Genomic DNA, 72,089 nt, shown 5'->3' with positions numbered 1-72,089 from the left:
GACCCACCACCGGACCCCCCCCCCAAAAAAAAAGACATATTACATGTTAGATACATTAAAAATAGCAAGAAAGCAAAAAAAAATGTTGTGTCCCTATCTTGGGATTCATTTCACTTAACATCATCTTATATGGCGATATGTACATGGATAATTTTTATAAGCCATGTAAATTCCATATTTTCTCATTTCTAAGTTGTTTCTGAAAGACATGTTACCTCATGTCCAAAGATGTACTTGTGCTATTTCAATGAATCCAGAAAATATTCATTTTTACTGGGAGCAGCACCATAGATTGTTATTGGAAGTAGATGGAAGGAACTGTTATGGGCAGTGGAAAATGATTCCAAGACAGGAATTGAACATAGAGAAATGACAAAGTTCAAGATAATTTGTGCTGTTCTTTTTACTGAAAAAGAAAATAATCCAAGGCTGGAAGGAAAATCTGTCCCTGACTTTTTCGAGTGTGTACTTTACTCATATAAAACTTTTCTGTAAACTTCTAGTTGAGAGTATTACAAAAAGAAACAATATGCCATTCGCAGGCCAGCATAGAAAAAAAAAACGAAATAACTTTGTTTTAAAGTGTTCTACTGCAAAGAAAGAAAGACATGGAGGTTTTAAAATGTCTTATGCATGGATATTTCACTCCTGACATGATTGTCTTGTTGCAGAAGTCCTTTATCCATTCCTTTAATCTGGTCCTGAGTTTGCCATAGCAATAAAGATTCCCAAAAGCAGGATGCAGTGCGTATGATCAGCAAAAAGAGCCTTTTCTCAAACAGTGTTAAAGGATGTCCCAAAGAAATATGTGGGGTTATTTTTTTGTTTGTTTAGTTTGTGCTGGTTCTGGGGCTTGAACTCAGAGGCTGGACCCTGTCCCTGAACAATTGTCTTTCCTGCCCACCTGACCCCAAAGCTAGTACACTATTGCTTGAACAAATACTCCACTTCTGGTTTTTTTTTTGGTGTTTAATTAGAGATAAGAATTTGACAAACTTCTCTTGCCAGGGTTGGCTTTGAACTGTGATAGTAAGAAAGCCAAGTGACATCAACTATATGGACTTCTCATTTGAGAAATATTAGATGAAGTTTATTATAAAGCTGATATTTGACAATTTTTAAAAGAAGAGAATATGTCCAACAAAGAAGCCATAACAAACAACAGCAAAAGTAGGTACACTGAATCATTTTGAAATCATTTTTTCTGCTTGGGAAGATTACTATTGACTTTGTAGTTCTTTTGGGGGAAACTTAATGTCATATTTGCACTTTTGTCTATTGGTCGTAAGGCTTGGACTCTGATTTTGGGCAATGTCCCTCAGCTCTTCAGCTGCAGTTGAGTGCTTTACCACTTTAGCTACAGCACCACTTCCAAGTTTCTGGTGGTTAATTGAATATAAGAGTCTCATGGACTTTGCTGACCAGGCTGGCTTTGATCTACAATCCTCTTGTTTCAACCTCTTGAGTAGCTAGAATTACAGGCGTGAACCACCAGCACCCGGCTCATATTTGCATTTATGTGCACTTAATGACACTATGTGGACAAAGAATGGAAATTTGAATCAAATGATCTGACATTGCAGGTTTTCAGAAAAATTGAGGTAGCAATAAATATGTCCTCCTTTTCCATGTTGTTACATTAATGACTCTTACATTAGCATCCTCTGCTGTCTGCGAATGTGGACTTAGTATCAATAATTGTTAATAGGGAAATAGAGAAAGACTGATTTTTAGAAAGCAAAGAAGATCCGGTATGAAAAAACAACATAGAAATAGATACAACTTATCCCACAGAGATTAAGAACTAGCCTAAGAGATAAAGGCAATGAGGAATAAGTATAGTTGATAACTAGTTCTTCAATAAACAAAACTGGTTCCCTAGAACAGTTTCCAGTATAATTATTTATTATTATCATTTATTTCTTCCATCTGGAGTTATTTCTTCACTTCTGTCAAAACTATTAATTAGCCTGTGCTTTTTGGTGCCATAACTGAACAAAATTTTTCCAAATCTCACTTAGACTATCCTCGTTGTTATTAGCAGTGACCACTCAGAAGCCTGGAATCTTTGAATTTCCAGGATTAATCCTCACCTGATATCTAAGCACATTCCTAACATTAATTGCTGTGATCTATTAGCAAACCTTTTTTTGTTTTGCTTTCGACACAGTATTCTAATATAGGTAAAGTATATGAATTAAGGACGATTGTTAGACATAGTTGGGAAGAACAATTATATATTTCAATTATACTTTCTTTATTTGTCATTTACTAGCTAAATGACTTTTTTTACCAGTCCTGGGGCTTGAACTCAGGACCATGGAACTGTTCCGGAGCTTTTCCGTTTTTTTGCTCAAGTCTAGCACTCTACAACTTGAGGCGCATCACCACTTCTTTTTCTGTTTATGTGGTACTGAGGAATTGAACCCAGGGTTTCATGCATGATAAGCAATCTCTGCTATGAAGCCACATTCTCATAGCCTTAAATGACTTTCTTAAGATGGCATTACTTTTTCATTCCATTATTTTAATTTAGACTGGATGGTAGAAAAGGATGTGGAAACCAATACTAAGTCCAGTAAGGTTGACATTCCTATCACATCACTAAGGAAGTACAGTGTTAAGAACTGCAGGACTCAAAAGGCTGTTTCATGTAACATTATTATGGGGAAAAAAAAAAAAACATTTAACAGTCATCTCCGACATCCAAAACATTCTGTTTCACTTTCAAGGTCAAGAGCCAAACGATTTGTTTTTCCTCTTCCCCTCCACAAATGATGCCGACATCAAATACAGTGAAAGCAGTTGTTATACTGTGGACGAGGGACATACAAAACAACAAAGAAATAATCTTATAAATGTGTTAGAAACAATGGCATGAAAGTAAAAAAAAAAACATTTGAATACGTATCTTAGGGTTCATTTCCCTAACATCAACTTATCTTTACTTTTCTGCTTGACTCAGACAAATACTAGTTGTTGCAAATAAGGGAAACCATGGGACCTATGTTTCTTTGGGCCTGCCTTACTTCACTTAATATAATTTTTTTTCCAATTCTTTCCATTTCCTAACAAGTGCCATTCTTTCTGATAGAGGCATAGAATTCCATTGTGTATATATACCACATTTTCTTGATGTTAGGGGAATGAACCCCAAGATAAGTATTTAAATGTTTTTTTTCCTTTCACACAATTGTTTCTAACATATTTATAAGGTGATTTCTATGTTGCTTTGTATGTCGCTCCCCCACAGCATAACCCCTGTTTTCACTGTATTTTATGTTGGTATAATTTGTGAAGGGGAAGGGCAAAATCAAATCGTTTTACTAGGGATACAGCTGGGCCCTTTGCAACAATGAGATGTACAAGTTGTTATGTCGAAAATGAACTTTACCACTTTGGTGGGAAGGATTGGGTGGGGGGCTGGGAGAGGATGGGAAGGGATGGGAAGGGAAAACAAAGGAGGAGGCTACAATGCTTGATAAGAAATATACTCATTATCTTGCCCATGTCATTGTAACCCCTCTGTACAGTATTTTCACAATAAAAAATAAAAAGAGCCAAAAATTGTCAGCCTTTTAGTGATTGAGTGTGATTCCAAGGAAGGCAGGAGGATGTGGAAGTTGATGGTGGGAATATATGTATATTGGCTCCCTGTCAACATTTTTTTGCATTTTTTAAAAGTGTTACTGATGAATTCGCACATACATATAATTGACTATGCTATCTGCACAAGATGCAGATAAATGAAGATATTTCTTCTGGTGGATAGTCACATATATTATCAAAATCCAGTTCTGGAAACAAAAGAGACTAGCTAAAAAAGTATAAAGTATTGTTCCTAGCAAAACAAAAATGTAATATTGAAATGATTACTCCAGATTTCTTTGACATTTTATGCTGTCTCAGAATCAAAATGTTCTCTAATTCTAGTAATATCCAAGCATAACAGAAATAATTTGAAGATATCAGTAGTTTTAGAAACAAAGGTACATAATACCTTCCTTCCTGCAGAGACATGTGATGGCAAGTATGTTTGATTGTGTTATAGTTCTCTTCTTTTTCTTCTTTATCTCAAGTGTTGCATACCTTGGCATATTATTCTGCCCTGCATCAGCTTACTGTAGGTGAGATTTACCTCTACTCTGCAATGTCAAGATGGGTCATGTGACATACTTAAGCTTACAAAAATGAACCAGAAGTGGTCAAAGGTTTTATTTTTAGGGGAAGATTTCTATCCCCTTGTCACTCTCTAAGAACTAACTTCTTTTCGCTTAGCTATAAAAAAAGAATATATACAGAGGGAATCTTCTTTCTACTTATATACTGGGAGAATATAGTATGTGAAATTGAGGCAAAACTCAAACAAGGAAGAATTAAGCTAATATTAGAATATGATATTAAGATATTAGTTTCTTACCATTGTTGTTTACCTTTACGATAGTTGACTATAAGACACCAAAATTTAACAAATACTGAATAAGTACTAAACAAATAGATAACACTTCCTGTTTGATGCTATTACATTTTTTAATAAATAAGCATTATCTATGTGATCACTTGTGGGGCTAACTTTTTTATAAATGTTTTTAATCACTTTAGACCACTGTATCTAATATCCACAATCATTATCCAGACCTTGTGATTGAGATGAGGAAGAACAAAATATCTAGATTTCACCTTCTCTTTTGCTCTTCTCCTTTTTCTAGTGTGAATTCTCATCCATTCTCCAAATTCTCCTATTAATAAAGGAAGAATGACACATTGTGGATATCAAGCAAAAGGCTTCAAAGCCAGAATTTCATTCTTTCAGAAATAGATGAAGTAAATCAGAGTGGCAAGAGTAAGAATAATAACATAACTATTTTCCCTTTCTGGCTTCCATCATAGAGTCTGAACATGACTCTAAATAACTAATACACCATTTGCTTTGGCTAACTTTTTAAAAAATATAGTTTTTTTAAATAAATAGAATTTTAAAAATTAAAAAGAATATTTCTAAAATAAATAGTAATTTGTTGTTTGCTTCTAGGAGGTATGAAATAAGACTGCATTAACACTGTGTGAGTTGAGAGGCTAAATTTTATCAGAATCTAAACATAATGAAAAATAAATGATTTTAAGATACATAGCTTTTAGATACATTTTTAACCTGACAAACACACAGAGACATCTTTTTTCTTCTTTTCTTCTCCGCACTGATTCAACTTCAACAAGCAGTTCATGTAATTCAAATAACTGTGTTTCTTTCAGAACTAGATTAGACCCAAAAATGTTAAAAGAAAAGAACCAGTATTGGGTGGTGAGTTCTTTAAAAATAGCAGTCAAATAAATATTAACCATAATTCCAAAATAATAACAATCAAATGCTCTTGAAAAGAGATTTTTAAGCAAAGTGTATAAAATGTGATAGTTCCAGAACTGTTTCAAGAGCTGCTCTTTAGCATTTAAGATTTCTTGTACATAACAATGTTCTAATCAGGATTAAATGCTTTCAGGAACTAAATTTTTTTCTAGTTATATTTCATTGAAGAAATATGTTGTTCAAAATTAATGAAAGGATAACAGGTTATAATAGAAAGAATGCTTACACACTTACTGTGGTAGGCAGTAAAATACCTTCCCAAAATATACATAGTCCCCATATATCTATTCCCTCAAATGTAGATTTACATTTTATATATAATTTTGTAAAACAATCACCTTTCATTACCCAAGGAACACAAATTTCAATAATTATCAGATGGGGAAAGTATACTCAAACAAGTACTTAAAAGTCCCAGCTGTAGTTCAAAGGGACATGATTAGGTAAGAACCATCAGAAATATGTAAAGATGCTACATTAGAAAATAAAGGAAAACCACCCAGATTCTGAAGTTTGTGGAAAGCAGAACAGGAAGTAAATGACTTTTTCACTAGAATCATCTGAAAAATATTTTAGCTCTGTAGATGGCTTGATTTTAATCTAGTGATACTTCGTTTAGATTTCTGTCCTTTAGAAGTGTAAAATGAAAATAGGCATTATTCCAGCCAATTAACTTGTAGAAATTTTTTTGCAGGAGATTTGGTTTTGTAAACTAACTAAATTTCGGCCTTTCCCTGATGCAACTACAGGGACACCACATGTCCCAGTTTCTGAGAATAAGAAAAAGTTGCCACAGGCTTTGTACACGTGTATGATGTAAATACTACTAAGGGCCTTAATTAATGACGTCTTGAAATTCTAAATAATATCTAAATAAGAAGCTCCCTAACTTTATTTTCACATTTTGGAATTACTAACTACCAAACTTATGTAGAAGGCTAGCGTAAGAATATGGAAATGAAATCTGTCTCCTAATATTATAAAGAAAATTTGTCATTTTGAGTTATAGTGTGTAAATTAATACAAAATATGATGACAGAAACAGAAACTCAATTTCCTATTCTTCCTAAATTTCCAACAGAAATTAGAGAATCCAGTGAAGATATAGATTCCCAGGATGTCATAGGATGTTATAGGATCACTAGATGTTGAAAAAGAAGATAACAAAAATGGGTCCCCTGGAACAATGTGAAACAAAATCTACACCTACAGATTGTAATATAGCTAGAAAATAGTTTCCACTATGCTAAATCTTTGATATTTTATGTTTCTTTTCACAGCAATTTTCCTCACATAGGAAATGAATTTTTATTAATACTCAAGGGTTTGCAGTTATAACCCAGCAACTAATAAAGCTTCTAAATGTAAACAAGCATGATTCTAAGAGTAACCAAAGCTACTTGTGTTGCTATAGCTGATAAATAAGAATGATCTTGGGGAATAGTCAAACAATTTTGAAATTTTACATACCTTTCCTCTTCTCCAACATGAGAAGTCCTAGTCAAGATATGTAAAACATTAATAAAGGAATTTTATACTTTTTATTATTCACACTAAATCAAATACACTTTTCCTCTTTGCAAGCCTGACTTTGAAAGAGTCAGAACCTCACAATTATTTTATAGCAAAACGTTATTGCTTTGGCTTAGTTACTTTCCTGCTTTTGCGTGTTGCTCTCTATTATTTTGGCAACAACATAGAAAAACGATATAAATTCATTATGCTTATGTTGGATTGTTCAGTCAAGTTGTTTTAAAACAAAGTTTTCTTTTCTCTTCTTCATTGATAATTCAAGTTTAATTATTGCTTTTTAAATGATAATAAAAAGCATGAAACTTTAACGCATATTCTCATTGAAACCGGTGAAAGCAAGAGTGTATGTGATTGCTTTTTAATTGTTTTCAAGTATTTTCCTTGGCTATTTTCATTATTGCCTTTGTTCCGGTCTTCTAATCAAGAACACAGGGTTACACAAAAAGATATTCCTAAGATATAAGATGTTAGACAAAATAAAAGATGTATAATTAAAGATTTTCATCTCTTAAGAGACAGAAAAGCTCAGAAGACATTTTGCTATTACTGGTATGGTTAAGATGACTTGAATGTTTTGGTTCTTAAACTAAGTGAAATGCATGTAAAATGTTACACTTGTTCCAAACAATGATTATGGCTTATACTATTCTGATCTAATGAGATGAAACCTTTTACAAGGTTTGAAGGCATATCGATTTTAGAGTAGAAGGGTTAATGTTAGAAACCCTAGGGAGATTAATAAAACAGCACTGCCTATCGCTTATCAGTTAATTATACTTATGGCATATTAGTGTATAAACATACAAATATGAATTGAGTGAGAAATGTATGATTTACACAATTGACTCAATGACAACTAAAACCAGAAAACACTGCTCTACATTTATATAAACTATTACATCTAGTGAAGATTTAAATTTTTTAGAATATTTTTTTCTCTTTTTTGTTATTTTAGTTTAATATTGTACAGAGGGGTTACAATTACATGGGCAAGATAGTGAGTACATTTCTTATCAAGCATTGTAGCCTCCTCCCTTGTTTACCCTTCCCTTCCCTTCCCATCCTCCCTCCCTCCACACACAATCTTCCCACCCCCCCAAGTTGTAAAGTTCGTTTTCTATATGACAACTTGTACTTCTCATTGTTGCAACAGGTCCACATGTATCCTTATTTAAACGACTTGTTTTTCCCCTTCCCCTCCACAAATTATACCGACATCAAATAGAGTGAAAGCAGTGGTTATACTGTGGGGGAGGGACATACAAAGCAACAAAGAAATAATCTTATAATTGCGTTAGAAACAAATGCATGAAAGAAAAAAAACATTTAAAATACATATCTTAGGGTTCATTTTCCTAACATCACCTTATCTGACCTTTTCTGCTTGACTCATACGTATACTAGATATTGTAAATAAGGGAAATCATGGGACCTATGTTTTTTTGGGCTTGGCTTACTTCACTTAATATAATTTTTTCCAAGTCTTTCCATTTCCTAACAAATGGGGCAATGTCATTCTTTCTGATGGAGGCACAGAATTCCATTGTGTATATATACCACATTTTCTTGATCCATTCATCTACTGAGGGGCATCTGGGTTGGTTCCAGATCTTAGCTATGGTAAATAATGCTGCAATAAACATAGTTGTGCTGGTAGCTTTAGTGTGGTCTTGTTTGTAAACATTTGGGTAAATGCCCAAAGGTGGGATTGGTGGGTCATAGGGGAACTCTATGTGGAGTCTTTTGAAGAACCTCCATAATACTTTCCAAAGAGTTTGGAAAAGTTTACACTCCCACCAACAATGAAGTAAGGTTCCCTTCTGTCCACATCCCGTCCAGCATCTGTTGTTATTAGATTTCTTGATTTTTGCCATTCTAACTGATGTGAGGTGGTATTTCAATGTTGTTTTGATTTGCATTTCTATATGGCTAGGGAGTTTGAGCGTTTCTTCATGTGTCTATTGGCCATACTTCTTTCTTCTTCAGAGAAGTTTCTAAGTCATTAGCCCACGTATTTATTGGGCAGTTGTTTCTTTGAGGATTTGTTGTTGGGAGATTTAATTTTTTGAGTTCCAAGTATATTTTAGATATGAGACCCTTGTCCGTTGTATGGCTAGTGAAGATCTTCTCCCAATGTGTAGGCTTTCTATTGATCTTGCTAGCTATGTCCTTTGCCATGCAGAAGCTCTTCAACTTCATGCAATCCATTTGTCCAATCTTTCTTTGATTTGTTATATTTCCGGGTCTCTATTAAGTAAATTTCGGCCTGAGCCAGGGAGACCTAGAGTTTCTCCTATTCCATCCTGTAATGTTTTTTAGAGCATCTGCTTTGACTCTGAGGTCTTTGATCCATTTGGAGTTGATTCTGGTGCAGGGTGATATAGAAGGATCCAGCTTTAGTTTTCTACAAGTAGTTACCCAATTTTGTCAGCACCATTTACTGAAGAGGCTGACTTTCTTCCATTCTATTTTTTTTTTAGCTCCCTTATCAAAGAATAGATGGCTATAAGTCTGTAGGTTCATTTCTGGGGTTTCAATTCTATTCCATTGGTCCTGTGGTCTGTTTTTGTGCTAGTACCAAGCTGTTTCGATTACTATGGCTGTATAGTAGAGTTTGAAATTTGGTATTGATAATCCTCCAGCAGTGTTCTTTCCGTTGAGGATGGTTTTTGCTATTCTGGGTCTTTTATTGTTCCATATGAATTTTTGGATTGCCTCTTCTATTTCCTTGAAGAATGAGGTTGGAATTTTGATAGATACCGCATTGAATTTGTAGATAGCCTTGGAAAGTATTGCCATTTTCACGATGTTAATCTTTCCAAACCAGGAGCATGTCCACACTCTCCACTTCTCTTCAACCTATTAGAATGCCTAGCTACAGCAATAAGACAAGATGCAAACATAAAGGGGACCCAAATAGGGAAAGAAGAAATAAAACTCTCCCTCTTTGCAGATGACATGATCTTGTATTTAAAAAATACCATAGACTCCACTCCCAAATTACTCAAGCTGATTCAAAACTTTGGGAAAGTAGCAGGGTATAAAATTAACCCTCAAAAATCAATGGCTTTTCTGTATGAAAACAATGAGAAAAGTGGGGATGAAATTAGGAAAGATTTGTAATAACCCACAAAAATAAAATGCCTAGGAATTAATTAACTTAACCAAAGAAGTGAAGGACCTTATGATGAAAACTTTAAAAACTTGAAAAAGGAAATTAAATTTTTTAGAATATATTTTAATATTTATGTCAAATTATGTTTATTTTTAACTTTTTTAGTTTTTTTTTTCGGTCATGGGTCTTGAAATCTGTGCCTGGACACTGTCCCTCGGCTCTTCAGCTCAAAACTACTGCTCTCTGACTTGAGCAACTGCCTGTTTTCTGGTGGCTCGTTGGAGATAAGTGTCTCATGGACTTTCCTGTCTAGACTGGCTATGAACCATGATTCTCAGCTCTCAGCCTCCTTAGTAGCTAAGATTACAAGCATGAGCCGCTAGCACCTAGCTTCACAATTAGTTTTTACATATTTATGAAGTATTCAATGGTAATCCCATTCATGTATGTGTTGTGTAACATTTCTTTTTAGTGAGAATGCTCAAAAACTTATCTTCTGGTTCTGATGAAATATCTACTCTTAACTATAATCATTTTACATCTTGTGGTATACAATTAGTAGATTTACTTATAGTCATGGAAATCTGCTAATTAAAGTTATATAAAACATTATTTGTAAAGTGAAGGAAATTCATGGTTCCATTACTTGTTTTAAGAAAAAAATTATGCCTTTTGTTTCCAATTATATTTCTTTGGGAATGTGTAATATTCATTGATTTAACTTAAAATTGATAACAGTTGCATTATATCAAGTTGATTCAAACTTATATTTGAAAATCGCACACTTAACACAAATATGATTCCACTTTCTTCTAACACATAATTAAAATAACAGTAAAGTAAAGCTTGGTGTTTGCGGCTCATGTGTAGAATCCTAGAAACTCAGGAGGCAAAGACCTGAAGATTTGGGTTAAATGTCAGCCTTGTCAGCCTAAACAGACAAGAAGCAGAAGGTGAAGATGTAGCTCAAGGAATAGATTGTCATCAGCCATGAACAAAAAAATACAAGGGATACAATAAACGTTGAGTTCAAGCCCCATAAATGTCATACACACACAAGACAACTACAAAAAATATTATGAACATCAATAATGAAGACAAAATAGTAGAAAAGGTCATGAGAAATGTTGTGCAAACATCTGGAAGACAGAAATCATTTGACAGAATTTTGATTCATGAGAGGGAAAAGTCACAGTCTCATTTGTACAATCTCATTGTAGTCATTTGCATTGAAACCTGGCTATTGGGTAACATTTGAAAGAGCAGACTGGATTACCTGACATAGCAGACATTTCCTGTGACTATGCACCATCCCACTCTGTAAAAATCTAAAATCGTTCTTGTTAATTTAAAAAGAATCTCATGTTAGAGACTGTTTTGTTCACGCAGACTGGGGTCCTTATTTTGAGGCTTAAGACCAGTGCTTTTGTTTATAACCACTCTGCTTTACACCTCTCCCTTTGTGCAGCTTTACATTACTTAGCTGGCACCAAACCAAGTCTTTGAACTACACCCCCGCCCTGCCTTAATCCCGCCCTTTCTCCAGCTACAACACATTCTACATGCTATCTGTGTTTTAGCATTAGTTGTTTTCTTACTAATCCCCATCAGAAAATACTTGTATTCATGTAAAACCATAATAAATAACCTAGTTAGAAAATGCAGTAAGGGTTTATCATTGGCTGAGACTCTCATCTATAGGTTTGCTCCCTAATAAATCTGTGCTACAGTATCTCTTTTTTCTTCATTGCTTTTGAGTCTGACAAATGATTGATTTGGTTTGATGTAATCTCATTTATCCGTACTTACTTTGGAAGTTGTGACCTGTGCCAAGGATCTCTCGGGTTTCCTCTAAATCTTCCTGTAACATTCTCAAGGTATCTGGACTTACATTGAGGTCTGCGATCCATTTGGCATCAATTCTGGTGAAGGGGGATATATAAGGATCTAACTTCAGTTTTCTGAGTACAGATTATGTGCCTATAGGATTGGATTCATTTCTGGGTTTTCAATTCTCTTGTATTGATGGAATTCTGTGCTTCCATTGGAAAGAATGGCATTACACTATTCCTGAGGAAATGGAAAGACTGGGAAAAAATGATACTAAGTGAAATAAGCCAGGTCCAATTAAATATATGCTGCATGGTTTTCCTGATTTGTAATAATTGCACCATGTCCATAAATCTACAATTTAATACAATAGATAGTAAAAGACAAATAATTACACTTGGACATGATTAACTAACAGCCCTCTAAGCATTCGCATGGCAAGAAGAAGGGAAGCTATTCCTAGGAGAGGATCACAATGGCTCAATACCTATATGCATATGATGAGATTAAATGTTGCTTATTGTAATGAACTCTAAGAATCAATCATACATGTGAATTACATATATGTGTATATATTTTTTAAAGGTGTCATAAAACAACCGACTTCTCTGTAAACTCAGCAGCAAGATTCTACGTATAGAAGATAAAATTGAGGAAAGTTTTCAACACATGAGCTAAAATATGTAGGGGAAAAGTTGGGAGAGAAAAGATAAGATGAAAAGTAGAATAGCTAACTATTGAAGAATTCATAAACAATTTCCAAAACTATACAAGAGACCTGGAGTACTGCTCAGTTGTAGAACTAGACTAATATGTACAAAGCCATGGGTTCAATCTCCAAGAATAATAAGTTAATGAATAGTAGTAATACAATAATTATTTGAAATAAATGCTTTCATGTTAGAGAGGCCTGAATCCTCAAACAATAAACAAATCCTCTCAATTCTTGTACCTAATGACATGAAATTACAAGTATGAAGAGGAAATATTTTCCTTTTCTATCCTTTCCTTTCTGTTTTCTTCTTTTCTTTGTTCCTTTGGCACTACTGGTGCTTGAAGTTTCTAAGGATCTAACCAGTTTAGATTATTTTTCAGGCCAAAACTCCATGAGCGATGATATCTACCTATGGCTTCCAAAAGTGTGAGATAACAGGGAATTTACACTATATCTAGTTTATTTTTTGGTAATTTTTCACGAATTTTGTCAAAACTGGCCCTGATATCAGTCTTCTAAATCTATCTTCTGATTAGCAAGGTATGATTCATCTGAAACTTGAACCTAGACTATTTTTCAATGTAAACATTCAATGTTGACTTCTGTTTTCTAGATATCATTAAAGTATACTGAGGTTAATATGGATCTTTATGATGTTATGATAACACAGATAAATCCGTTGAATACTTTTTCCAACTTATTTATATATAGTATGACATCACAAGTAGGACATTAATATTTCACAAATACTTCAGTTATTTTAATTACTTTGTGCACATATTAAGTCCAATATATTTTTTAACAATTATATGAATATCCCATATCTACAGATACGTTACTTTACCAAAAATAAGTCTGTTTCATGCTTCCCTTTAATAATTAAACCCACTACTTCTCTTTGTCCCATTCCAAACCTGTTTCATCCTGGCAACCGACTTCTATACCATGCAATAAATAAGCTTTTAAGATTACCTTCAAATCTATTGTAGATTATTCCCAGTTATTTTATGCCTTAATATTGTATTGTACTCACTCGAGTTGCCTTTTGGTTCTGTTATTAGAGAATGTAGCAAAATTCGTTTCGCATTTACCTGAAGAAAGCCTGATTTGATTTCCATTTCTTTGACTAGAGGAAATAATGCTGCTATAATCCTGTGTTTTGGCCTTTGGGTGAATGTTACATTTTATTTCTATGAGACAAAGCCTGAAGAGCTCAATTCCTGTGCTATGGTGTGGGTGGTTGCATATTTCATATTCTAGGAACCTGTCAAAATGATTTCAGAATTGGCTTTCCCATTTGACATTTCTACCAGCATTCAGTTTCTCTGTTTCTTGATATCATTATTAAGGTCATTATTGTTTTATGTTAAGTAATTCTCATACATGTTTTGTGATGTCATTTTATTTTAATGTGCATTTATTTGAGGATTGATGATGCTTTTCTTGTGTTTCTTTTACACAAGATATATTTTGCTGGTTTTGAATTGATGTTCTTTTTGTTAGGTTTTGGTTACACAAGATGTATATTGCTGGTTTTGAATTGATGTTCTGTTTTTTTTTAATTTAATTTTATTTTATTTGAGAACATACTGTACAGAGGGGTTACAATTACATGGGTAGGATAATGCATACATTTCTTACCAAGCATTGCAGCCTCCTCCTTCGTTGACCCTTCTTTTTATTAGGTTTTGAGAGTTCTATGCAGTCTAGGTTTGAGGCATTTTTCAGTTATAAGATTTGCAAATATTTCATCCTTGACTATGAGTACCCTTCATCATCATTATCAACATCATCATCATCATCATCATCATCATCATCATCATCATCATCATCATCTTCATCACTATTAGAATTACTACCATTACATTTGTACATGTATGTACGGTCTTGGGGGTTGAACTCAGGGTCTCTGAGATTTGTTGCATTTTGTTAACAATTAACCCTTTGAGTCATACCTCACATCTGTTTTTTGCTGATTAATCAGAGATAAGATTCTCAGGGACTTTATTTTGTGGTCTGGCTTCAAACAGCAATACTCATATCACAGCATCCCAAGTAGCGAGGACGAAATTCATGAGCCCCTGCTCCCAAATTCTATTCACTAATTGTATATGAGCTTTCACAGACCAAATTATTTTACACTTTTATTGAGTTCAACTATACCAGTTTTCCTTTCCTATAATTTTAATGTGTAAGTTAAGAATGCTTCATCTCCAAAATTGTCAAGACATCTTTCTTTGCTTTATGTTTAAATCACTCCTTTTGTTTTATATGCATGTTTTAATTCTGCTTGAAGGTAATATTTCAATAAGTCAATTTTCACTCTTTAATTCTCCCCAATACTGTCTAACCTATCACCACTTATTAAAGAGAATTTCATTCCACAAATACTTAGTTTTACCCCTTATTAACTATTCCTTGATAATAATTATGTCGTTCTAATATGGTGCCTTACAGACCTATTGAGCTGTGTAATCTTTCCTCTACAAACATAACATTTTACGCTAACAGGTTTAATATTCGACAGAGAAATATGTTCCAGTTTAGATTACTTTGTCAATGAGTCAAAGAGTACTGGTCAGATGTTTTTAGAAATTGTCATAAACCTATAAATAAAACTGTGAAGCTGGGTGCTGTTAGCTCATTCTTGTAATCCTAGCTGTACACAAGGCTGAGAACTGAGGATTGCGGAACAGAATGTCCGAAAGACTCTTATGTACAAACCACCAGAAAGCCAGAAGTGGCACTGTTGCACAATAGGTAGAGCCCTCACTTTGAACTGAAGAGCTGAGGAACAGCACCTAGGTCCAGATTTCAAGTCCCATGAATGATCAAAAAAAAAAGTAGGGAGGCAATTTATATCTTTGTTCAATTGTATCCTCCAATCCACAAAAATGTTATGTTCCCATTTATTCAGATTTTTATTTAGATTTTTTAATTTTGCTTTTATATTCAGCATTGTATAATTTTCAATGACGGTGGGTGAATATCACTTTAATACATTTTGGCAGTGTGTGTAGTTAGCACAAACAAATTCACAGTAAACAGTTGAGAAGTAAGGGACAATGGGAATGGAGAAAGACAGAAACAGGTTAATCAGGCCCTTGATCAATATGTGAGTGTGTAAAATATTTCAATAAGATTTCTTTGTAAAATTAATATGCACCAATAAATAAATATCTTCCAAAGGCATTGGTATTCAATATGACATAAAGGATAAATACATTTTCTGTGGTGAAATGAAAGAAAGATGCAGATAAGATACAGACAAATGAAAATAATAATGTACATATGTCTATATACATGTACATACACATCTGTATATTCATATATATGTATACATATCTATAGGTATTTGTATATATACACATATTAAGTATGAATATAAGTATATGTACACATAATGTGTATACATATATATTTATTTAAAGAGACGAATCAGAAATATATTAAGAGCATATTAATAACAATGAAAAACTTTAGCCATCCTGAATACATTATCAAAAAGTCCAAATACATATCTCTTTAGTAATATAACAACAACAAAGGGAGACATGGAAAGATCATAGCATACCTAGACATTGCATACATATAGAGATTAGGGGAAATAGAAACAACAATAAGATAGCCTGCACGACCACTATGTAGAAATTGGAATCCTTATACATTGGTGATTGACACTTAAAATGATATAGTCAGTTTGTTAAACATACTGGCGATCTTTAAGATATTACACATAGCCAGGCGCTGGTGGCTCACGCCTGTAATAATCCTAGCTACTCAGGAGGCTGAGATCTGAGGATCGCGGTTCAAAGCCAGCCCAGGCAGGAGAGACCGTGAGACTCCTATCTCCAATAAACCACCAGAAAACCGGAAGTGGCGCTGTAGCTCAAGTGGTAGAGGGCTCGCCTTGAGCTGAAGAGCTGAGGGACAGCTCCCAGGCCCAGAGTTCAAGCCCCACGACTGACAATATATATATATATATATATATATATATATATATATATATATATTACACATAGAGTTGTCTCTATGATCCAGGATTTTGAATCATAATTTTATATACAAAATATGTTTCAACATAAGTCCAATGAGACACATGTACAAGAATATACATAGCAAAACCTTTTACAATAACATATAATAAAATATTGAAATCCCCATTGAAGATGTTATACCAATATACACATGCATATAAAACAATATGCTCTATCCATGAGAAAAATTTACATGGACTTACTTTGGAAACAGTAATATTACATGGGCTAAATGGATAAAATAGACTATATTTTCTAATTACATGAGCTTTTTAATGTTGGCACATCTGTAGATGTAGAATATGAAATAATAGCTGCTCAAGAGGAGGGTAGGTTGAAATGATGTCAGGAAGTGATTACTGATAAATATTGCAGTACTTTGAAAGAGGAGTGATGATAAAATGTTCTAGAAGTGAGGGTGATGTTCTTACACCAACTCTTTAACATTCTAAGAATCATTGTATTTTATCGAAGAATTACAGAGAACATTTACATTAACCTTAGGAAAAATTTTAGAATAGTAGTCAGTGAATCTGAGTGATAATTTAGAATTTAAAAGCACAGAATTCTGAAATGTATAAGTTTAGTATGTTGATGAATAAGACTATCAAGAAAATATGATCTGTGATATATTCTCTGAGTGACTATACATGATATTGTGAGTGAGTGAATATTCTAAAAAAATATGTAAATAAACGGATGAGAGAAAATTGAGAGGGATGAGGGATAATGATCATCAAGATGCATTGTACTGGCCATGGAATGTGGCTTAGTGGTAGACTGCTTGCCTTGCATGTGTGAAGCCCTGGGTTTGATTCGTCAGTACTACTTAAAAAAAAAAAAAGATGGAATTGGCACTATAACACAAGTTGTAGAGTGTTAGCATGAGGAAGAGAAGCACAAGGACATTGCCAATGCCCTGAGTTCAAACCCCAGGGCTAGCCTAAAAATAAAAAAGATGCATTGTATTAAGCCAGGCACTAGCAGCTCACACCTGCTGTCCTAGATACTCAGGAGGCTGAGGATTGAGGTTTGAAGCCACCCCAGCCAGGAAAGTCTGTGAGATTCTTATCTCCAATTAAATCTCAGAAAAATCTGAAAGTGCTGCTGTGCCTCAAGTGGCAGAGTTCTAGCGTTCATTCACATGAGCTCAGGGACATCGCCCAGATCCAAAGTTCAAACCTCAGGAGAGAAAAAAAATTAAAAAAACCTCAATAAACACTATTCATAAACTGCTTTGTCAAACAGCAATTTCCATAAAACCACTTCAAGTTAATAAAAAATGTGATTAGAATAAAATACAAGTCATTTTGGGAACAAGACATAGGATTAAAAGATAGTTTACAGGGGACAAAGTAAATTTTATATCATGCAGTTTGGGTTGAAACGTTCTTCAGTCTTCTTACATCATTTATTAAATTGACAATACTGCCAATAATAGGTCAATTTCCTTGAGGAACAGGGTGAATTCTGCTATCTTTTGATAGCAAACAATAGTGGTGAATTGTTTGCCTCTTATTGAAGTATATCTTATATTTTAAAGTAGATTTGTCCTAATATAATATTAATTTAATCAATCATTCCATTAGGGCGATGTTGGTCAGATTTTTTCCAGTAAATTTTATCCCTTATAATAAATGAAAGCATGCTGTGTCAGTCTCCTAATAATATAACAAAATATTTATAAAATTAACATAAAAGAAGGAAAGATTAATCTTGACTTCTGCTTTTACACATTTCAGTTTATGTTTCTTATTATGATTGCTTTGGTTTGGTGGTGGCACATTACCCCATGTCAGGAGCATGTGATGGAGTATGTGTATACACGGAAGCCAGGAAGTAAAGAAGAGGAGGAATAGAAGTCGGGAAAGGGAGAAAGTGGAGGAAGGGAAGAGGGAGAGGGAGAAGGAGACAGAGAAGAAAAAGAAGGAAGAGGAAGAAAGGATTTTGATCTTAGCATCCTTTTTGATCACTCTTTCTCAGTGACCAAATCTCTACGACTATGCGCACTTGAAAGGGTTCACCTATTTATGGCAACATAGTGAAAGCTAATTATTAATCCTAATCCTTTATGATTTCAGATTTAATTTCTAGAGTGGTGCATAATATTTCTATACAATTGTGGTAACGTCAACAGAATATTTAGGGACACCTAAATATTGATTTGAGTTAAGCAGAGAAGCTATTTGGCATAGAGGTGGTTTGGTTTTACCATTGCTGGAAAGATGAATGAAATATTTTGAGTGCAAATACCTTTTACTTAGCAGATAAAGAAGCTTCAAGAGATTTCATTTTTGACCCTCAAAAATGACTATTTCATCTAACTCATAATGACTTGAAATTTTCATAATTTTATGGCATTTCCAATCAAGTATTTGTCCTCTATAGTGAGGTTCTTTCTTGCCAGTTGAAAGAAAAGTGAATATTATCACAGTCATTTATTTCTTAGTTATTCTATAGAGAGCAGGTATATTATGAATTTCCTGCCATTCAAAAATAAGTTATATTCAAGTCTATTGGAATAATTGGATAAGTGATGGAATATTTTGCTTTAGTTATCTCATATTGAGATTGATTCAAATTCTAAAAATAACTGTTGACATAAAACACACAAAATTCAATGTTTCTCTGAAACTACTTGTTACTCAAACCTCAGAAATACATGACCAATAACTGAGATTTTTATATACTCAAAAATTTTATGAATTTACATTTTTATGTCAAATATAGTTTAGCTTTAAAGGAAGAGAAAATCATGTGACCACAGTAGATAATATTTAATTCAATGTAAAATTGCTTTATTCAGCATGAAAGAGCCTATTGCTTTTAGCTGACATGAAAAATTTGATTAACCATCCCTTTTTCACTTTTAAATAATAGAATATTTCAATTTGTCCAAAGATTCTGTCATTTCAACTTTTGAGTGTATATTTTTAAAAAAATGAAAACTATTTTTCAAATTGCAGGTTCAGGTTTAATAACTAAGTAAATATCTAAATGTTAATTTGTTAATTTGAGCTCCTAGAATTCAAATAATATGAAATTTAATTTAGTCTTGGATATATTAAATCTGTGCTGAATATGGGTGTCTCAAGCTTGTAATCCTCGCTACTCAGTACGCTGGGGTTCAAAGCCCACACACATCAAAACACACATACATATATCACACACAAATCACACATGCATCACAACACACACACACACACACACACACACACACACACACACACACACACACACACACACATACATAGACACACACTTACACAAAGCCAAAAATGGAATTGTGACTCAAATGATAGTGTAATATCTTTAAGGGGCAAAAAAACCTAAGGGATACGTCTTGAGTTCAAATCACAAGAAACACACACAAAATATACCAAAATTCTTATTTTAGTTTGAAGAAATAAACAATATCATGAAAAGTAACATTTGTCATATATCTTGCAACGTTTGTGAAGTTGTTTTAGTATAATTTGTCTTAAGATAAACATAGGTTATTAAAATTAATATTAAACTAGTTAATATATATAATTACTCATAACACCTTGGAGGACAACAGTTGGTATTATTTCCATAGCCATAAGAAATATTCTGAGTAAAAGAAAGAAGGAAGGTTGGAAGAAAGAAAGAAAGAAAGAAAGGAAGGAAAGAAGGAAGGAAGGAAGGAAGGAAGGAAGGAAGAAAGAAAGAAAGAAAGAAAGAAAGAAAGAAAGAAAGAAAGAAAGAAAGAAAGAAAGAAAGAAAGAAAGAAAGAAAGAAGGAAAGAAAGAAGGAAAGAAAGAAAGAAAGAAAGGAGAGAAAGAGAGAGATGTAGGGATGGAGGGAAGGAGGATGGAAAAAAAGAAAGAAGGAAGGAAGGAAGGAAAGAAGGAAGGAAAAAAAGAAGGAAGGAAAGAAAGAGGGAATGAAAGAACGAAGGAACGAAGGGAGAGAGGGAGAAAGGAAGGGACAAAAAAATTTAATTTATAAAATCTGTTATTAGTCCAACATAAACTTCATGTAATTAACCCTTTAGTGAATTTAAGTTTGCAATTTTCACTTCTTCGCATGTTCTCCATGCATGAATGAAACCAACAAATGAAGCATTATAAATAGCCAGGTGAATCTGTTTGCATCTGTAGTAATATGTATGCGAATCTTTTTCTCATTTTCTGTACATTGCAAACAATTTACACTTAGTTATAAATATTTTAAAAATTGATGTAACCAAAGGATGTTAATATATTATATAATGTGAATACTGTATTTATAATGCTATTAATATTACACTCTTCATGTTATATTAATTATAAAAATTTTATTATGTACTTTATCAGAGAAATTAGAATCCTCTGATTTTGGTGTCTGTGGAAGGCCTAATAGTAAAAAGTAATTACAATCAAAGGAGATCTGTATTTGTTGTCTCAAATGCATATTTCTGAAAACAATTAACTCATCAGAGATTTTCAAATACATCAGAAGGACCTTAGAAAAGCTGTACATGGCTTTACATGGCTACATAAGATGTGGTTCAAGAGCCACTAAACTATCATACTTCACTTTACAATCACGATAATTATTCCCATTGTAAGAAGAATCATTCACATAAGTCACATGATATAAGCTTGTCCTTAAGTTATTATCTTCTATGAAAAAATATCCTAATGATACACTACACTGAGTTAAGGCAAAAGTTGCAAAGTGTATTGGACGATGAAATTCCTTTCAGTTACACATGTTGAAATTCTATTTCCCTTTCTGGTGACATTAGAATCAGCCTTTCAGAGATGACACTACAATAATGATCCTGATAAAAGGAGCCAAATATAATTACTCTGCCATGTGGATGTCCAGCAAATAGATTAAGATGAACCAGAAAGTAGAACCCCATAAGACAAGGAATTGCTTTGAACAACCATTTTTATAATCAATGTTCAAGCTTCTAGAATATGGGTAATATATTTCGGATGGTTTTATGCCACATACTTTGAAGAATTCAGTTATAAAAGCCCAATGGCTGACAAAAAGCACAGTAGTTTGAGTTAAATATCACAAATTCTGATAAAAAAGGATTCATAATATTTTATTATTTGAAATTTATTCTCCAAGTCCCCAGGTTAAAAATATTTTTAAATGGGAATTAAATTGAGTTTCAACTCTAATCAACTATCATAATTAATTTTTCGAATATTTTTATTATCTTTAAGTAGTTGTACAAAGGAGTTGCCATTCACTAAACAGTTTATCATAATTAATTTTCCAAATTTTTTTATTATCTTCAAGTAGTTGTTCAAAGGAGTTGCCATTCATTGAAACAGTATATGGATACAGTGCATCTTGATCAATGTCATCACTTTAAACATTCTCATCCACCGCTCCCAATCAACAACATTCCTTATGTATCTCAATATTATGTTATCGAATTACTTGCCATTTAACAAAGCAGTTTATGTGTACAATGCACCTGGAATTGTGTTATCAATTCAACATCTTCACTCTCATTTAACACTATGCCTTCCTTTGTATATTTCAATTCTGGGAAGTAAACAATGGATTCTTGCCTGTATTCTATCCTTTTCACCTTCAATTTCCTACCCCTGTCAAATTGCCCCCCCCCCCCCGTCCTCTCTTGCAGTACATATTTACTGGAAATTATTTTGTTGAGTTTTAATTAGTCTTTTAAGAAACTTAGGGTATTTTCACTCTCCATGAACTCTGACATTTCAGATAATTCATTTGTACCATCCAGTGTGTTTACTTTTACATTAATAAGCACCTTGTACCAACCACAAATGAGGAAAATCATGCAACCTAAGTTTTTCTGGGTCTGCTTTATTTCACTGAATATGATTATTTCTAAGTGTTTCATTTTCCTTAAGAATGGTGCTATATTATTCTTTCTTATGGATGAACAGAACTCCATTATGTATGTATATATGTATGCATATATGTATGTATACACACATATATATACATACATACTTGTGATTAGGGATCAATAAAATTATATATATATAACTTATATGTATATATAATACATATATACATATGTAATTCTTGATCTCTTTTTACGAGAGTCATCTGAGCTGATTCCATATGTTGGCTACAGAAAATAATGTAACATAAACATGTTTGTTCTGATAGCATCAGTGTGGCCTTGTTTCTGCTCTATTGGATAAATGCTCTTAAGTGGAATTGCTGGATCATAGGTAGCTCTCTATTCGGTTCTGTTGGCAACTTCCATAGTGTTTTCCAAAGTGGTTGAACAAGATTACATTCCCACCAACACTGTAATAGAGTTTCCTTTGGGCCACAACCCTATCAGTATCTGTGATTGTTCGTTTTTTCATTGTAACAGGGGTGAGATGAATCTCAGTTGTGTTTGGTTTTGCATTTCTTTTATGGAGAGAGATGTGTATATTTGTCATTCTTACTACTTCTAAGAAGTTATCTTTAAATCTTTATCCCATATATTAATTGGGTTCTTGTTTGTTTGAAGGTTTATTTTTGTTGGGTTTAACTTATTGATCTCTAACTATGGGTTAGTTATGAAAACCCTTGTCTGATGCTTAGCTAGTAAAAATATTCTTCCATTCTGTTCTCTTTATATCCTGCTAACTTTTCTTTTGCTATGAAGAAACAACTTCAGTATGAAGCAATTCCATTGATCCAGAAAAAATATTACACCATTCATGAGGAAATGGAAAGACTTGGAACAAACTTATAGAAAGAAACTTTAGAAAACAAAATTTATAGAAAGAAAGACTCAAAGAAATATAGGTTGTCTGATTCCCTCATTTGTTGTATTAGAATGTGCCTATAATTCTGCAAGTAAAACACAGTTGGATGGTAAAAGAGAAAACATTACACTTAGACATCATAAATTATAAAAGATTCTAAACATTTATACAGTGAGCTCAAAGGAGGATGCTCTTTGGAGAGTATCACAAGTGCTCAATAGCTATGTGAATATTATCATATAAAATAATGTTCATCAAAATGACCTTCAAGAAATGATAATGAGGGTTCTTTTATTGTTTTGATTTTTCCTTCTGTCTTCTGAAGCTGGTTTTTTTTTTGCACCTTTGGTCTTATATGTAAGTTTGAAAAGTGCAAGGGGGAACAGAAATGGTGGGACAAAGGGTGAACAAATGCAGCAGTGCTACTCAATAGACACTACATTAAAACTGAACTATACAACTTGGGGGCAGGGAGGTTGAAAGGGAAAAACTGGGAGAAGATGAGGGAAGAGGTGACACTGTTCAAAAAGAAATGTGCTCATTATCTGACTTATGTAATTGTATCCCTTCTGTACATCATTTTTACAAATTAAAAATGGACCTCATAAACAGGCCAGAGTAGCTATACTAATATTAGATAAAATAAGCTTTAAATTAAAAGTGGTATGAAAGTAAAAAGAGACTAAGAAGGACCTTAAATATTGATAAAGAAAAGTCTCCATCAGGGGGATGTAAGAATTCTGGGCTGGGAATGTGACTCAGTGGTAGAGGACTTGCCTTGCATGTATGAGGCTCTGGGTTCGATTCCTCAGCACCACATAAGCAGAAAAAATCCAGAAGTGGCGCTGTGGCTCAAGTGGTAGAGCACTCACTTTGAGATGAAGAGCTGAGGGATAGTGTCCAAGCCCAGAGTTCAGGACCCATGACTGGACCAAAAAAAAAAAACAACAACAAAAGAAGAATTCTAAATATCAATGCCCTGTATCCTAGAGCTCCTAAATTTTTCTACAAGTACCACTTACCCTAAAATCATGCATGCATCCAAACAGATTGTTGGTTGATTGAACACATCATTCTTACTTCTGGACAGGCCATTAAGGTAAAAACTTAGCAAAAACACTTTAGAGATAAATAACAGCATTGACAAGCTGTAACTAACAGATATCTACAGATTATTTAACTTAGCAGCATCACAATATATATTCCTCTCAGCAACTCATGGAATGTTCTCCAAAATAGATCATATCTTAGATCACAAGGAAAATCTGTGAAATTCAAAAATAAAAATGAAATTCTCCTTGAATCCTGACAGACCACATTGGGATCAAATTAGATATCAACATCAAAAGGCATCACAGAAAATTCTGAAACTCACAGAGACAAAATAACACATTGTTAAATGATTAGTGATTCACTGATGGAATATGGAGGGAAGTTCCAACGTTTATGGAAATCAGTGAAAGTGGGACACAACAACACAGGCAATACTCAGAGTAAAATTTATAGCTTTGAGTATGTGCCTCAACAAACTAGAACAATCTTGAAGCAACACTAATGATGCACCACTAGGTCCTTGAAAAACAGGAACAAACCAAACCAAAAACCGGTAGACAGAAATAATACAAATTAGATTAAAGTAATACATGAATCAGAGTCTCAAAAAACATACAAATAATCATAATTGACTTTTATCTTCTAGTAGCTCACAAATTTGCCCAATGAATGTCAGTGTAGCTATTTTCAGAGATAGACTCAACCGCTCAAACCAGTGAACAAAACAAACTACTAGGATTCTAAGAAACAAAGATTTGTTTGCCTTTAAATAGATTTACTCTGTTTTTATTATTAAGGTGCTTTAAGAGTGATTATAATTACATGAGTCAGGTAATGAGTACATTTCCTTTTATGGAATGTCTTCAGTTCCTTTACTTGTTCCCAGTCCTATGCTACTGTCTCCACCCAAGTGTTAGATCGTTCACTTTCATCAATGTTCAATGAACTCCACTGCTGCCATTTTTCACCGATTTCCCTAAAGCTCTGTGCTCACCCTCCACCTTCTTGAAGACGTAAAATGAATATACCAGACATAAGGTAAAGAAGACAGAATCATCACAAACTATAAACAACAACATCAGACACAAAACAAAAAAGAAGTCTTCTGTTTCCATATCTCATAGTTTGTTTCAGTTATGTAAATCATGTTATATAAATATAATTATTGTTTATCATAAAGTCAATTCAGGGATTGAAGTGTGATAATTTATAAGTTTGCTTTCTATTTAAGTAATGCTTTTTATTTTAACATTAAATGTGTAACACAAGACAAGTCCTAGTGAAATCTGAAGGTTTAGATTTAAAGTTAAATTTTCAAAATGTCTAATAATTCCATTTTGGCAACCAAAATGAAAAACAGGAAAGTTTTTGCCTCAAGAATTAAATAACTTTGGGCTGGGAAGGTGGCTCAGTGGTAGAGCACTTGCCTTGCATGCTCGAGGTCCTGGGTTCGATTCCTCAGCACCACATAAGCAAAAAGAAAAAAGCCGGAAGTGGCGCTGTGGCTCAAGTGGTAGAGCATTAGCCTTGAGCTGAAGAGCTGAGGGACAGCGCCCAGGCCCAGAGTTCAGGCCCCACGACTGGACCCCCCCCCCCAAAAAATTAAATAACTTCATGTGCAAAAAGGTAAAATATATGTAATATTAATTTAGTGGAAGTAATAAATCAAATACAATTGCAATGCATCAATTCCATAAGTTATGAGAGCTATTGATAAAATTAATATAACTTATTTTAACGAGATTACTTAACACATGAAACATGTGATAATTTTCTTTTCTAGGTGAACTGGATAAAGAAATTAAAGCCCAAAGATTCCAGTGTCCTGTGTGCTTAATACGTGTCAATTTACACATATGCTTTGCTCATCTCAATGTTATTTGAAGATAACTGAGAACAGGACTAGAATGGAAAGAATCACTCAAATATTTACTTTTATTTTGTGACTAAATATGTTTTTTTATATCTCTTTATTTTATTTCAAAAATATGGTAAATTTTACCATAGCTAAGATATGGAACCAACACAGATGCCCCTCAGTAGATGAATGGATCAAGAAAATGTGGTATATATACACATTGGAATTCTATGCCTCCATCAGAAAGAATGACATTGCCCCATTTGTTAGGAAGTGGAAAAACTTGGAAAAAATTATATTAAGTGAAGTAAGCCAGGCCCAAAGAAACATAGGTCCCATGGTTTCACTTATATGCAATATCTAGTATATGTATGAGTCAAGCAGAAAAGGTCAGATAATGTGATGTCAGGAAAAGGAACCCTTAGATATGTATCTTAATGTTTTTTTCTTTCATGCATGTGTTTCTAACGCATTTATAAGATTATTTCTTTGTTGCTTCGCATGTCTCTCCCCCACAGTATAACCCCTACTTTCACTATATTTGATGTCAGTATAACTTATGGAGGAGATGGGGAAAAACCAGTTGTTTAAGGATACAGGTGGACCTGTTTCAACAATGAGAAGTACAAGTTGTCATGTCCAAAACGAGCTTTTCAAGGCCGGGGGGGGAAGGGGGGAAGGAGAAGGATTGGGATTGGGGTGGGAGGGGGGAGGCTGGGAAGGGATGTGAAGGGTAAACAAAGGGAGGAGGCTGCAATGCTTGGTAAGAAATGTATGCATTATCCTGCCCATGTAATTGTAACCCCTCTGTACAGTATGTTCACAAATAAAATAAAATTAAACTAAAAAAAATATGGTAAATTTATTTAATTCACGTGAATAATAATGAGAAATAATCAGCCCCTATCTCCTTAAAAGACAATCAATAAGAAAGGAAACAACAAACATAAAAATTGAACCTCATTTTGAAACGGTCTTTGTGTATTGTGGTGCTTTGTAATTGTGGATTATGTGACTATCCCATGAATCTGGCCTAAAATCACTAGGGCTACTGGAAGAAAATTTCAAAATATAGTGCAGCTAACACAGCTGTGCAGTTGTTTGTTGGTTTCACTACAGTAGCAGCAGGGCATAAATTGTGCAAAGGAAATAATTCTACTACTTTGCATGCAAGAATGTGATGAAAAGCGTACTGTTATCTTCTTAGATGAAATATGAAGACCACACTTTAAAAGCTTACTAAACGATCAGCCCTTTAAATAACAGTGCCATTTTTAAGGCACTCTAGATAATTCAAGTCCTTCATCTCCCCACAACCATTACTGCCATTCACAAATCATTGCCAAGGTGAATATTAGATATTTCAAATGGCTTAGGAGGAACATAAACAATAATTCCAGTTTTTGAGAAAATTTAATGTACAATCAGCAAACAAATCAGATTCAACTCCATAGCATAACCTTTAGGAAAAATGAATTAAGGAATATGGCATGTACTTTGTAATTTAATATTAGACATTAGAGCAAAATGCCAGAAAAAGAATCTGCAAGAAATTAACAGAAGTCTTTGATAAGATATTAAAGATTATCTAGGGACAAGTAATTTTACCTACATTTCCTATTATATTATAGCATATTTTTATCTGCTAATCAGAGAGACTCAAAAAGATTTTTAAATATGATATGAAAAATGCATCATCATGAATGAATGAAATCAGGAAATAGATGGCTCAGGAGCTGAGTGGTTTGTTAAATATTCTCATTATTTTGAATGATCTGGTGTTTTTGTATGTGTGGAATTATGAGTGTATTTTATGTCTGGGCAGGGAAGTTTGATTATTAGAACATTGTCTGATACCCAATGTAAGGAACCTAATCAGAGTGATAAATATGTGTGCTTTTGTGTGTTTGTGTGTTTGTGTGTGTCTGTGTGTGTGTGTGTGTCTGTGTGTGTGCCTGCAAGTCTGTGTTTAGAAGGAAGAATCTTATTATGCTCAGGGTATATATTTAATTCTATTAGGTATACTACATTAATGACAGCAGATAAAAGTAATTAACGTTTTGCGCCATATATTTGTGTTCATATGATTGCATGAACAATCTAAAAAGTTATGTTTGGGGTATGAGTTTTGTGAAAGGTCAGCTGAAATTATAAACATTTGCAATCATCAGAAAGATATCAATGGCAATCTTTTCAGTGTAGATCAATTTTAGACAACACTTGCAAGAATATGTAATCTTATATGGAAAAGCAATATTTATTGATTTTTTCCATAGCTACAGTATTCTAAAAATTTGTAGGAAAACCAGTTAAATTATGGAAACATAAAAGTAATGTGATTATTTATTGCATACAGTTTTACACTTTAGTTTCATTGTCAAAATACCTTTATTTCAACTGTATTGGAAGGAAAACCCTAAATACTACATTTCGTGCCATATTTCATTGGGAAGCTTTGTCTGTATCAATAAGTTCATTTCTTTTGGTTCTGCTTTCCTATTCATAACTCTGTTTCTCATACTATTCTTCTAAGGAATTTTTCTTTCTTCCCAATTAGGCTTCAACATACCTCATGCTCTGTTTGTTTGCTAACAGTAGTCAGTCTACCATTTGAACCATGTCTCCAGCCCAGAGATTTTTGTAGTTAATTGGCGATAGAACCTTATGAACTTTACTACCAGCCTGAAAACCATTATCCTCCAAGTCTCATCCTTCTTAATCACTAGGATTATAGAGATGAGTCATGGACCCCAAGAATCAATGACTTTTCATGTCTTATAGATTCCACATGTTTGCTAGTAATTGTAATAATAAACTACCATAGATTGGGTAGTGTTAACACTGTAAATACATTGCCTCTGAGATTGTGGAACTAGAACTCCTAGGTCAGAGTTGTTTTCTTCTGAGTCCTCTTTCCTTGGCATATTCAAGGCCTTCTGCTTCTCTTGGAGGACACTTCAACTTAAATGCTACCTTTGAGATTCTGTTTCCAAATACAGTCACTTTCTGAGGCAATGGGTTTTTGATCTTTAGTATGATGTCAGTGGGACAGTATCCAACACATAACAGATTACTTAATGGATAGAAGAAAATCTCTAATAATAAATTATTTGGTTTGGACACAGAAGTTATGGTTGTACTTGTAAAACAATTAGCAAGAGAGGTAAAGGTTTTATTAGAAGTATGAAGTATGAAATCCTGACCTTAGACATGCCAAATTCTTACCCTGGCACACACTTAAATTCCTAGCAGTACCAGGGGATTGAACCCAAAACCCTGTACTTGTGAAACAGCATTTTTACTACTGCCATACCTGCAGATTGTTATTGGATTGCTTATTTCGAGGTAGTATCACTATGCCTGGGCCTGACTGGACTGTGGTAATCTTAACACAAGTAAAAAAGATTGCACCCAGCAAATGGTTAGAGTTTCTGAAACTTCTTTTTGTGCTAGGCTTGCCTGGAACTGGAATCTCTAATCTGTTTCCCAAGTAGATAAGATTACAGATTTGAGCCACTTTATCCAGTAAAAGTATATTATTTGAAAATATCTTGATATTGCCTATATTTGTGATTAACATACATAACTAACCTTAAATTTCTCCCTCTTTTGTTTAATACTCTGAGTTGAAAACATTGGCTTACTTGATATACATGGCTTTGTTTTGGATGGAATCTCATAAAAATCCAAAAAAATCTCCCAAAAGTTTATGTCAAAAATCATGGAAAAAAGGCTGCAGGTTGGAAAAAAATTGATCCTTAAGTTATAAATGCAATCTATTTATAGTGTTAGTCAATTCTTTCTTAAGTATGAGAAGAGAAGAAAGGCAGAAATGGAAAGATGTCAGATATAATTTTGATAACCTACTAAGTCTCTGTAGAAATTCTGTAGTTGTCACTTCATGTTAACTTCCTTTCTTAAAGCTTGCTTTATTACAACCCTGTGGGTTGGACTGATTGGTCACCCTTTCCAGGAAATGAGGTTGATTTTAGAAGGCTGACGGTGTGGTAAATAAGGAATGATGAGAATGAGCACAGATATTGTCACAGAATGAGCCAACCAGGTTCAACTGCTGAACAGCAAACAAAGCTAAGTATCAAATCTGATGATCCACATTGGAAGATATATAGATAGATATGTATACATATACATTTATTTGCATGCATGAAATAGTAAATCTCCATTTGAATATAGAGAAACTTGACCTGACAATTATTAAATTATATCAAACTGGTTGCAGGAAAGGTACAGTAAAATATCAATAGTTAGCATAGATTTTGCATAGATTTTTTTAAAGGATGAAAATTCTTTCTTCATAATATACTTTACAAATACCCTTAGTATGTTTTAAGTTTTTTTTACATTGTGGTAGGAACATCTGTACAATGCTGAGAATTGGAATTTCACACAATATGCAACATGGGTAGGCACTGGTGGTTCAAGGATTTAATCTTAGCTAGTTAAGAGATTGAGATCTGAAGATTACAATTTGAAGCCAGCAAGAGTAGGAAAGTTCTTTAGACTCTTATCTCCAATTAACCATAGGGGCAAATGGAGTTCCAGTTCAAATTGTATGTAGATCATTGGCCTTGACCACAAAAGCACCATCCAGACCCTGAGTTTAAGCCCTAGGATCAAAAGAAACAAAAACACAAAATACAACAAGGAGTTAGATATTTTATAATGAGGCACAATTTTATGTACTCTACATTGTTAGAAAGACTAGACTTCTGTGTTAGCTTTATAACCTACCATAATAAGTGATATTGTCCTTGTATTAAGCAGAAAGGCTGACTCAGATTTACTAGTTTGATGATTTCAGTGTATGTTCAGTTGGTTTTATTGCTTTGGTGGCAAGACTATGTCAAGTTGGGGAGTATGTCAAAGAGAAATGTTTGTGACCTAGAATGATTAAAATATAAAAGAAGAAAGTAGATGAGAGACTATGTTTTCATGGGTTTCACTCTGAAGAACTCAATCTCCAGAAGAACTATTCAGGTATTCTCCACAGTCTGGGAGGGAACGGAAAGCCATTTTTCTTTCACACATAGGCCTTTCTGGGGCATACTAAAATCAAATGGCAACATCTTCACCAATAACAGAATATTAGTCCATTATGATTTACAGAATAAGTTTCCTGGCACATATTTTCTTTTGTACTTCTTTTTGTGGGGGTGATATAAATATTTTTTTTTCCAGAAAGACAACCTGGTTTTAATCATTATCCATCAAATTTATGCTGTCATATAATCAGAGAGTTTTTTTGAATAAACACAATAGTAGGCTCATTTTATGCCAACACAAAATATAAACACTGATTACATTTTCCCTGAACAACCACTCATAAAAAATCATGAAATAATAAAGTCCAAGTCCATGTCAATTTTTTTTGTCAGTTGTGGGGCTTGAAATCTGGGCCTGGTCACTGTCCTCAGCTCTTCAGCTCAAGGCTACCACTGTACCACTTAAGCCACAGTGCTGTTTCTGGTTTTTAAGTGGTTTATTGGAGACAATTTTCTCACAGACTTTTCTGCCCAGGCTGCCTTTGAACCACTATCCTCAGATGTCAGACTCCTGAGTATCTAGGGTTACAGGCATGAACCACCAAATCCCAGATCCAAGTCAATTTTAAACAAGCAATCTTATTGAAACTGCTCACTTTTTTTCCAATAAAAAAATCTATTTTTTCAACATTAGTTTATAACTATGAGTTATTTTTAGATGTAACTGGGAATTTTTTAATAGAAACAAATATAATTTTTACTATTACTAAGTATCTCACAAAAATCCAGTGTAATTGATTTTCTCCAAAGTCAATTATTTCATACTACTCACATTATTATTATTACATTCTATACTGCATATCATGTGAAGTGAAAATAGAAAATAGTTTGAACAATTTCATATAAATTAGTAGATGCTATTTTAGCATTATAAATTCACATCTGTGGTTTTAAATGAAGGAAAGAAGATTTTAGAGTTAAAATCCAATAAGAATGTGTAGTGTGTCTCAAATAAACCAAAAATTCTGAGTTCATACAGATAAAATTATTACCATTGGAAATAATGAGGCAAGAGGAGGCAGAATTCAAATCACGTCAAACATTATCTGTTATTCTCCCTCATCTTCCACTAACAAGACCTCCCTGGTCCCAGTTGTCACAAAACTTCAAGTGTCTCTCTTAGTATTCTATGTGGAAAAGGTCTAAGTCACTGATTCTTTTTCTACTTTGCGTTATATGAGACAAAATTTAGACACAAAACAATTGAAATAAAATGCACACATATGTTGAAGTCACCACAGCTGGAAAAACAATCAAGAGATTGGAATTCCCCCAGGAACAAAAACATGTTATACCCAGATGTTTAAAGTACAAAAACATCAAATACATGTTAATTTGAGTAGAGTATAAGGATAACTGTCTCTCAGAAATAAGGTTGTGTTAATTTGTAATTAAATTCATCTAGATGAACGTAACATAGCAAATCCCGTGAATGGATCAAATTGTTTAAAATAAAAGTAACTGTATGTGAAGTAAGATCTGCACATATTTAAAAGAAAAAATGCTACAGTATCAAATCACAAACAGCATGACATACTTGAAAACTTCAGAAATGCAATGAATAAGTCCAATAGTATCCATATTGAGAACTAACTACTGATTTAACAAGAACAAAATGTGCAAATGATAGCATCTGAGGAGCGTACATGAGTGTACATAATTTAAAACTACTCTAAATTACAGTGTAGAAGACTGAATGTGGTTTACCTAAAGGAAACCATAAACACATGATATAAATGAAATAAAAAATCTAATGAAAACAGAGAATAGAAGTAGTTTCTGGAAAAATATTATTTTAACAAATGGTGGTCAAAATCTTTCTAGCACTAACAAAATTGCACACCTAATTGGTTATATCCAAAAAAGACCCAAGTTCCTCGAGCTGATTTGAAACTTTGGCAAAGTAGCAGGATACAACTGTAACATTATTACGGATTTGACTCGGGCGTGGAATTCATTTCCTCTTTGATCTGACAAATAAGATATGAAAGAACATAACTTCTCCAACTACATATCAAGACCTAACTAAACATATAATCCGAAAAATTATCATGCAAGCTGTATTGCTAACTGGCGTATAAGAAAAATCAATCATACTAATTCTGTATTTATTTTAAATAATTTTTCCCATAAATTATTTCCTTTAGCTTGCATTTTTAAAACATTTTGTTAAATAGTGTATAACTTGGTAACTAATTTTGGATGCTTCCTTAAATTTTGTTCTGAGTATAATGTCTCACTTCAGTTCCTAACCCATGAAATGATGTTGATTACAAAACAAATGCTAATAACCACTGTTTATAATACACAGAATCTCATAAGCATGATTTCAGTAAGCATAGGTTAACATTTTGATATCATGGTCTCATGACTGATGAGGCATATCTGCATGAGTATAGTTGTCCCTAGGTTCCTCAGCCTAAATTTAATCACTGTTAAAAAATGTTTATATCTTTGTCACTCATCAGAGATTAAACCTGAGTATAAAGCCTAAGAAAAATGATAAGGTAAGAATTTAGCTTTTCTGAATATAAAGTAAAGAAAAATGCAGCATAGAGTAACTCATTGGTTTAAAGTCAACCTATTTCCCCAAAACATTCTTATCATTTCCTTACAATGTGTATTATTCTCAAGAAAGGAAATGGGAATGTGAGAAGAAGACTAACCAAGTACTGTCTTCAAATATAAATAATTTGGATTTACCTCTTTATTTCATTATAGGCTTTTTGGATAAAAACTGTTTGATTAATTGATTTCCATGTCAGGTATAACATATCCTAGTTGCATATACCAAACTACATTCAGAAAATGGTATGTAGCGATTAAGTAATGAAAACATATTCAATATATAGCAAAAAGTATATACTTATAGGGATAATATTTTGAAAAGTGTATTGAAAATATTCTAATATAATAATTAATTGGATTGAACAATTTCACATTGACAGCAACTAACTAGAATATTTTAATGCTAAATCGACAAGATTGTCTTTCTAAAGGAGCAAAACCAATTTCTCCTTTTACTTTATCAGGGAAAAAACTGAACAAAAATTGGAAATTAACATATAAATCTATAACAACAGGAATTAATTTTTGTCTTTTTATTAGCAAATATTAATTTCAAAAAGTATTTTATTATGTTATACACATAGGTCCATATAATGTAGCTTGCTAAATTTTATTCATTTTATTAATTTCATAATCCTATTTTTATACTTTTATTATGCCATCATACTAACATAAACTATTTGAAAATGTATACTCCACAATATTTCTCTTTATCTCCTCTCTTACTTTTTTCTGAATTTAATCAGTTCCATCTTTTATACCTTTGTCATTCATTTTCTTTTCTCTTTTTTTTTTTGTTTTGTCGGTCGTGGGGCTTGAACTCTGGGCCTGGGCGCTGTCCCTCAGCTCTTCAGCTCAAGGCGAGTGCTCTACCACTTGAGCTACAGCGCCACTTCCGGTTTTCTGGTGGTTTATTGGAGATAGGAGTCTCATGGTCTCTCCTGCCCGGGCTGGCTTTGAACCGCGATCCTCAGATCTCAGCCTCCTGAGTAGCTAGGATTACAGGCGTGATCCACCAGTGCCCGGCCATTTTATTTTCTAGGTCTAGAGTCTGCATATGAGAAATCTAGTATTTGTTTTTCATAGTATGGCATATTGCTTCAATATGAAGGTTTGCAGTTTTATCTATTTTCTTTAAAATGCTATAATTTCATTATTATGTCTGGCTAAATAATATATCTTGTGTATATATGCATATATATTACAATTTCTTTATTCAATTAATGATTAAGGAACATGTAGCTTAATTCTGTAGTTATTTATGTTTTTTATATGGGAGAAAGAAGAATGGAAACAATGAGGTTTGGACTGAGAAACATGGTCTTTAGGCAGGCACTCTAGTATTTGAAACGTCATCTCAACTGCTCTTTTATAACTATTTCATTACATTTGAAAAGGTGTTCTTTTTCAGTATCTATATTATTACCTATTACAGTGATTCATTTAGCGTGTCATGTGAGTGTGTGGATGTATGTGAGCATGAAATTGCTTGCATGTTTTTATATGTAGCTGACTCTAAGGAAACTGAATTTATGTGAGATATAGGATTCAAATGAAGGTTTCATACCTGTAAGTTGCTAAATTGATGTATATGTCTAGTATGTGGAGTGTGATTTCCAGATTACGTTTTTGTAGGTTTCATACCAAGTGAGTAGATGTTTCTATTCCAAAATCATAAGGAATAAAACAGCTAATCTGTTTCATAATCATCCAATCTTAATACTCCAGAAATTGTAATAAGTGGAAAAATTGCTTGAAAGTATGATGAGTCAGTAGTAAGCCTTTAGAAACTCTAATTTTCCCCAAAATCTTCAGATGTACTCTTTGGATATTAATTACAAATCAATTTATAAACATACAAATATAATATGATCTTATATATGTAAATATGTTTATATAAGGGAAATATTCATTAATTATATTTAAATGTGTACCATAAATATTCATTTATATTTAAATGTAATTCATCGCATCATATATGTGTGTATATATATATATATTTTCTCTTCTTTGGTCAGTCATGGCGAGTCAACGTCTAGTGCATTGGGGTCCCTGGGTAAGGGTCACGAAATCACCAGAACACAGGGGATGCAGAGTGCAAACAGCAATTGCCACTGCATGCTGTGCTATATTGTTAGTGGGTATTTAAAGACAAGCAAGCAGGATCTTTGCCAAGATTTAGTCACAAGACATTCACACAAAAAATTTCAACAGATACATTTTTACTTAACCTATGAGACAATATCTTGGTATATTATTATCTAAACTATTTTAGAGCAAGCTCAAACCACTTTTCCAGTCTCAGGAAAATGTTTGACCAGCTGTTCATCTATGTTTAAGCAAGCAGAAGAGCTACTTCCTCAGCTCCCAGGAGTCTGTGACATGTGTTTTGAGATAGGGAGAGAGAATGTTTTCCCTCTCTAGCCTGGCATGCCAAGAGCTTTCCTAATACTCAAACACAGTCCTCAGATAATCCTGAGGCTGGAGCCTGGATCATTCTGCCTCTTCAACATAGACCCTGATTCTTCACAATTTCCTTTTTTCTTTTGTTTTAAAAGTAAAGCTTTTCACAGTGTTTTCATAGAAGCTTGCATTGGATTCATAAAAATGAAATATAACAGTACCAGTGTAACAAAATAATAACAATCATAATTTCCAGACCACTAGTAGTATGTGAAATAGTTTGTAGTATTCCTTTCGGATCCAACCCTACCAAATGTTTAATAAATGCATCAGTGATAGTAGAAGTGTCATATTTGCAAATTGTTTACCAAAAATATCATGTATATTAAATTGTAACTAACCAATCAATTGAGCAGCAGTAGAATTTCCTGATAAATACTGCTGTATTAAATTCCAATCTTGAATAGATTCATTATATTTTACATTAGTAATGCAAAAGGTAGTAGAATTTCAATCACATTTTAACAATAACTGTTTTTCCACAACCAATAACTTTTTTCCTAACCATCCCACTGTCTGTTTAAGAATACTAATCTGTGTTTGTAATTGAGCATCAATTTCTACCTGTGAGACCCACAATTCATGTGACTCCTGGTGCCATTCTTCCACAAAGTGTTTAGTTTGTAAGGAAGTGTGTAGGGCAATTCCAGACACCACAACAACAATGGTAATAGCAATTAAGCTTAAAATCACAGCTACAATGGCTCCAATCATATGCTTTATATGTTTTAGTAGTTTGGTAAAAAGTTCAATAACAACATTATCCAAAGTATTTTGCGACCATTCTTTTCCTAATTTAACAGGTAGCCAAATATGAGTTCTTTGTTGTAAAATCATAATACTATCACTGTCATCAAAATTAAGAGAGGAATTAACACAAGAATACAGGCGACAATTAAAACAAGAAATAGCAGGAGAAAATGTAAAATTTCCCACTAAAAATACATAAGGCGAGGTACACAAGCAGTTACATCATAACATTTGTACAAAATAAAATTAGAAGTGGACCCAGAATTAGCTGTCCCCGAACTCCTCTGTACAGTATGTTCACAAATAAAATTAAATTAAATTAAAAAAAAAAAGACAAAAGGTGCAGAAATCAAAAACAGCAACAAAGAAGAAAAAAAAAAGCTCTTGTTTTCACTTCTTGGAGTTCAATTCAATAAACATTATTTTATATGATCATAAAAAAAAAACAAACAACAATCCATTTGATAGCATCATGGGTTTCCGCTCCGCTGCGACCTTCCAAAGATGAATCTGAACAGCAGTGGGTGCAACCATGAAAGTCCATCGAGCATCTGCAATGCCTCCATATCCCCAGGCCATCAATCGAGCTCCAGTAAGCAATCCATTAATGGCATCCGGCATCCTAGTAACATTAGATAAATCACATCTAGTAATATTCCATTCTGAACAAGTGTTGAACTGTCCAAAAGGTCCCCAATTAATAAAATTATTGAACGTTTTTCCAAATGTTCCTCTACACTCTTGCCACACAAAAAGCTGATATTTTAAATCAATATAAGTAAAATCAGGGCACATTGGTAAGGACAACTCGCCATCAAAGGTGACTCTTTCCCAGCTACTATTAATGGACTAAGTAGTTAATCGCTGCAGCTGTGTTTTAGAATTGGAAGTGTGTTTCCCAGGTAAAACCCAATGTTGCCAATTCATAAGTAAACATGGAGGAGGCTCCAGAAAAACAGGCAAGGAATGAGAATAGTAAGTAAAATTAAAAAAGCTGCCATCATCCTTACTGTAAAATGTCAAATTATTCCAAGGAGGAGATAAAACAGCAGGAATAGTATAGACAGTTATATCCATGTCTCCCCAAACAACAGGTTACAATAAAGGAGGGTTAGGAACAAAGGCACAATAACTTACATTAGCATTAGCATGGGCAGAGTTTACAGTAAACAGGGCACACATGGCCAGGAACAAGTTCTTGGCCATGACAGGTTTACCAGTGTTTTGTAACATCTTTTGTCCTTCTCCAGTCAACTTTTTAACCTGTCCCCAGGTGGGCATTGGGGATTTCTTCTTCCTCAACTGGCGGCCGATTCCTTGCAGGATATGGGGCTGTCCTCACTGGCTGCATCTGTATCCATCGGGCAGGAAGCCAGTATTGTTTGCCATCCTGTGTAGACACAAAACCATATCATCGCCCCTTATGTAATAATGTTCCTAGTTGCCATTCTGTGTCCAATGTAATCTTAATCCATACAGTAACATTTAAATAAGATTTTTCTGATATTTGTTCAAAATGGCGCTCAGCTCTAGTTAAAATATCTCCTTGTGCAAAATATTAAATAATTTTACATGGAAAACCACAACATATCCATACCTTCATCCACCTTTTCCTCCTTTTTAATTTTTTAATTTGTTGTTTTAGTGTGCCATGAACACGTTCAATAATGGCTTGTCCTTGGGGGTTATATTCTATTCCTGTAATATGTACCAAATCATAAAGTTCACAAATTCTTTTAAATTTGATACTTTTATAGGCTGGTGCATTATCAGTCTTTATTTTGGTAGGCACTCCCATAATGGCAAAAGCTTCCAATAAGTGTTCTATTACATGGTTAATAGTTTCTCCCGTAAGGGCAGAAGCCCAAACAAATTTGGAATAAGTATCTATTGTAACATGTACAAAGGAAAAACAGTCAAACTCTTGTATATGGGTTATATCCATTTGCCAGAGCTCATTAGGTTGTAATTCTCGAGGATTTACTCCAGCAGGTACAACTCTCAAATGCATTGGTCTGCAGATAGGACACCTTTTTATAATTTGTTTAGCTTGAGAATAAGGTATTTTATAATGCATATGTAAATAGCCAGCATTTGTATGTAAGTGAGCATGATCCTGTTCAGCAGAAGCAAAACTGACTAATTTATCAACCTGATTATTGCCATATACAAGGTACCCAGGTAACCAAGAATGAGCCCTAATGTGATTTACAAACACTTTGGCATTAAGTTGTTACAGTAATGCTTGTAATTGTTTAAATAATTGATTTAGCTGGGGTTTAGATGAATATGTAACAGCAGTGACTACATTAGTCACAACTCCTACAGCACAGGCAGAATCAGAAACAATATAAATATCTCACGCAAAATCTTGCAACACCTTAATAATAGCAAAAAGTTCATTTTGTTGAACTGATGCTAAAGTAGTTGTCTGTACCCAATATTTATTTGTTGTCCAGTAAGCACTTTTTGTTTTGGAGCCATCTGTAAAAATGGTACGAGCAGTGGGATTAGGGGTCTTGGGAATTATATCATTAATGACAAATTGTTGTTTATGCAAGCAATCCCACAATCTACCTTTGAGAAAATGGTAGCAAAATTGCCCAGTAAAATTTACTAATGCTATTTATAGCATTTCAGAAATGTTTAACAAATATTCTACTTGGTCTTTTGGCAAAGGAAAAATAATTTCAAATAAATCATACCCCGATAGGGTAAATACCCACTGCATGGCCTGTTGAATAATAATTGCCAACTGTTGTTCATAAGGCATAATATTTTTTGTAAATCCATGCCTTGTATAAATCCATTCTAATGGTAGCTCATTTTGTCCTATAATTCCTGTTGGGTATTTTTATGTATCCAAAATATATAAATTTATGGGTTGATTCAGTGATGTAAAAACATTACTTTTATTTTCTGTTTTACAAATTATAATTCTCTTTCAGCTTCCTTAAAGTTCTTTTGCTATGTAAATCAGGCTCCCCTTGTAACAATGAAAACAAATTATGTAATTTATAAGTAGGAATTGCGAAGGCCATTCGCTTCCAATTAGTATCTCCTAATAGCTTTTGAAAATCATTTACCGTATGTAATTGATCACGTCGTAAAGATATTGTTTGAGGTGTCAGTGTTTGTCTAGAAACAACATATTCTAAATATTTTACCACCGTATCTTTTTGTATTTTTTCAGCTGCTATTATTAATCCAAAATCTTTAAATATAGAGATTAAGCACTGTAACACCAATTCTAATTCTGTCATATTTGGTCCTGCAAATAAATTATCATCCATATAATGAGAAATATAAATGTGAGGCCATTTTTGTCTAACAGGTTTTAAGGCCTTATCAACATATATCTGTCATATAGTTGGGGAATTCATCATTCCTTGGGGCAACACCTTCCATTGGAAGAGCTGATGAGGGACTTGTTGATTTATTTGTGGTAAAGAAATGGCAAATCTTTTACAATCTTTTACATGTACAGGAATGGACAAAAGTTCTGAATAGACATGTTTTCCAATAGCCTGAAAACCGCCAGTGGCTTTATAAAGTTATGTTTAATACCACTTCTATGCTGGTTTAATGCTTTCTGAACAGAAGTCCTTAGAGAAATGCAATTCAAAATTAATATGATACTACTTCATAACTATTATACTCATCCAAAAATCAGAGGAACCTGGTGTGGTGGTAAAGGCTTGTAATTCCAAGCATTTGAGAGGTTGGAGTAAGGGGATTTGAGTCTAAGGCCAGTCTAGGGTACTAAACATAGTAAAAACATGCCCTTTCAAAAAACTAAGAAGTTAATAATGTTGGTGAGAGTGTAGAAAAAAGGAGATTTTCTACACTCTTGGTCATAATACAGGTTAGTATTCTCATTATAGAAAGTAGTATGTAGTTTTCTAAGAAATGCAAACTTGAAATATCATCTGATCCACCGATCATGTGATTATTTCTCTATGGGTAACTGATAAATATATCTGTAGTTCATTATTATTCACATTATTCACAACAACAGCCAAGATAAAAATCGAAGTTAAGTGTTCAAGTACAGACTAATAAAGCAACTGTGGTGCATGCACAAATACATTTTTCTGTTTCATACTTAAAATAGCAAGAGACTTTTCCCATTAGCCACAACTTACAATAACCTAAAAGATGTATTCATATCAAGAAAAAGACTGTCTTCTTTATCTTTGTAAAACAACACACACACACACACACACACACACACACACACACACACACACACAAACACACACACCAACCTCAAACATTTAGAGAGAATTTTTTAAAAAGTAAAGCAAAGTGGAATTGCTCGGGCATTTAGGTCACTATGTAGAAGATAGTAGATATACAGGATGACCAAGTATAGAGTTGTAATGTACAACATGAGGATACATACAGAGGACAACACTGGCATTACATAGGAATGAAGATAAGTAGTCGTTCTTCCTCGTAGGGGTTGCTCTTTCAGTTGTTCTTCCTTCAGTAATGGATAAGATGAACATAAGCCTTTAAGTATAACTGCCTGTTGCCCCATTTGTCAGGAAATGAAAAGACTTGAAAAAAATTATATTAAGTGAAATAACCTAGGCACAAAGAATCATAGGTCCCATGGTTTCCCTTATTTATAATAACTAGTATATATCTGAGACAAGCAGAAATGGTCAGATAAGTTGATGTTAGGCGAAAAGTACATCAAGATAAGAACTCTTTTTTTAATCTTTCTGCCTATTATTTCTAAAATATTTATAAGATATTTCTGTGCTGGTTTGTATGTCCCTCCCCCACGGTATAACCCCTGGTTTGCACTGTATTTGATGTAGGTATAATTTGTGGAGGGGAAGGAAAAAATTGTTTAAATAGGGATACAGGTGGACCCATTGCAACAATGAGATGTACAAGATGTTATGTCAAAAATCGAACTTTACAGCTTTGGCACGGGGCAGGGGGATTGATAGGATGGCAAGGGGAAACAAAGGAGGAATCAACAGTGCTTGATAAGAAATGTACTCATTACCTTGCCCATGTAATTGTAACCCCTTTGTACGGTATTTTCACAATAAAAAATATTAAGAAGATACATTATATTACACCAGATACAGTGGCTACATACTTCACTTTATTGGTTAAATAAATGTTAGGCCTCCCCCAAAAAAGGAAATAATAACAAAAAATATAGCAATAATGTATGCTCAGCATAGAACAAAATGTCAAATTAAAATACAGGAAATTTTCCTTGAAGTAAACTAATTATTACAAATAAGGGGAATCCTTGAGACCTATGTTCCTTTAAATCTGGCTTACTTCAGTTAATATGATTTGTTCCAAGATCTTCCATTTCCTTACAGATAAGGTGGTATCATTGTTTCTGATGGAAGCATAGTATTCCATGTATGTGTATGTGTGTATGTGTGTGTGTGTGTGTGTCACATTTTCTTGATCCATTCTTCTACTGAGGGGCATCTGGGTTGATTCCATATCTTAGCTATGGTAAATAATACTGTGATAAACATAATTGTGCTGGTAGCTTCAGTGTGGTCTTGTTTGTAGTCACATGGTTAAATGCCCAGTAGTGGGATTATTGGGTAAAAAGGGGAGCATTATTGTGCACATAAGGATAATCTTATTAGATGAGCAGAATAACTCAATAGCTATGTTCATATGACCTTATAAGGTGATTCCAAGTGAAATGAACTCCAAGACATGTTCTCTGTTGTTGTTGTTCTTAAAGTACTACGTGATTTCTTTTCATCTTTTTGTGTTTTCCCCACAAATGGTTTATCCCCTGTAGTCATTGTATTTGATTTTCATACCCTGGGTATTAAAACTAGGGAACTAGGGAACTAGACAAAGGAAAGGGAAAAAATAAAATGGTGAGACAAAAGACAAAGGGGGAACCTATGCAACTATGTACTCACAAGACAATATGTTGGAAATGATCTTGGGGGGGTTGTTGGCAGTGAAGAGGGAGAAACATTGGAGAAGGGGTAAAAAAATTAGAAAAGAAATGAATTGATTACCTTACTTATGTAACTATAACCCCTCTGTACATTACCTTGACAATCAAATTTAAATAAAAATAAAATATATGAGAGCAGCAATACAGGAGATGGGAGTGGGAGAAGTACTGTAGTATAATAGAGTAGAACAGCTGTGGAGAGCAATAATTTGACTTTACCTTAGGAAGTAATAAACTGGCATACAGATTTACAGCCTAATGTCAGTCACTGAAAAGGGAAAACAAAATGCACAATCAGCAAACCAACAGAGATAAAATAGAAAACTAAAAAATTAAGGTGAAGAGATGACTTGGACCAACAATAACAAATGACAAATGTTGTTTACATCACAATTTGTTAGAAATATAATTCAAATCACAGTTTAATAGTATATCATTTTAATAGTAGGTTACTTATTATTGATTTCTTAATATTCAATGTTAAATATATAAGTTTAATTTCAGCACCTACAGAAAAGAAGAAAGTGAAACTAATTTTAACAATATATTTTATGAATTGTAAAATTGAGAAGCATTAGAATTTTAACACATAATATGTCATTATTGTTTCATTTCTGTGAATTAATGTAATAATTCTAAGTGTATTCTGCACTTAGAAATCATCTTAACATCAAATAATAAATTATTGCACATGACTCTTGGTATTAGGTGGAACGGTTCAGAATTGTAAAAATTAACCACACATTACATGAGGGTATGTCTCCTCTCATCTAGCTTATATTCTAGAAATTTGATTTCTACATGCATGTTAAATTCTTGTCTAGGTGACAGCTATACAATTATATGCAATTATAGACACAGGAGTATTTCAGATGATACATAAAAGTCATATTCATTAATTAAATTTTTATTGTTCTGTACCAAATAAATATTTATAGACAGAATGAATTTCTGAGTAGATGATGGTGTACGTGTGCCTGATTATACGTATTAAGGCTTATTTTATATTTCTGACATTGTTTCTACAGTTGGATTTAATTTTCTATAAAAGGATAAGTGTATTATATTGGATATATGAACATAAACTCAATGTTTATTCCATTAATCCTTGGCCACTTGTCTAATCCCAATATAAATTATCCATGTGTTTTTAGTAATGAAAATAACAACAGATATAAACCAGATAAATCCGTCTGTAGTAGACAAGTATTTTCACCTTTATTTTGATAGTTGATCCTCTTTTACATTACAGAATATTCTTGGGAAAATGTGCTCCAGGCTGGCCACAACTGCAGAATATTAAGGTTTGATCTATCATAAGAGAAGGAAGGAAGGGGATCCTTCTTTCTAAAATTTTGTTCCCAGGGATGTGATCTGTTTTATGGTGGTGAGTTGGAAATGAACATTTTTTACAGTCAACATAGAAAAGCCATCTTGATAGACCATTTCTGTAAGTGGTTACAGTGGATTATTCCTGGGTTTCCAAGGAAGCCAGATTGCCACATTTTGAGACAATTAAAACAGGAATTTAGTCAGCTGTATTTGTATGTTTAGGAGAAAAACCCATTGACTCTAGGCCAGCGGATCACTGGGGCCCAGAGAAGCCAATACATCAAAGAGTAATCCTAGACCTCTAAAAATAAAACAAACAAACAAATAACTCCAGTAAGCACTGCCAGTCAAGGCTGCTATCATAGCCTATATGAAGTCAGGCAAAAAACAGAAGCTGAGAGTAATTTAGTTGATAAATAAGATATTTTTGATGAGGCAGACTGAAATGAGACTCCAGAGAGAGGGTCAGAAAGATTGATCAGAGAGATTAAAATTGGTTACACAAAGATTGGAAAATAGTATTCCTTGTAGAACAAATAAATTATAGAAGTCCTGTGCATGTAAGAACAAGACTGCAGACCACATTCCAGAAATGCACATTTTCTTAGACATCAGCTTAATGAATTGTCAATGGAAATCTTTGAATTCTTAAATATTTGACCACATGTGGGAAAAGGCCAATTGCTGAAGAAAAAGAAAATATCATCACTCTTTAGGAGTTCCATTATCACATTAGGAAGTAATAAAGCACAGATTTGTAATAAAAAGAGAAAACAATTATTCCAAATGAGGGTTTCATTTGTTTTGATTTAAATGTTCTTGATTTAGGTGCTAGCAATTACCATACAATTGAACCAGTCCCACAGCTGAGTTGATATTGACTGCAATATTCCCACATGAAGGAAAAAAGAAAATTTACAAATGTCTGATGAAATGAGTCAACAATGAAGTGTTCTAATAGTGATATCTGAGGTTTAGACACAGGTGAAGAGGTAGATTTTATTTTATAAAAGTCTCCCATTTTTAGCTTGGTGCCAGTGGCTCACAGCTCTAATCCCAGCTACTAAGGAAGCTGAGATCTGAGGACTGTAGTTCAAAGCCGTCTCAGAGACTCATCTCCATTTAACCACCAGAAAAACAGAAATGGCACTGTGGCTCAAGAGGTAGAGCCCTTACCTTGAGTTGAAGAGCTCAGGGACAGTGCCCAAGCCCAGATTTCAAGCCCCTATAACAACAACAACAACAAATCTCCCTTTTCTTGGACTGTATACATCTTTTCCTAACATTCAATAAAGAAGCCATTTTATCACCCACTACATTTAAGTCCTATCCTAGCTGCTACAAATAGAATGATTTGGTATCTTATGTCAAAAGATTCATATTTGGGGCTGGGAAGGTGGTTCAGTGGTAGAGGGCTTGCCTTATATGCATGAGGTCCTGGATTGGCTTACTCAGCACCACATAAGCAAAAAGAAAATAGCTGGAAGTGGCGCTGTGGCTCAAGTAGTAGAGCGCTAGCCTTGAGCTGAAGAGTTGAGGGACAGTGCTCAGGCCCAGAGTTCAGGACCCATGACCAGATACCCCCCCCCCAAAAAAGGTTCCTATTTGGGGAAAAAATACCATCAGTGGTAACTTGTTTTCCAGTCCTTGAACTCTGGGTCGGGGCCCTGAACATAGTTATGCTGGTAGCTTTCATGTGAGCTTGCTTGTTACTTATTGGATTACTGCCCAAGACAGGAATTACTGGGTGTTAAGGGAGATCTATGTTTAGTCTTTTAAGGAACGTCCGTACTGCATTCCTGAGTGGTTGAACAAGTTTAATTTCCCACTTGGCTACATCCCTGTCAGCATTCGCTATTGTCAGTTTTCTTGAAAATGGCCATTCTATCTGGGACGATGTAGAATCTGTCTTGTACTTGTAGATTTGTAGGCACCTTCTAGCTACCATAAATGAATGAATCTATGAAAACTATATTGCTCTGAGTGTACATTCCTTTCTTTTAGTATAATTTTCCCAAGCCTTTCATTTTCCTTAAGACTGGTGAAAAGTCATCCATTCTGATGGGTGAATAGAATTCCATTGTGTGTGTGTGTGTGTGTGTGTGTGTGTGTGTGTGTGTGTGAGTAAAATTGCCCATGATTTCATTTCTAAGCCTTTGGTTCATCTGTAATTTTGTAATTTCTTATTACATTCAGATTGCTTTCTCTACTGCATTGAAGAATATTGTTGGGATTTTGATGGGTATTGCATTGTCAATTGTTTGGGGGCAGTATTGCAGTTTCACAATGTTAATTCTTCCAACCAGGAGCATTGAAAGACTTTCCATTTCCTTGAATCTCCTTAAATTTCCTATTTTAGTGTTGTAAAGTTTTCAGAGCAGAGGTTTTTCACATTTTTAGTTAAATTTATTAATTCCTAGTTTTGTTGTTGTTGTTTTGTTTTGAATAGATTTGATTTGATTTTGAGGTTAATACATATGAGGTTGTGTTTTGGAGTTCAGCGTGGATGTTCACATTGTTGGTAACACAGAAAAACTACTGATTGTTTTGGGTTTTATACCCTGTTACATTGCTGAAGGTTAGCATCACCTTTACTAACATGGGGGAGGAAGCTATAGTGTCCTTTATATACAGGATCTTTTCATCTGTAAAAAGGGATAGTTTTACTTTTTCCCTATTTGGATCTCCTTTATGTTTTTCTCTTGCCTATTGCTCTTGCTAGAAAGTCCACTACTATATTGAAGAATAGTAGATAGAGTGGACATCCTTTTCTCATTCCTGGTTTTAATGTCTTCATGCTTCCACCATTAAGTACACGCTTATTATCTCTCATCATATACATACTCTGTATTATATTTAAGAAAGTTCCATGCATTCCTAGCTTCTCAGACATTTAATCATAAAGGGGTATTGGAGCTTGTTAAAAGCTATTTCTACACCCATATTGACGATCATGTGGTTCTTTCCCCTACTTCTACTGATGGTGTGTGTTATGTTTATTGACAAGTATATTGAATCCAATTGTATCCTAGGATGAATAATGTTTGATCATAGCATATGATTTTTTTGTTAGTTGTTGAAATTGTTGGTTAGAAATTAATTGAGAAGTTTGCATCAATGCTTATCAAAGAGTTGGGTTCATAGTTCTCTTTCTTTGATGAGTCCCTATCGATTTGGGAAAGAGTCTAATTCTAGCTTCATAGAATGTGTTTAATAATTCCATTTCCCTTTCTATTCCATTGAAGAGTTAAATCTGAGTATTGTAAGGTTTTTTTTCAGCCCTTAATTTCATGGTAAATCCATTGAGTACTAGATTTTTCTGGTATGGGAAAATTTTTAGTGATTAGTTATATTTAATTTTCATTACTTCTTATGTATCACTTCTTGGCTCAGCTCGAGTATAGGAAAGCATCAATTTCTCCAGGATTCTCCAGGTGATTGGCATACAGTTTTCAAAGTACTTTCTTATAATATTCTCAATTTTCCTTATTGATATTGTGATGCCTCACTTTTTTCTCTAGTTTTCTCTATTTGGGTGAGTTCTCTTATTGGTTTTTCAGTGTTTTTTGTTATGAAGGTGATATTCAGAGAGATGCATTACAGTTACATAAGTAATGAGTACATTTTTTGTTACTGCTTCCTCATTTTTTTCCTGCTTCCACCAACCCTGACATGCCATTCCCCCAAAGTTGTAAACTTCATTTTTAACATAGTGTCTAGTGTATATCACTGTTGCTTTGTTTAATCTTTGTCCCACCATTTCGGTGATTTCCCTTCCTTTCCCCAAATCAGATTAACTTATATATAAGACAAAGGGTAAATAAATCAAAAACAGTGACTTAAGGGAATAAACCAAAGGGGAAAAAGTAAATAGAAATTACTGAAAAACAGTTCACTATATTGTTCTCATATCTAAAATATACTTGGAACTCAAAAATTTAAATCCCCCAACAACAAATCCTCAATGAAACAACTGCCCAATAAATAAGTGGACTAAAGACTTAAAGAGAAACTTCTCTGAAGAAGAAAGAAGGATGGCCAACAGACACATGAAGAAATGCTCAACATCCCTAGCCACAAAAGAAATGCAAATTAAAACAACATTGAGATACCACCTCACTCGAGTTAGAATGGCAAAAATCAAGAACTCTAACAACAGATGCTGGAGGGGATGTGGACAGAAGGGAACCTTACTTCACTGTTGGGGTGGGAGTGTAAACTTGTTCAACCACTTTGGAAAGCAGTATGGAGGTTCTTCAAAAGACTTCACATAGAGCTCCCCTATGACCCACAAATCCCCCTTTTGGGCATTTACCCAAATGTTTACAAACAAGACCACACTAAAGCTGCCAGCACAACTATGTTTATTGCAGCATTATTTACCAGAGCTAAGATCTGGAACCAACCCAGATGCCCCTCAGTAGATGAATGGATCAAGAAAATGTGGTATATATACCCAATGGAATTCTATGCCTCTATCAGAAACAATGACATGGTCCCATTTGTTAGGAAATGGAAAAACTTGGAAAAAATTATATTAAGTGAAGTAAACCATGCCCAAAGAAACATAGGTCCCATGGTTTCCCTTTTTTGCAATATCTAGTATATGTATGAGTCAAGCGGAAAAGGTCAGATAATGTGATGTTAGGAAAATGAACCCTAAGATATGTATTTTAATGTTTTTTTCTTTCATGCATTTGTTTCTAAGGCATTTATAAGATTATCTCTTTGTTGCTTTGCATGTCCCTCCCCCACAGTATAACCCCTGCTTTCACTATACTTGATGTCAGTATAACTTGTGGAGGAGATGGGGAAAAACAAGTCGTTTAAGGATAGGTGGACCTGTTTCAACAATGAGAAGCACAAGTTATCCTGTCAAAAACGAGCTTTACAATGTTGGTGCGGGGGGGGGGGGGAGGGGGGGAGGATTAGGTGAGTGGGGGGAGGCGGGAAGGGATGGGAATGGTAAACAAAGGAGGAGGCTGCAATGCTTGGTAAGAAATGTATGCATTATCCTGCCAATGTAATTGTAACCCCTCTGTACAGTATGTTCACAAATTAAAATAAAAAGAAATTAGAACAAAAAATTATCTTGTATTCATTTCTTGGAGCTCATTTCATTAAGCATAATTTTCAGGTGATATACATATAGCTATTAAGCTATTCTGATCTTTTCTAAGAATATCCTAGGCATATTCTAGTTTTTCCAAATGAATGAAAACATGTAGCCTATGATTCTTTGGGTCTGGCTTGTTTGACTTATTATGTTTTCCAAGTGATTCCATTTCCTTACTTATGGGGCAATGTCATTCTTTCTGACGAAGCATAGAATTTTTATTGTGAATATATATGACATTTTCTTGATCGAATCATCTACACAGGGGCATCTGTGTTGGTTCCATTTCTTAGCTATGGTAAATAATGCTACAATGGACATAGTTGGATTGTAGCTTTAGTGTGTCCTTGTTTGTGGTCATTTGGGTAAATGCCCAGGAGTTGGTTTGCTGATTTATAGGGAACTCTTTGGAGGAAACTCTATACTTCTTTATGGAGTTTTGAACAAGTTTACATTTCCACCAATAGTGTAGTAATGTTCCTTTTTGGCCACATCCCCACCAGCCCATCATCTGTTGTTATTAGTTTTCTTCATAATGGTCATTCTAACTGGGCTGTGGTGGAATCAAAATGTTGCTTTGATTTGCATTTCTTTTTTTTTATTATTTTAATTTAATTTTATTTGTGAACATACTGTACAGAGGAGTTACAGTTACATGGGCAGGATAATGTGTACATTTCTTACCAAGCATTGCAGCCTCCTCCTTTGTTTACCCTTCACATCCCTTCCCAGCCTCCCCCCTCCCCCCCAATCCCAATCCTTCTCCTTCCTCCCCCCCCAGCCCCCCCCCCCCCCGCACCAATGTTGTAAAGTTCGTTTTGGACATGACAACTTGTACTTCTCATGATTTGCATTTCTATGGCCAGAAATGTTGCATATTTCTTCATGTGTCTATTGGCCATTCATATTTCTGCTTCAGAGAGGTCTCTCTTTAAATCTGTAGTCCACTTATTCAGAGGGTTGTTGTTTCTTTTGGGGAGGGGTGTCCGGTCGTGGGGCCTGATCTCTGGGCCTGGGCGCTGCCCCTTATCTCTTCAGCTCAAGGCTAGCGCTCTGCCAATTGAGCCACAGCGCCACTTCTGGATTTTTTCTTTTTGCTTATGTGGAGCTGAGGAATCCAACACAGGGCCTCAGGCATTCAAGGCAAGCGCTCTGCCACTGAGCCACCTTCCCAGCCTGAGGTTGTTGTTTATTTGAGGATTTGTTTTTTGGGGGTTTCCTTTTGGGGATCTAAATATATTTTATATATGAGGCCATTGCCTGTTGCAAAGCAAGTAACGATCTTCTCCCAATTGGTGGGCTTTCTATTTATCTTTGTATATATAAGAGTTCTCTTCTTAGTCAGATTTGTCAAGGGTCTGTCAAGTATGTTAATTTATTGAAAGAACCAACTCTATTTTGTTGATCTTTTTATGTTTTATTTTGTCTTTATTTAGTTATTTCTGATTTAATTTTTTGTTTGTTTCTGTCTACTGCTATGAGTTTGGGCTTATTCCTGTTTTCAAGAAATTTGAGGTATATAATTAATATACAGGCTTGAGATTTCCCCAATTGCTTGATGTAGGCACTCAGAGCTATAAGTTTTCCTCGAAGTACTGCATTTTTGTGTCCCAGAGGACTTGGTATTTTGTGTGTTCAATTTGTTAAATTTCAGAAACTTTCAGATTTTCATACTAATGTATTCAGTGCCCCATTGGTCATTCAGCAATGTGTTGTTCAGTCTTCATGGTTTTGAGAATTTTTTTACTTTAGATGTTTAATTATGTTTATTCTGTTGTGTTCTGACAAGATTTGGGAATTTGATCAATTTTTCTTTCAATTTAGATAGAATTTCTTTTTTTTTGGGGGGGGGGTCCGGTTGTGGGGCTTGAACTCTGGGCCTGGGTGCTGTCCTTCAGCTCTTCAGCTCAAGGCGAGTGCTCTACCACTTGAGCCACAGCACCACTTCCGGCTTTTTTCTTTTGTTTATGTGGTGCTGAGGAATCGAACCCAGGGCATCATTAATGCAAGGCAAGCACTCTACCATGGGATATGTTCTATTTTGGAGACTCTTCCATGAGCTGCTGCGAAGAATTTATATTCTGACACTGAATGTATATTCTGTAGATATCTGTTAGGGCCAGGTGGTCAATGTAGTTATTTAGGTCTTCAGTTTCTTGGTTGAGTTTTGCTTAGATGACCTATCCATTGATAACAATGATGTGTTGAGATGTGTTTTTAGGTTAAGTAGTATTTGGTTGATGAAGTGGGGGTGCTCCTGGATTCAGGGCATTGATATTTAGACTTGTTATATCCTCCTAATGGAGAGTTGCTTTTATCAATATATAATGTCTCTTCCTACTAATTTTAATTTGAATTCTATTTTATCTTATGTTAGTAATTCTGTGGCCTTTTTATGGTGCTTGAAAATTTTCCTTCCAGCCTTTCAGTTTGAGTATGTGTTTGTTTTTGCCAGTAAAATGTGTCTCTTGTAGATACTAGATAGATGCATCTTTTTGATACTAATATTTAATCATCTATGTTTTCTAATTGGAAAATTATGCCCATTTATATTAAAGGTTAAGACTGTGAAATATCTGATAAGTCCTGCTATGTTATGCACCTGCTGTTAGGAGCTGTGCCTCATCTACTCTTAATATATTTACCTTGTTCTCGGGTAGGGAACATTTTATATAACCAGTTGCTGTTCTTCTTGATCTTCTCTATGTAGGATATATTTGAATAACTTCTATCCTGCTGATTTGGTAGAGATACATTGTTTCAAGTTTTCTTTGTCATGAAATATTTTTACATATCCTTTTAATGTAAAGGAGAGTTTGGCTTGGGACCATATTCATGGTTGGTAGTTGTTTGCCTTTAATGTTTGTCATATATCATGCCAGGCTCTCCTTTTGACCATATCAGCTAAGAAACCTGTATTTATTCTGACTGTATATCCTTTATAAATAATCCGTCTTTTCTCCTGACAGATTTAAGAATCCTTTCTTTGATCTCTAATGATCCTCTAATAGATTATGACGTGGTGGTGGTTTGTTCTGTTCTGGTATTCTCTGTTTGGTGTTCTAAAGGCTTCTCTTCTCTGAATGAGCCTGTCTCTTTGGATATTTGGAATGATCTTTGCTAGTATTCTGTAATATGTTTCCCATCCATTTAGTTTCCTGCTCTTCTCCTTCTTTATACCTATCTCCCCCAATTTGATCTTCTGAGTCTTGAACTTCCAGCAAGATCATTTCTTATTTCTTGGATTTGTTCTAAATGATTATTTCCTCTTTCCTATTAGACCTATTCTGTCTATGATCCCTGAGATTATCTTCTATATCATCTATTTCTGTGGAGACATTCTATTTTGTTTTTTATTTCCTTGCCTTATAATTGGTTATTTTTAGGGCTTCTATCTCTTTATTAAAGCTTTTTTTAGATCTTGTATGGACTTTCTTTAAACTATTCTTTGGGTGGGGAGTTGGGGGATATGGGTTTTAGCTTTGTCTTCTCTAATATCCTTTAACTAGGTATCTATTTTTTTCCTTGGACACTCTTGCTTTCTCAGAATTTATTTTTCTTTCTGTTTGGAGTCTCCATGAATGATTTTGCTAATCTTTGGTTGGGCTCATCTTGTTCACAAGTTTCCTTGTAGAGGTTTTGCATCTTTTCATTAACCACATTTTTCAGCAGTATTTGTAATGTATTTTGAAAACTATCTTCTAGGTCCTTGATTGTCTGTTCTAATGCCTTTTTATTTACTTTGTGAATTATATTACCTTGGCATCACTTTCCTCATATTTTTCTGATTTGTTCTGTCCATTTGGAAGATTTCTTGGCTTTCATTTGGGGGATCTATGATCTTAATAGTTGACTATCTATGTTCTTGGTTGATTTGCCAGGTGTTGCTTTGGTCTTCTGTTGTGATTTTTTTTCTGGAATTAGGTTTTTGTCTAGACCATTAAGTGCAGGAGAAGAGATCAGTTGTGGTGAGATGTTGTGTTGTTAATACTTGTGGTTCCAATGACAGTTCGGACTGTCCAGTGGTAAGGTGAATTGTGTCTGTGTTTAAATGTGACTGACTCTCTTCGTGATGTTTTCCCATGTGGACCTTTTATTTCCACACTGCATTTGTGCTTTTGAGTATGTTGGCCAACACAGTCACAGCAGTCACCTTCCTGGCTGAGTAACTTTTCCTAGATTTTTGTGTGCTTTTGAAGACAGTATAATATCTTCTTTTGGATTGTATATCTACATATAATTGTAGCTGACTTGGCGTGACCCTCTAGAAGTGGAGTACCTGATAGGACTCTAAATCTCTGTTTCATTAGAGAGAGCTAGCATAATTTTCTGTTGTTATTCTGCCATAGTTTTTCCTCTTCCTCAGGTTTATTTTTTATATTGTGCATTTTTTCACATAATTTAGGATTTGTGATGGTTGTATCAGGGAATTTTTGTTTTTCTGTTTGTGTTACTTTGAAATAGTGATTTCAGGCATGTATGAAGAGACAGTAATAATATGAAATCTGAAGAGCCTAATGCTTAAAAAGGCACAAGGAAGGCCTAAGTAACTCCATTACATACTAGCAACCATCTTGTGAGGTATGAATCATAAAAATAACCATGGTTTTGACCGAGAAATGACACAAAAAGAATAACAATTCCCAGACAACTGAGACATAAGCTATACTTGGGAAAGCCACAGGAATTTTCTCCAAATGCATTGACCAAACACTGGGTGGCCATACTAGACACAGTGACCCAGTGGCCGGAGAAATCCCGTCAATAACACGTCAATAATAATATTAGCCAATCACATATGCATAGCTTAGTTTGCTTAAAATTTTAGCCAATCATGTAATTTCTCATGTAAAACTGCTTTAAAGTTGTTTGTTCAATACTATAAAAACTGTGCTGATTCTATGCTTGGGGTCTCTTAGCCTCACCAGTTACTAAGTCTGTGGAGGACCAAGCTCGAGCTTGCAAATAAACGACTCCTTTGTCATTTGCATTGGTTGTTGTCTCTGGTAGTCTTCGGTGGGTCTTGAATCCAGGCACAACAGATAGGAGCGCATTCTGGATCTCCCTCAGAAGCCCACCCTGACACCTGATCAGGGAATAGCAAAGAACGGCTGGTAAGTTAAGGCATTGCCCCTTTGTAACTATCCGGTATTTTTTTGGGGGGGTGGGTCCAGTCGTGGGGCCTCTTGCATGCAAGGCAAGTGCTCTACTACTGAGCCACCCTCCCAGCCCCATGTATGGTAATTTTTGTAGCTTGCAGTTTGGGTATTGGAGTTGGCAAGAAGTCTTGGTGAATGCACTATAAAGCAGCCAACAGGACCAGTAGGAGACATCCTCCGGATGCCCTAGGGAGGTAAACTATCCACTAGTGCGACATTTGGGCCCACCTGTAGTCTGTCACTTTCTGTTTGATAGTTTACAAGGTAGACTGTCCACTAGTGCAGACATTTGGGAGTTTTCCTCTCTGTAGTCCATCACTTTCTTTCTGACAGACTACCATGCACATGCTGTTAATGTGTGTTGTCTTAATGTCTGTGTGTCTGTCTGTATTGTGGCTTTCATGGAACATTTCCTCTTTCACATTCATTCTGACGTGGATGCCTGGAAACCCTATTTGCCTCCATTTAAAATTGTTAGTCTTGCTTCTGTTCCTTGTCCGACAATAATTACTTTCTCAGACGCTCTTGTCTTCCTCCTTGAAGGGCGAAATTTGGCTTAGAAATTTGGCCCACTTGAAGCAAAGAGGGAGTAGGGTAGTCTTTTGCCAGATGACACTGCTGAAACATCAAGTGTCTCCCTCTACCCCTTTGGGATTGGAGACAGGCCAGCCAATCCACACTTTTCTCCTTGGGACACTCTGAGTTGTGGTTACACCCTAAATCCTTGAAAGCACAAGTTGTTTCATTTTGTGACATTTGTAATTGCCTTCCTCCTTTTTTCTTGTCTTGTGTTTCGATTGATATATGTTGAAATGGGTCAGAACCAAAGTATACCTTTTACCTTTCTGACAGCTAATTTTAAAGATGATAAGGAAAGAGCTAACAATTTAGATGTTGAAGTTAAAAAAGAAAATTTACTTACTTTGTATAAGTCAGAGTGGCCTACGTTTGAGGTTGGATGCCCCCCACAAAGGAACATTTGGGCTAAATACTATTTGGAAGGTTAAACGAAGGGTTTTTTTAACAAATAGCACAGGGCACCCCGATCAGATTCCCTATACTTTAGTATGCAGAATTTGGTGTAGGAACCCCCAAAGTGTCTGTCTCCCTTTCTACCCCTTTCTGTGGATAAAAACAAGATTTTAGCATCAATAAAAGATACGTCAACTACCCCCTCAGTCCCCTTATATCCCATTTTACAAGAAGGGAGTGAGGATCTTCTTCTCTCCTTAAACTCCGATCTCCCCCCTTACCCTTCACTGCTGCCTGCTCCACCCCCCATGGAGCAAGGGGAGGCAGCAGGAGGCAAGGATCAAGGAGCCAGCAGCAACTTGGAAGGGCCAGCAGGAAGAACTCGTGGTCACATTCAGATAGCTGCCAGCCTGAGACTCCCTGACACCACAGTGATTCTGCCGCTCAGAGAAATTGGACGACTGGATGAAACTGGAGACCCCCGACTTCACTATTGGCCCTTCTCAATGAGTGACTTATATAATTTGAAAACACAAAATGCAAAATTTTCAAATAATCCCAAAGATTTGATTTCTCTCCTAGATAGTGTAATGTTCATGCACCTGCCGACCAGGGATGATTGCCAGTAGTTATTTTGGGTCTTGTTCACCTCGAAAGAAAGAGAAATGATTCAAACTGAGGCCAAGAAACTAGTTCCCGGTGATGACGGGCAGCCTACTGCTAATCCTAATTTAATCAATGCATTTTTTCCATTAACCAGGCTCCAAGCAACGGTTGGGACTACAACACTGCAGAAGTTAGGGGAGATTATGGGTTTACCGCAAGATTCTAATGGCGGGTCTCAGGGCAGCAGCCTGCAATCATACCATTTTGGCTAAATTATACATGGTCTTACAAGGACGGAAACCCTACAACGCCCAAATAGTGGAGGTCTATGCAGAGATCAGTGCACTTACTGCCAAGAAATAGGCATTAGGCCAAAGAATGTCCTAAGAAAAGGGAACTTTGAACAAACCAGTGCCAGCTGCATAGAACCTGGACACTAATGGTTAACAATCTTGCTAATAATGAATAGGGACCTCAGGGTTCATTTCCCCTCCATGAACCCAGGGTAATGCTAAAAGTGGAGGGGACTCCAGTAAAATTTCTAATGGATAGCCGGGCTTAATACTCTGCTTTAATAAAGCCTCAAGGAAAAATCTCAAATAAAACCTCTTGGGTGCAAGCAGTCATGGGGATTAAACAATACTCATGGACCACCAAAAGAAGAATGGACCTGGGGATGGGACCAGTGTCCCACTCATTCTTGGTTATTCCAGAAAGCCCTTATCCCTTTTTGGGAAGAGACTTGTTAATCAAGGTGTAGGCACAGATTCACTTCTATCCAGAAGGCCCCCAGGTGGAGGATGCTCAAGGAAGACCAATACAAGTATTGACTCTGGACCTAGAAGATGAGTACCGGTTGCTCCAAACACCCCAGCCTCCTGAACAAGAAATCACCTATTGGCTGGAAAGGTATCTGGAAGGTTGGGCAGAGACTGGTGGAGTGGGACTAGCAAAACATAGACCAGCTTTCTTCATGGAGGTAAAACCAGGGGCGGACCCAGTTAGAGTTCAGTAACCTATGTCCATGTAGCATGGATGGAATAACACCCCACATTAGGTTTCTGCTAGAACTGGGTATATTGTGACCCTGCCAGTCAGCGTGGAACACTCCCCTGCTACCGATCTGCAAGCCCAACTGTAATGAATATAGGCTAGTACAGGACTTAAGGGAAGTCAATAAAAGGGTAAAGGAAATTCACCTTACCCTACCCAAACCCTACACTCTCCTGAGCACCCTGCCTCCAAATAAGCAGTAGTATACTGTATTAGATTTTAAAGATGCCTTTTTCATCCTACCCTTGACACCCAGAATTCAAGATCTCTTTGCCTTTGAGTGGACAGATGTCAAAGAGGTATCAACAGACCACTGACCTGGACAGACTCATTCAAGGATTCAAAAACTCACCAACACTCTTTAATGAAGCTCTGCATAAGGTCTTGGGTGAGTTTAGGGGAAGCAACCATGGTCTGACTTTGTTGCAATATGTAGATGACTTATTAATTGCCACTGAAACCGATAAAGAATGCATGCAAGGAACAGAAATTTACTCCAGACTTTGGGAAACCTTGGTTAACGAGCATCGGCCAAGAAAGCTCAAACCTGCAAATCAGAGGTAACTTACTGGGATTATTTATTGAAAGGGGGCAGTCATGGCTCATGAAAGCCAGAAAAGAAACTGTCCTTAAATTTCCAACACCCTGCTCACAGCACAAAGTAAGGGTGTTTTTGGGATCAGTCAGCTTTTGCTGTCTGTGGATTCTCGGGTTTATGGAGCTGGCTAAACCTCTTTACCAGGCTACCAAAGAGAAGCAACTGTCTCAATGGACAGAAGAACCTGAACGAGCCTTTGAACAGATAAAAATTGCCTTATTATCAGCTCCAGTGTTGGGAATCCCTGATGCCACTAAACTCTTTTACTTATATGTGAATGAACATAATGGGATAGCAAAAGGAGTCCTAACCCAATATTTGGGCTATGGAGGAGTCCAGTAGCTTACTTGTCAAACAAATTAGACTCACTAGCAGCAGGATGGCCATAATGTCTGAGAATGATAGTGGCTACTGCTCTGATGGTTAAAAGATGCAGATAAGCTAACCATGGGACAGGAACTCTATGTGACCACCCCCCTCCCACACACTATTGAGGGTGTGTTAAAGCAATCACCAGATCTGTGGCTCAGCAATGCCTGATTAACCCATTACCGAGGACTGCTAATCAACCCTTTCAGAATCAATTTATAGGCTCCCTCGGCTCTCAACCCGGCGACTCTGCTACCAGATCCGGACGTAAACATGCTGCTACATAACTGCTCAGAAATCCTGGCCCAAGGCCATAACATCCAAGAGGACTTAAGGAACCAGCTGTTGCCAGACGCTGAACTCATGTGGTTTAAAGACGAAAGCAACTTTGTTCATCAGAGATAGTTATGCTGGAGCGGCAGTAGTGACTGAGACTGATGTGGTCTGGGCTGAACCTCTACCAGTAGGCACATAAACCTTGAGAGCCAAGTTAATAGCCCTGACCCAACCTCTAACACTGGGAAAGAACAAAAGACTGTGTACACTGACAGTCGGTATGCATTTGCAATGGCTCATGTACACAGAGTTATTTACAAAGAAAGAGGATTACTGACAGCTGAAGAAAAAATCATCAAAAATAAAGATGAAATCTTGACTTTAATTACTGCTGTTTGGCTGCCTAAGTTAGCCATTGTTCATTGCCCTGGACATAAAAAACCTAAAGATGCTGTGCATAAAGGCAATAACCTGGCCGACAGAACAGCCTGGAAGTTGGCAATACAAAGGTAATCTATAATGATGATTAACCTCCCAGACTCTGGTACAAGAACTATTCTGGACACTGCAATATACACCACTGAGGACATGAAATGGATTGATCAACTGCTGATGGCACAATGCCTAAATGGTTGGTGGAGAGATTCTAGGAGCATCATTATCTTACCGAGTAGTTAGGGAGGAAAGTACTGCTTTAGTTCCATCAAAGCACCCATGTGGGTGCTAGGAAGATGCAAGATCTGGTGAGAAATGCTGGACTTAGGATCAAAAATAGTCATGCTAAAATAGAACCGATTGTCAGGGACCATAAGGCATGTCAACTGACAAATGAAAGGAAGAACCAGACAGTAACAGGCAGTCAAATAAGAGGAGATAGACCAGGAACTTACTGGAAAGTGGACTTCACGGAAATTAAACTTGGCAAGTATGGATATAAACATGTTAGTTTTCATAGATACCTTTTCAGGATGGGTAGAAGACTTTCCTACTAAGCACGAAACATTACAGGTGGTGGCTAAGAAGTTACTAGAAGAAATTTTACCCAGGTTTGGCTTCCCTATTATGATAGGATCAGATTGTGGACCAGTTTTCTTGTCCAAGGTAAGTCGAGGACTTGCAAGTACTCTTGGGGCAGATTGGAAATTGCATTGTACTTGTAGACCCCAAAGTTCAGTACAGATAGAAAGGATGCATAGAACTCTAACAGACACCCTGAATAAATTGGCCATGGAGACTGGCGGTGACTGGGTAACTCTCCTTCCCTTTGCCTTATACAGTGTATGCAATTCCTCTTTTAAAATTGGTCTTTCCCCTTATGAAATTGTATTCGGAGTGCCCCTTCCCACAATTCTTAATTTGTCAGAACAGTTGCCTAGAGAAGATGATTACTCGGAAATTTTGTTCTCCTAACAGAGGGACTGAAGGCGCTGTACAAGTTAACTTCCACCCTGGAGATGGGTCCTGGTGAAAAGACACCGACAGGAAAACCTGGAGCCGAGGTGGAAAGGAACTTATGTGATCATCTTGATGACTCCGACGGCCCTCAAAGTCGATGGCATCACTACCTGGATCCACCATTCTCATGCAAAGCCTGCAGATACCATAGCAGATCTCGTTGAGGACCCAGTGTGCCAAGTCTTGTGCTCCAAAGAAAATCCTTTAAAGCTCAAATTGAACCGTAAAAGGACTTAGTCATGAATTGGTTATTGGTGTATACCGTAAGTGGAAATTGTATTAGCATAGTAGTAAGTGCCGGCAATCCCCACTGCCCATATAATTGTACTTGACTGTTAGTAATCAGGTAATGGGTAAACGTTTACCTTTGGCCATGAAAGAGGGACTGTCCCTATGGTTCCCCGACAAGCTTACAGTTAACTTGTGTCAGCTTGCTGATGGTGTATGGGAAGGATATAGGCTTATGAAATGTAGATGGAGGCAATGGTATGTATGCCCAGGGGAAGGAAGGACTAGTAATTGTGGGACGACCAGAGGAATTTTACTGTAAGAGCTGGGGCTGCAAAACAATTACCTCAAGAAAATGGAAAGGAAAGGGAGGAGACCTTATTATGTATAACAAACCAGGACCAATGGGCATCCATTTTAATGGGATGTCTGTACATAAACAAATTAGGGTCTCCCAGGAGTATGATGCCAGAGTGCAAGTTCAGTTCACAGACAAGGGCAAACAAGCCCTAGGATGGGAATTAGAAAAGACTTGGGGACTAAGATTGTACAGATGGGGAGAGACACATGATGGCATTCTCATAACCCTACAAGCAATTGCCACAGCCAGTTATTCCCCTTCAGCAATGAGACCAAACACAGTTTTAAAACCAGTCTCTGCCATAAACCCAAAGTAGACAACAAGAAAGAGCTCTGGGCTGTAATGATCCCATCTCCTTCGAAAAAGAGAGACTAGACTTAGGGAGAGCATCCCCTTGGCAGAGGATTCCCTATGGCAGCTGTTGGTTCAAACTTACAATGTGATCAATTAGACCCGTGCTGATATTACAAGCTCTTGTTGGATGTGTTCTGATATGAGACCTCTATTTTATGAGAATATTGCATTGATACAGAATGTGACAAATGTTAAAACAAGTAAATCATGCAGGTGGGAACAAAAGGAAGCAAAACTTATTCTACAGACAGTTATAGGACAAGGGTTATGTGTGGAATGAGTACCAACTAACTTTACACACTTAAGTAATCAGACTGAAGAATGGATTCCAGAGGAAGTATAACTATTACCTCCTCAAGATGCTTGGTGGGCATGTTCAACTAGCCTAACCCCCTGCGTCCATTTAGAAGTTTGAAATAGGACTAACAGTTTTTGTGTCATAGTACAACTTATCACACAACTACTCTACCATTCTCAGGAAGACATGATGAAAAAGATGTCTGCAGCAAGCTATTCGCCACGAAAAGCTAAAAAAGAAATAGCAACAGCAGTAACAGTTGAGGTTCTAGTGGGCTTAGTTGGACTAGGAACTTTGGTGGCATCCCTAATTACTCAGAGAACATTTTACGCTATAGATGAGGATTTCAAAAACCTGGAAAGCACTATAGCCTACCTTCAAAAATCACATGACTCCTTAGCTGTGGTAGTGTTACAGAACAGATGGGAGCTGGACTTAATTTTCTTACAACAAGGAGGTCTATGTGCTGCCCTCGGGGAAGAATGATGCTTCTACGCCAATCATTCCAGAGTTGTAAAAGAATCTTTAGCTAAAGTCAGAGAGGGACTAGCAAAATGAAAAAGAGAAAGAGAAAAACAAGAAGGATGGTTTGAGTCATGGTTTAATTATTCCCCTTGGATAACCATCTTCATATCCAATCTGATGGCCCCATTATCATTCTGGTACTTGTGTTCACAGTAAGGCTTTGCGTTGTCAATCTACTAGTGATGTTTGTTAAGGAATGTGTTAATAGCATGCAGCTGATGGTATTGAGAACACAATATCTACTGATTCCTGACAAAAGACATAGTGCAGGCTCGTAAGGACCATGATTGGCCCTTAAGGTGCATATTAGAAAGGGGAGAAATGAAAGCCTAAAGCTTAAAGAGGCACAATGAAGGCCTAAGTAACTGCATTACACACTAGCAACCATCTTATGAGGTATGAATTATAAAAATAACCATGGGTTTGACCCACAAATGACACAAAAAGAAAAACAATTCCCAGACAACTGAGACATAAACTATCCTTGGGAAAGCCACAGGAAGTTTCTCCGGATGCGTTGACCAAACACTGGGTGGCCATGCAGGACACAGTGACCCAGTGGCCAGACAATTCCCATCAATGACATCAATAATAATATTACCAATCACATATTCATAGCCTAGTTTGCTTAAAATTTTAGCCAATCATGTAATTTCTCATGTAAAACTTCTTTAAAGTTGTTTGTTCAATACTACAAAACATGTGCTGATTCTATGCTGGGGGCCTCTTAGCTTCACTAGTTACTGAGTGCGTGGAGGACCAACCTCGAATTTGCAAAAAAATGACTCCTTTGTTATTTGTATTGGTGGTGGTCCCTGGTGGTCTTCGGGGGGGGGGGGGGGAATGACTCAAGTACAGGTACAAAAATGTAGGTTATTACATTGAAAGAAAGCGAGCAGACATTTTAACGTATTTGCTACAAGTAAATTAATATTAAGCAAAGCTAATTAAAATAATTACTTATTTACTCCAGAGAATGAGTATAGTATTCTTGGATATCTTGGAGGAAAAGACTTTAGACTCATTACAATTGGTGCCTTACATTGAAATTACTGGCTAAATTTTCTTCTTCAGAAAGACAAAAGCACCATTTCTTTCATATTAGTATTATAAAATCATAATATCTGCATATTGAATTGTTTTCCTCTGTTGTTTTCAATACCATTCTTCATCCATTAGGTATCTAGGGCTTTGAATGACTAATTCCTTAAAATAACTATATTGCTTATATGTGATTGAAATCTCAATAATATTAATATGAATTTATCTCTGAGTCTCATCTTGAGCTACATTCATATGAAATTTATACAGTCTCAAGCAAGAAACCTGACTATTGTACTCTTTTCTATATTTTAATCAATAAATCTATTCTCTTTAGAAATATATTCTCATCTTTTATATTGCTCTAGTAAACATCATGTATTTCTAGTAATTTTACTGAAATAAATATAAAGTATGGAACATGAAGAAAACCACCCTTATCACTTTAAAGTAAATCCTTGGGGACTATTTATTACATAAAAATAAAAAAGTGCAATGCACATGTTTATTCATGAATAATCTAATGGTTAAGTCAATTAGACACAAGAACTACCATACCACATCAAGTCTCAATTTACTTAAAGTCACCAAAATATAAGTGTTCATGAATATCACTCATTTTTAGAAAATGATAAGTCACAACAAAGTTTATATTATATTTCAAATTTTAAAAATTAAAATTACACCCAGATTAGATGTGAATATCCTGTTTCCAGGAATACATTTATTCAGCAAACAGGGAAACAAAAAAATGAGTTTGACATATAGAATGAAAGATGTAAATGCAGACTGTCTTTCCTTAAGATGATAAGTACATGCAAATTGTGTGATTTATTCAAAGATACTATAAAAATTCATGAGAGGATTTGTGATCAGAAGTGATAGTTAAGCAAAGTAACTGGAAAACTGTTTGTAAATTGTGCTTTCAATATAGGATGACAAGTTTTCAATAAATGAGCCTATAGATGATAATTTTGTATCTGTAACACACATTCAGTATTCTACATTTTAGACATACTCCCATTCCCTTACCTCAGTTCTTGATCTACATTCCTCTAATTTCATGATGTCAATTGCTACTAAAGAAACAAGGTGGGTGTTTTCTTGGTTTCTAGATCGAATAAATTTTAGTATTTTGAAACAGTAGTATAAATTCATGGAGTTTGACTTGAATGTCAAGTTTGAGGATACTGTATTCAGGGTATTGTTAATTGGCCTGAAGCAGCGAGGAACATATTATAAATACACAGATACACAGTATACTAAGAACTAGAGCCTTGATCTCAGGGAAAGATAAATGTCCAGGCAAGATCTTGTTGTCGTGATAAAGAAATGGAGCAAACATCAATCAATATCATAATAAAGGAATGGAACTGATCTCTGATGTGTCTGGGTGACAGCTGTGTGTGTGTTTGTATGTGTGTGTGTGTGTGTGTGTGTGTGTGTGTGTGAGAGAGAGAGAGAGAGAGAGAGAGAGAGAGAGAGAGAGAGAGTAGAGAATTTTAGTGTGGCTTCCATATTTACAGTCCTTAGAGCATTACTTGTTAGGGAGAAGGTGCTCATACCAGAGCTGTGATACCACAGTCATCACTTTTTACTTCAAAAAACACTTGCTTAATCCCTTAAAAGAGAAAAATAAACAAATATCGTACATGATTATTTTGAAAATTAATTGGCATATTGAAGTCCAAAGGGAGGAACTGCAGAGTAATATAATCTCCCTTCTGATTATTACACCGCAATAGCTGTGATTTTCAGGAGTCTTCTGTAATGTACTTACAGCTGAATTACTACTATGCTTGATAATATGAAACATATGATATAGAAATAGATCAGCCAGCAAGCAAAAAGAACTAGTGATAAGATCGAGCTTTTGAGCTGGGTTGCCACATCTTTTAGGAATGCAATTCCTTCATATGAACTTCAAATTTTATGGCTTTCCCTGTGTGATTAAAAGGTAAGAAAGTACTGTAGAAACAAGAATTCCTGTTCAGCCAAGTAGAAAGTGCTCCTGTTCCCATCCTCATGTTGCAAATTTTGATTTTATAAAGACTCTTTGTTAGAGTGCTTTCATTTAATATACTTCAGCACATCATCTTTCCCTGTTGGAGACAGGAAAAAAGATAATTTTGTTTGAATATTATCTTATGTAAATTAGTGTGTACAGGCATGATTTGCATAATTACAAAATTTTGTAATAAATATAAGTAGGGATCATGTCACAACTAAAAAATGTAATTAAAATCACATAACAAGACTAGAAATCACAGCATTTTGTGCATGAAAACATACATTAGATTAGTTGCAGAATTTCTATTTTGAGATAAACTTTATATTGAAGTTTATATATAAACTTTATATATATATATATATTTATATTTGAGATAAACTTTATAAAGCCCTTTACTAAGTAAGGGTTGAACCATTTTATTGAAAGATATATTTCTTAGAGATATTTTTGCTTCATAATTTTAAGAAGAAAAATGGTCCCAAAGTATTTACTTTTTAAATTATTTTCCTGTTTCCATGTGATTAACCTTCAAATTAGAAACACAGATATATAATTTAATTTACTTTAACCAAAAGTATATATTGAGTATAAGAACCTTCTACTCTCTACATTCTTCACACTAAGTTTACCAACTCTGATGAGTCTGAAATACTTTGTGACCTGTGTTGATATTATTTCCTATGTGAGTAAAATGCTTAAAAAATAGTATTTATTTTAGCTTAATTGCTCTGAAGAGACAATAAGTGATATAATCAAAGGCTAAAATGATTAAATTTAAAATTTAGAATTCAGGAATTGTTTTTGACCACAATGGTTACTGGAGTCTTCACAACAACCTCATGAGATAATTTATATTGATGAAGCAAAAATCCCAGAGGTTAGACATTTACAAATACAAAAATCGTGTCATTCTGAATATGTATAGCTTCATATCAAACATAGAAAATTTAGATTTTAAATACCTGAATATACTAATACATTTCATTGCAGGGAAAGTACTTGTTCTGAAAGGAGATAAAATTGCATTTATTTTGATAACTAAACCTAATAAAAGACAATGTTTAGAATATCACTCATTCAAGAAACAAGATGTACAGTTAGTTGTTTTTCATGTCAGTTATGTTCTCTATTACTAGGAGTACTAGATTAATAAACCTAAATCATTGCTTTGTAAGGAAATAGAAATTTAGTTTCCTAAAACTCATGATTATAACTTTTTCTCAAACAATTACTAATTAACTGTTTAATGTTTTTTGTCATGGAATCTTATTTGATATATTTGTATTGATTAAGTTCAATAATTGGCCAATAACAATATAAAATATGCAAGAACAAAGTTTATCTAACAAGTTTATCTAACAAAGTTTATCTAACAAAGTTTATTCACAATACATATCATGGCTCTCTTAAAGAACGCTAGAAGGCAGTGTGTTTTTTTTTAATTAATTTTTAGTTATTTTGTTAATGGTTATTAATTGTCAGAAGTGGCAATTCCATAATATATTTAAAGCATTTTATTTTACTCCCTCTATTTCCTTTTCATTACTCCTTCTCCCAAAAATCTTCTGTGTTTTACATAAAATTACATCTTTATATAAGCACATATAAACTAAGTTGGAAAAAAAAAGATTTAAGTTAAACTGCAACTTGATTCAAGATGGACAGTGGATTAACAGGATGAATAAAAACTTGAATATATTTTGTTAACTTCTGAATTGAGCTATCATTATTATTATAGTTAGGGTTAGGATCACAGACAGAATTAGAATTAGGGTTAGATAAATAGAAAATTTAACTTCAACACAGGATGACACATTGCAACAATGATTCACAAGGCAATATGTTAAAAATGAACTTTACACCATGGGGAGGGAGGATTCAGAGAAGTAGGGGAGTAGGAGAACAACAAAGAAAGGGCTAACAATGCTCAAAAAGAAACGTACTCATTACCTTACACATGTAACTAATCCCTCTTTAAAGCATCTTTACAATAAAATAAAATTTTAAAAAAAGGAAGACGAGAGCCGGTGGCTCATGCCTGTAATCCTAGCTAATAAGGAGGCTGATATCTGAGGATCATGGTTCAAAGCCAGCCCAGCAGTAAAGTCCCTGAGACTCATCTCCAATAAACCACTAGAAAACCAGAAATGGCGCTGTGACTCAAGCAGTTGAGTGCTCAACTTGAGCTGAAGAGCACAGGGGCAGGGCCCAAGGCCAGAGTTCAGGCCCCACGGCTGACCAAAAAACAAAAACAAAAAAAAAAAGAAAAAGAAAGAAAGAAAACCTGACAGGAAATAGAAAAACACTTAAAAATTTATGCTCAAAATGCAAGTAAAATTTAGACCTATATGCTGAGCAAGAGAATAAATGTGCAATAGAGGTGTGCTATTAACAATATGATTCAGTTATATGTAGGCTTAGGATTAGGAAAGGTGTTCTAGTTAGAGCTGGGGTTAGAATAAGAAAAAGATGTAAGATATAAAAAGGTGTATATAAGTAAGGTGTATATAAGATTTAAGATATAAAAAGGTGTAAAACTGCAACATATTTTAAGGATAATGAATGGCATCAAGGTTAGAATGAATGAAAACTAGTTCCTGTAACTTTAAACATTCAGATATAATTTGGCTTAAAGTGTGAGTTACTTTTTTGTTCTGGTTAGGGTTAGGGAAGAATAAGATTTACGGTAAAATTTAGTTTTCCAATAAGAAGTAGAAGCAAAAATAAAGTGTGATTGAATAGAATCTAGACAATTTCCTTACATTAACCATTTGGTGTTACATCAAATTATGATTAGGATTAGGTTTCTGGCTAAAGGGGGTTGAGAATAGGATAAAGAAAATTGGTTAAATGGGCTGGGAAGGTGGGTCAGTTGTAGAGCGCTTGCCTTGCATGCCTGAGGCCCTGGGTTCTATTCCTCAGCACCACATAAACAAAAAGAAAAAAGCTGGAAGTGGCATTGTGGCTCAAGTGGTAGAGCGCTAGGCTTGAGCTGAAGAGTAGAGGGACAGCGCCCTGTCCCAGAGTTCATGCCCCAAGACCGGACCTAAAAAAAAAAAAAAAAATTGGTTAAACTAGTGGCTCGCGCCTATTAGCTTAGCTACTCAGGAAGCTGATTTCTGAGGATCCCAGTTCAAAGCCATCTGAGGCAGTAAAGTCCATGAGGTTTTTATGTCCAATTAACCACCAGATAACAAAAAAGTGGTGCTGTGCCTCAAGCGGTAAAGCAAACACTTTGAGCTAAGAACTCAGGGATCGTATCCATTTGTAGAGATCAGGGATAGTGCCCTGGCCCAGGGTTCAAGCCCCACGCCCAACAAAAAGAAAAAAAAATGTGTTAAATGTTAAAGTAAAGCTGAACTTATTTTACTTTCTAGGAATGCAGGAAAAGCTGGGATAATGGAAGTACAATGTATTTCATAATATCAGGATTTGAGATCAATGGATATAATGATGCCTGTTATGGAACAAGTTAGATTCGGAGTTAAGAGTGAGAAAATCTGTAGGGTTTAGGAAAACCTGCAATTGTTTTCAAGAATTACAAGTGGAATTTCAGTTAGGATGACACAAAATGAGCATTTCTCATAAATTTTAGGACTGGGATACTATTAGTGTCAAGGATATGGTTAGGATTCTAGCCATAGTTAGGGTTAGAGTGAGGGAGAAAAAAAATGAGAGTCAAACTGAAGGTAAATTTTAGAATAAGTCTGGTAGGAATTAGAGTAAATATGAACTAGAGTATTGCTATTAATATTAGAATGTACTTACAATTAGCCTTGTGGTTATTCTCAATGTTCCAGTTTAGATTAAGTTTAGGGTTAGAAAATGACTAAGATATTGGAAAAAAAAATTGAAACCTGGGATGGGAAGGTGGCTCAGTGGTAGAGCGCTTGCTTGCATGTAATAAGGCCCTGTGTTTGATTCCTCAGCACCACATAAGCAAAAAGAAAAAAACCAGAAGTGGCGCTGTGGCTCAAGTGGTAGAGCGCTATCTTTGAGCTAAAGAGCTGAGGGACAGGGCCCAGGCCCAGAGTCCAGGCCCCACAACTGGACCCTCCCCCCCCAAAAAATTGAAACCTATTTTTGAAGGCTTATTTGAATCAAGTTAGGATGAGTGAAAACTAGTGTACTTGTGTTTGTGTTAGTATTGACATATAATTTGGATTAAGATTAGGGTCAGTATTTTGTTCTGATTATTATTAGTTTTATAAATAGGAAAACTTTTAGTATAAAATTCAGTTTTCACTAACAAGTAAAGGGAAAAATGTGATAATGAATAGTAACTAGAGCATTATCATTATATTTATTTCCCAGTGATCATTCTTGCAATGATTAATGAGAGTTTTCCAGCCAGGTTTAGGTTGAGAGTTAATGTTAAGTAATGGACTAGATGGTAAGTAATCTGAAATTGATTTAGGGTACAGAGGTCCAGGAAAAGGTAGTATCAATGGATGGAAACTACAGTATTTTTCCTGATAAGAGAACTGGAGGACAAATAATATAATGGTTCATGTTAGGGAACAAGATAACTTCAGAGGTAGAGTCAGAAAATTGTGGGAATTAGGTAAAACTGAAACCCATTTCCAGAGTGCAAACTGGAGTGTTCATTAGAATGAACAAGAATGAGAGTATTTTTCTTAAACATTAGAATTGGACTATCATTAGGATGAAAGTTAGGTTTCAGTTCCAGCTGGAGTTAGTTTTAGAGTTAGGGAAAGGGAAAATTTAGGGTCAAACTGATACTAAATATTTGAATAACAAATCGAGTTAGAATTAGGATGAATGTGAAATAGGAAAATGCTGACAATATTCGGATTAGTATGAGGGTTAGTCTCAATATAATGATTAGTATGATTAGTGTGATTATTATTAGTATGATTAGTGTGAGGGTTAGTCTCAATATTCCAGTTAGGTTTAGGGTTAGAAAAATGGCAAGATATTGAGTAAAACTATGAACAAATTTTTTGGAGATGAGTTGAATCAAAGTTGGAATGAGTAAAAACTAATGTCTTTGTATGGCTTTTAGAATCCAAAGGCTTTTTAGGTCTATGGTTATGGTTACATTTCTAGTTCAGGTTAAACTTAGGCTTAGGACAGGGTAAGCTTTAAGGGAAAACAGTTTTCTGCTAACACTTTCAAGTAAAATAAGTTTGAAATTCAAAAAAAACTACAGAGTTTTCCTGTTTCCTATACAGGGTTCAATAGGGTTAAGTTTAGAGTTAGGTTTCTAGTAAAGTTTAGATATATAGTTAGGGTTAGGAACTGGAGTAGATTTTAAGTAAATCTGCAACTTCTTTTTGGAGATCTAGGAGTTCAGTAAAAGTTAAGATCAGTGGAAACTATGGTAGTTTTCATGATATGAAGATTTGAGGCTAATGATTCATAATAGGGAACTATTTCAGAGTCCAAGTCAGGGAATCTATAAGATTTGGAGCAAACTGCAAATCATTTCAAAGACAATGAGCATCTGTTAGGATGTGTCTAAACTTGAGTATTTTCCATTAATTTTAGGATTGGATTACTATTAACATTAAGGTTACTCTTAAGGTTCTGACCAGGATCAGAGTTAGGATTAGGGCCATGGAAGGTTGAGAACTTGAATGACTTACTTCCTTTGTGTATGTATATGCACTATTCTAAGGCTTGAATCCAAGGCTTGGGTTCTGTCCCTGAGCTTTTTGCTGTAGGCTAACATTCTACACTTGAGCCACGAGTCCACTTCTAGCTTTCTTTGGCAGTGAATTGGAGATGAGAGTCTCACAGACATTCCTATCCGAGCTGACATTGAACTGAGATACCCAGATCTCTGCCTTCTGATTCAAGGTAGGATTAAAGGCATGAGCTACCAGAGCTCAGGAAAATGCCTGACTTACTGATTGTTTTTATTTTTGTTCAAGATCCAGATATAAATTCAATATCTGACCGCTTTGCTCACTAGGTAGCACTGCCACTGGAATCATATCTCCAAAAATGATTATTTTAAATAGCTGGAAATCATTAAATTTTCTTCAGATGATATGTATCATTAGTGTTGTTCTAAAACTTATCCTAACTAAAAAAAGATTTATAGACCCTAGAGATGATCTGAGGAGATTCTCATGTTTTGCTTCTAATTGCATAACATTTTAGGGACATGATTTTTTAATTATTAGTTTAAGTAGCAAAGGAGTTCTCATTAATCAATGCAGTTTATGCGTACAATATACCTTGGTCAATGCCAACACTTCAACATTCTCATCCATCCCTCCCCTATGCACCTCTTCCTTCACTCTGCTTAATTTTGTAGGATATTTACGGGATTCCTCTGCATTTCTCCACCTTTTTCCTGTTCATTCTTCTACCATTTCTAACTTCACCCCTCTTTTACTAACCACTTCCATATGATCCAGCAACTCTATTCCTGGGCATTTACCAGAAAGATTACAAACCAGGATATAGTAAAGGTTTCAGTACAACCATGCTTACTGAATCAGCCCAGATAGCCCTCAAGAAAGAAATGAATCAAGAATATGTAACACACACACACACACACACACACACACACACACACACACATGAAATTCTAACACACACACACACACACACACAAATGAAATTCTACTTACTGATCAGAAAGAATATTGTACCATTTGTATTTCTCATTTCTCATTTCATCTACCTGGTATCCCATTGTCATCATACTGTCCCTGTACTGCAGTAACAGACATAGGCAAACTGATGGAAAAGATTTTCAAGGTTATCGGCTAGCCATACATTCCTGAATATGAGTTTTCTGCTCATTCTCTTTGTCTATTCATGCCTTTGAGTAGTGATTGTACAGATTCATTTGTACCATTTGCTACACAGAAAAGAGATGAACCACTTGTATGTATATATATATATATATATATATATATATATATGCATGCATACATGGATATATGCACACATATGGATATATATTAAATACTTGAGTACATTTTATGTTTTCAAAATTATGGAGCTAACAAAAATCACATGCATTTTTCTTCCTTTTCATTTTTTCAAAACCTAAATAACTTTGTCTCTTTTGAATACTTAATTTTAAAGAAGAGAATGTCATCATCTCTGATCTGTCAGTGGCCTTGAAATTAGATGTTCAAATAGGAAAAAGTTGTTTAGGCTTTTTGGTAGAAGAGAGAAGTATTGCTAGGGTTCTATTCAGGGGTTCTCTGCTTGCTAGATAGGATTTGCTTGTATAGCACCAAGCAGCTCAAGTATTTTGCTATACTTCTAATCCGTTTTATTTACTTGAGGTCCTGAACTTTTTGCCAGGGTCT

This window comes from Dipodomys spectabilis, unplaced genomic scaffold (assembly GCF_019054845.1).
Source record: "Dipodomys spectabilis isolate Male_0828 unplaced genomic scaffold, ASM1905484v1 ptg000558l, whole genome shotgun sequence".
NCBI classification, from domain to species: Eukaryota; Metazoa; Chordata; class Mammalia; order Rodentia; family Heteromyidae; genus Dipodomys; species Dipodomys spectabilis.
The sequence above is the reverse complement of the archived record's forward strand: the minus strand, read 5'-3'. Positions refer to the sequence as shown.